Source organism: Bidens hawaiensis, unplaced genomic scaffold, assembly GCF_021521415.1.
Source record: "Bidens hawaiensis isolate Kalapana, Puna unplaced genomic scaffold, B.hawaiensis_p1.1 tig00000458_1, whole genome shotgun sequence".
NCBI classification, from domain to species: domain Eukaryota; kingdom Viridiplantae; phylum Streptophyta; class Magnoliopsida; order Asterales; family Asteraceae; genus Bidens; species Bidens hawaiensis.
Window position 1 is genome coordinate 1,316,797 of NW_027491030.1, and position 72,089 is coordinate 1,388,885.

The 72,089-nt window shown below is 39.2% G+C and overlaps 4 protein-coding genes and 1 pseudogene across 4 annotated transcripts; 3 read left to right on the plus strand and 2 right to left on the minus strand.

The window, feature by feature from the left end:
• Nucleotides 1-9,733: 9,733 nt before the first annotated feature.
• LOC143625327 (WRKY DNA-binding transcription factor 70-like) lies at nt 9,734-11,264 on the minus strand. Its single transcript, XM_077095693.1, has 3 exons — nt 10,942-11,264; nt 10,223-10,324; nt 9,734-10,133 (listed from the first exon to the last, which is right to left on the minus strand). Exons 1-3 carry the CDS (start codon nt 11,262-11,264, stop codon nt 9,734-9,736), a joined length of 825 nt encoding a protein of 274 aa, XP_076951808.1.
• A 9,949-nt stretch (nt 11,265-21,213) lies between these two features.
• LOC143625338 (F-box/FBD/LRR-repeat protein At4g26340-like) lies at nt 21,214-24,317 on the plus strand (annotated as a pseudogene).
• A 2,443-nt stretch (nt 24,318-26,760) lies between these two features.
• LOC143625351 (F-box/FBD/LRR-repeat protein At4g00160-like) lies at nt 26,761-29,356 on the plus strand. The gene is made up of 3 exons (XM_077095704.1): nt 26,761-26,940; nt 28,184-28,771; nt 29,048-29,356. Exons 1-3 carry the CDS (start codon nt 26,905-26,907, stop codon nt 29,354-29,356), a joined length of 933 nt encoding a protein of 310 aa, XP_076951819.1. The 5' UTR covers nt 26,761-26,904.
• A 2,288-nt stretch (nt 29,357-31,644) lies between these two features.
• Nucleotides 31,645-35,052, plus strand: LOC143625358 (F-box/FBD/LRR-repeat protein At4g26340-like; the record flags this gene model as incomplete). Its single annotated transcript, XM_077095706.1, has 3 exons — nt 31,645-32,526; nt 32,674-32,817; nt 34,387-35,052. Coding segments are annotated over 3 exons (1,335 nt in total), but the record flags the coding sequence as incomplete, so codon positions are not given.
• A 707-nt stretch (nt 35,053-35,759) lies between these two features.
• On the minus strand, nt 35,760-37,663 carry LOC143627786 (putative WRKY transcription factor 70). Its single transcript, XM_077097531.1, has 3 exons — nt 37,170-37,663; nt 36,585-36,686; nt 35,760-36,247 (listed from the first exon to the last, which is right to left on the minus strand). The coding sequence occupies exons 1-3, from the start codon at nt 37,484-37,486 to the stop codon at nt 35,857-35,859; spliced, it is 810 nt and encodes a 269-aa protein (XP_076953646.1). The 5' UTR covers nt 37,487-37,663; the 3' UTR covers nt 35,760-35,856.
• Between the last annotated feature and the right edge of the window lie 34,426 nt (nt 37,664-72,089).

Sequence of the window (72,089 nt, forward strand, 5' to 3'; positions counted from 1 at the left end):
TTGCTCCCGGCTTGGCTCATTCCTTCAGGTGACACTGAATGATCGAGAGCTAAGTGCCTTGTGCGTGTAGCCATGCTGCGCGGGTGGCCTTCCCTAATGGCTTGTATCCGAGGCTGCGGGGAGAGGCGGAGTCCTTCACCATTGAGAGGCATTTCCTGCGGGACTAGCTTGCGTACTGCGCGTAAGGACGTCACGTCTCTGAGCATGGTTGGTCCTGCGGATCCAGTTGGTCTCTGCGCAGACGTCCCTGTTTAAGGTGAGTCTTGCGGGTCCAACTGGGCTCTGCTGGGACCTACCTCTTCAAGTCCCCCCAGTCCAATGTTCTTCTCATGCGTGTTTAATAAAGTGAGGTGAACTTTTGGACTTAAGCAAAGGGTTTTGAAAAGGGGTTTTTTAAGGTTTTCCATAGGGATTCCTCCCGCGGAAGTCCTTGTCACTTGCAGAAATGCCCGAGTTTCCTGCTTGGTCTTTGGGTATGATGCGGGTAGGTCTGTAACCTCCTCGCAAGTCAGGAGCATTGAGTCCCAGTTGTATGTATTTTCCATGAGGTTTTGGTAGTTTTGAACATAGTGATCAATTATGTTAAAACCATCAATTCCATCTTGGAACTTCCAACAACGTAGTTCTCGACGTTCCCGCTATGCGGGGATGTTATTTCCGTTTCCGCAAGCATTGCCCAGAAGATCCTTCTTGGTTTCAATTCCCAGCGGAGCGCTAGGTATGTGAAGGGTTTTGCCTTGACACTGTACCTGCGCTCGTCTTACGGTTACTTTACTTCCAAGGTATTCCTGGCGTCAATTCCCTGCGGGTGCTAGGTATGTGGAGGGTTTTGCCTTTACACTGTACCCGCACCCGTCTTGTAGTTACTTGGTTGCCGAGGAATACTTGGCTTCAATTCCCTGCGGGTGCTAGGTATGTGAAGGGTTTTGCCTTAACACTGTACCCGCGGCCGTCTTACGGTTACTTGTTCGCCAAGATTTTCTTGGCTTCAGTTCCCTGCGGGTGCTAGGTATGTGAAGGGTTTTGCCTTTACACTGTACCCGCACCCGGCTTATGGTTACTTGTTTGCCAAGGTACTTGGCTTCAATTCCCTGCGGGTGCTAGGTATGTGAAGGGTTTTGCCTTAACACTGTACCCGCATCCGTCTTACGGTTACTTGTTCACCAAGGTTTACTTGGCTTCAGTTCCCTGCGGGTGCTAGGTATGTGAAGGGTTTTGCCTTTACACTGTACCCGCACCCGGCTTATGGTTACTTGTTTGCCAAGGTACTTGGCTTCAATTCCCTGCGGGTGCTAGGTATGTGAAGGGTTTTGCCTTTACACTGTACCCGCGCCCGGCTTATGGTTACTTGTTTGCCAAGGTAAGGGGTATTTTCCCGCTTTTTAATATTTTCGAATTTTGAATTTTGAAATTCGAAGTTGGTGAAAAGATAAGAACAGTCCAAACCTCTGAAACGTCGTGCGACGGTTTCTTCTGACTGTGTCAGGACGTGCAGGAAGTTATGGTGACGTGACAGAACATGGTCATTCCAGTCGCTTTTTCAGGCGCGTGGGCGCGATTATTCGGGCGCGTGGCCGCGAAATTACTGGCACACGTCCTTTCAACAGCTGTTGCCAGCTTGCTTTTTGCCACGTGTCATAGTTTCATTGCACATTCGATTTCTCTCTCCTCCGCATTAAATTCACCGCATTAATTGCGATTACTATATAAAGGGGGAGAGGGTTATTTGCAATTCACACTTTTCACTCTTCTTCTTCTTAGTGATTTCCGGCAAATACTCCCCTTTTTCAGGCAAGCATTTTCCCGAAATCACTTCTTTCTGCAAAAATGTCCTCTCGTGATGCTGAAGCTATAGCTGACGACAGGGGTACTGCTGGTGAGTGCCAGTGTGCTCTGCCCGGCGATCAGTACCGGTATGTTGTCAGGAAGTTCATGCTCGATCATCTCGAGCCTGAGTTTCCTGAATCCCACCAGACCGTGTACGATGCCCCCAGTGGCAAGATCGGGGTTTATGCTGCATTTTTTGTCAATGGGAATCTTAGATTCCCATTGACAAAATTTGTTTACCGTGTCCTTGAGAGGCACGGTGTCCATTTGACCGAGCTGCACCCCATGGCGATCGCCAAGATTCGCCATTTTGAGTGGGTGTGCCGGATTTTGGGCATCGAGCCCCATGTGGACCGCCTGATGACCTTCTATACCTGGAGGTGCATCCAAGGGTGGTACACCCTGACGACCCGTATTAAGGGTCTGAAGATTTGCGACACCGAGCGCAGTCTTCGCGCGTGGAAGCAGGAATTCTTCTACATTTCTGCCCGCGCCATCCCCCTAGCCATGAAGTTTAAAAATGGCCAAGCGATACCGAGCCTTCACGCCCCCAATTACCAGGAGGCGGAATGGTTTTCGAAGATATCCCGGATCCAATCTCCGGTTTACCGGTTTGCGGAGTCCGGGATGGTCATGTTAGGGATGAGCCGGGTGTGGAAGGATGCGTCTCAGGTTCCCATCCTTCTCGAATACGGTTTGAACTCTATTCCCTATGGTATGTCTTGTCTTTCTTTTTGATACGAGTTTGTCTTCTAACTGTTTCTTTTCTTTCAGAGGGAAATGATTTGGAGTCGCTTCTGTTTCCGCGGGAAGCCGACGGTCCCGCGCGGATGGGTACTCGTGCTTTGGACGAGGGCGAGTTGCCCATCCTGGAGCAAACAGCGGATCGGTTTGTGGAGGTCTATCCGCTGGGCCACGAGATCCTGAGCCACCGGCGGCCAGGTAAGGCGATATTCTTTCCTCAACCCCTTAACGCTGTACCCGCTGTTGGAATTCTTGACCTGTCTTCTTCTGAGGAATCCTCAGATGCTCCTCCATTGGTGCGGAAGAAGAAAGCTGCTGCCGGCGGGAAAGGGAAGGAGAAGGCCTCCACGGCTGGTCCGGTGGTTCTATCTGACTCGGAGTCAGATAGTGAAGAGGTGGCGGGGAAGCCCGGTGGTGAGAAGACCACTGTTCCGGAGGCTACGACCGTTACCTCCGGAGAACCAATGAAGACGACGGTGACCGGTACCAAGAGGCCGGCTCCATCGGGTTCCTCCCCGCCCGTCCGTACGTTCAGGGTCAAGAGAACCCGTAACTACAATCATAATGTCTTTGCAGATTTATTACTTCTTTAATTTCACTTTCTTCTTTGTGCAGGCGTGGATGTTGACGCATTCCGGGGTGAACCGCAGGGGAGTACCTCCCCGCCCATGACGGTAGGCTCGGTCAGCCTTCCTGAGGCGTCGACCCAGGCGCCTGCGCCTGCATCCGCTAGTCCAGTTGCTCGTTCCTTCGAGCCAACTGTTCCGGCCGAGATGACGTCACCGCCGGCCGTGAGTGCGATTTTTACAGCATCCTTCACGGAGCCGGCGGTTACTGCTGCTGCTGAGGAGGCGGCGACCGCGGCGGCGACCACAACGGCGACCACGGCGGCTGCCACCATGCCCGCGCCCCCGGCACCGACGGCCGGACCATCAGGTACGCGCAGGGCTTCCCGCCGATCTTTGCCACCTTCCCGTCTGCTTGACCTGTTGGATGGATTTCCTTTAGGTTCAGGTGATGGGTTTGGCGGCTATCGGCCTGTCATTGACCCTACAGGTGCGTAGGGTTCCTTTCTTTTTCCCTTATGTTTTTTATCATCTTTTCCTTACTGCCTTTGCTTCTTTTGCAGTGTCGGATTCCAATGAAGTGTATGTTCCACGATGGAACATCCGCCGAGGAACAACCCTTCGCACACCTGTGGAGTGCGTGGACTGGGCTCGCCACGCTGCTCCCCCGGGTGCGTTGGGGGAAGCCATGGTTAGCTACCAGGAGGGTAGGCTAACCAATGAGCTTCGGGTTCTCCAGGCCCGGATGCAGCCGCGCGTCGAGCTGCTTTGTCGTGAAAACGACAAGTTGAAAGCAGCTCGTGCCAAGGACGTATCTGAGGCGCGTGCTCTTCGGGAGGAGAACCGACAGCTGGCGGCAGCTGCCGCCGACAAGGAAAAGGCCTTCAAGGCCCTCGAGGTTGAAGTTCAGGCGCGACTCGAGGCCCGCTCCAAGGCTGCCCAAGCTGTGAATGAACAGCTTCGGCTGGCGAGGGAGACTGCGCGAAACGCAACCGAGAGGGCTGCCAAGGCTGAAGCCGTTGCTGAGCCTTTGCGTGTGGAGAATGAGGAGCTCAAGGCCAAATTAGAGGCTCTCCAACGCGCTCATGATGCCTTGGCAATGGAAGATGCCAAGAAACTCCAGGAAATCCTGGACCAGAGGGGGGTGCTTGACCACACCGAGCGGAAACTTAAGGGCGTCGAAGAGGCTGCCGCAAAGGAAGTTTTACTTGCCAACCTTAACAAGAGCGAAGCCGAACGCGCCCATAACGAAGCTCAAGCTGCCCTCCAATGGCTTCTTCGAGAAGCGTTGCCTCAGGTATGTTTAGTTTTATCTTCACGCTTTTCTTTTGTAAGAAAAGGTTCTAATACTTGTGTTTTCTTTGTAGGTTGTGCGTCGGGTCTTTTCAGAGACCTCTTACGATGATGCTATGACCGCAGCCCTCAACGCTTCTCATGAGGATGGGGAAAAGGCCGGCTTCTTGCTTGGTCTAGGGTTTGTTGAGAAAGGCGTCCCGCCTTCCAACTTCCCTTTGTTCAATGTGGATACCGAAGCCATTTATGACCAAGCATTGAACCAATACGCCGCCTTCCCGCATCCAGTGGTGGAGAAGGTGGACGAAGTAGCTGCTGCTGATGATGGGTTAGCTGTCCTCAAAGCGTTCCTCGAACCACCCCGTTCTTCTGACGGAGCGGGTCCAAGTGGAAGCGGCCCTGAAGCTTGATCCTGAAGATCCCTTCCCATTGCTAAGATAGACTTGTATAGTTTTTTTTTTTTTTTTTTTTTTTCTTTTAGGCGGGTAGTTACCCGGCCATTCTTGTAATATATTCTTGAAATATTAATCTTTTTGCGTATAAGATTGTTATTTCCTTCTTTGGGTTCCTTGCTTTATAAACTTATGACTTGCATACTTAGTTTAAATTAGCAATTTTCCAAGTGTTTAGAATAAGAACCTTTGAACGTGGTTGATAGTGGGTTAAAGTTTCGCTTCCTCCTTCGTGATTGTGCGGGTAGAACCGTCACTTGCACTTGGTAGGATGGCTAAACTTTAACTTTTATCTGACCTGCGTGTAGGTTTTCCTTTTCGAAATTTCTAAGGCATTAAGATAAGTTAACCTTTGAACGTGGTTGATAATGGACTAAAGTTTTCGCTTCCTCTTTCGTGATTGTGCGGGTAGAACCGTCACTTGCACTTAGTAGGATGGCTTTAACTTTAAACCTATATCTGACCTGCGTTTAGGTTTTTCTTACCTTTTGAGGATAAGTTAACCTTTGAACGTGGTTGATAACAGGAAGTTTTGCTTCCTCTTTCGTGATTGTGCGGGTAGAACCGTCACTTGCACTTAGCAGGATGGCAAAACTTTACCCTTATCTGACCTGCGTGTAGGTTTTCCTTATCCTTTTTAAGAATTTTGTTTCGAACCGTTCGACGCGCGGTTGTCGATAGGTTAGTGTTCATTTTCCTTTCATGATTCATGCGGATAGACCGGCACTTTCATTTAATGGGATAATTGAACTCTTCTCCTTCAACTGACCTGCGTGAAGGTTTGCCACGTTATTGGGTTCGTGCGGGTAAGACCGCCTTCCCACGCAACGACTTCACGTAATGTGAATACCGTCACCAGTGTTGGATAGTTTAACCGTTCGACGCGCGGTTGTTGACAGGTTATTATTCAGTTTCCTTAATGATTCATGCGGATAGACCGGCACTTTCATTTTTGGGTGCTGAACTTTTTCCCCTTCAACTGACCTGCGTGATGGTTTGTCACGTTGCTGGGTTCGTGCGGGTAGGACCGCCTTCCCATGCAATGACAACGTAATTATGCGGTGAAAACCGGCATATTAGTTCAGAAAAGTATAAATGTAAAATCATCAGCTTCGGTGTTCTTAAAGAGAATCATTTCCATTAGAAGTGGCTCTCGGCCTTTTCTTTACAAATTGGAATTGATTTACATGCAGACTGTGTAAATGAGCTCCCTTCCATGTTGGGATGGGAGTGCCATCGAGCCGATACGCACCTGGTTCGGGATCTCGTTCTTTACGCAGCATGTAGTCTCGATTTTGAAGCTGGAATTGATTCGTGTTTTCCCCAGCTGGGGTTCTATACGCACTCGCCTGCTCAGCCTTTATTACGCCACGAGGTGCGCGAGCGTCCCATCTCTGACAAATGCTTCGACCATATCTTTTACATCTATGCATTCTTCAGTGTTGTGGCCCTTTGTCTTGTGAAAGTCACAGTATTTGCTCCGATCAGCATCGTGACGATGTCGGATTATTGGAGGCTTTGGCCATGGGAGCTCTTCAGTGGCGAATATCTCAGTGACGCTTTTGGTGAGTGGCGTCCATCTGGAGTTCCGGTGCGACTGTACATTATCCCTTCCGCCCAACCGATGTTGCAAGCCGGATGAGGTGTCAAAGTTTACCCTTGACTGCCAAATGCCTAGCTTTCGTTTTTTATTTAGTCGGGCGGTGAGGACGTTGTCTTCTCTCGTCCTCTGGGTGTAGAGGTTTGTGCTCTGTGGGAGATCTCTACCCAGTTGCTTCTCTGTTTCCGCGTAGCGTTTTGCTGCTGTCATGATGCCATCCCATGTGGATGGCATGCCATCTTTACCCGTTAGGGTGCGGATGAGCTCTGGGTCATGTGCGCCCTGGATGAAGGCAGCGCGAACAAGATCTTCGCTGATATTGCCCAAACTTAGCTTCTTTGAGTTGAAGCGAGTGATGAAGTTTGGCAGAGATTCGTCTTCCTCTCGTATGCATTTGAGGATTGTCCATTGCTCCTCGGTATACTTCCGTTGCTGGCTGAAGTGTTGGCTAAACTTCTGTTGGAAGTCTGCCCAGTCGTAGATGTGGTTGACCGGTAGACGATCGAACCATGCTCTAGCAGCCCCAACCAGCGTCATTTGGAACATGTAACACCACGTGGGTTCCGTCCAATTGCTGACGGTTGCCCCTGCTATGAACCTGTTCAAATGATCGTCTGGATCAGATATACCGTCATATGTGCCTATGTTGGGCATTTGTTTGGCACTCTTTGGGGCGATTGCTTCAGCAATGTCCCTTGCAAATTTGGACGTTCCTGCATTTGCAACGTTTGGTCTGAACGTTTTAGAGAAGTCTCGTGGACTTCCACCTGTGCTTTTTGGTTTGAAGGCTTGTCCAAAATGCCTTTTCGGTTGGGATTCCGTTTCCTTACGCTTCCCTTTTGCCCTATGGCGAGGGTTCGCGTCGGAGTCGGATTCCTCCGAGTCATCCTCCCAGTATTCGAATTCGTCGGCCTGTTGCACGGAACGCAAGCGTTCGTCCAACTCAGCCTGGAATTCCTTTTGTCGTGCCTCCGCCCATGCCTTAACTTCATCGAGAGTCTGGCGGGGGAGTCTTCGTTTCTCAAACTGGGTATCGGTGGATCCCAGTAGGCGATCATTTACTGCACTTGCCCCAGCTTTGGTAAGTGGGGTAGTGTTCGTAAAATTTACTTCACTTGCCCCGGCTTCGGTAGCCGGGGTAGTGTTTGTAAAAACTGTGTTGCCGGTATTCCCCCTAGTAGCTGGGGTTGTGGTTACCGGAATTTCTCTAACCATCTTTGTAAAAGTTTGAAAAAACTGGAGAAAATTGTAGTTCTAGCTTTATGCACGGATGGCGCCAATGAAGAAACACTAACCGGACCCCGGGCAGATTACTGGTAACCTGGGGGTTGGATAGCTGTTTCCCACGAGGGGTTAGACCCTTAGAAGATGGTTCTTCTGATAACCTGCAAAACAGACACCGTGAGCTCGTCACTGAGAAGGGGGGGTTCCTCCTTGTGACCACCCTCCGGCGTGAGAATCAGACTAGATTGCTCTTTAAATATAAAAGTATATTAAGAGATTGCTAGAGCAGATATCAGGTATATTATGATGATAATGTGATAATGTAATGTGTTGAGATGATCATACCATTTGGGGTATTTATAGCCGAAGGTAGGTTTCCAAAGAGGTATGGCCGGCTGCAACAGTGTTCCTGTTCCACCAACAGTAGCCTACGCACGTGCCCTGCTGGTAGTTGGTGGGTAGGTAGCGGCTGATAGCGACCAGGCCTGCTGTATACTATTCCTGTTCCACCAACTGACGGCTACGCACGTGGTATGGCAGTAGTTGGTGAGTAGGCAGCGGCTAATAGTGATACAGTACAGGAGCATGCTGCTCGCCATACTGTATCAGTGAGCTGTCGTATCTCTGATCAGATCTTTCGCCCATACCTCGTCAGGTACAGTAAAAGATCCTTCAGTATACGGACTGGCTTATTTGGGCGGGAGTATTCCCCCTCCCGCCTCTGTGCGGGATTGCTCCCGGCTTGGCTCATTCCTTCAGGTGACACTGAATGATCGAGAGCTAAGTGCCTTGTGCGTGTAGCCATGCTGCGCGGGTGGCCTTCCCTAATGGCTTGTATCCGAGGCTGCGGGGACAGGCGGAGTCCTTCACCATTGAGAGGCATTTCCTGCGGGACCAGCTTGCGTACTGCGCGTAAGGACGTCACGTCTCTGAGCATGGTTGGTCCTGCGGATCCAGTTGGTCTCTGCGCAGACGTCCCTGTTTAAGGTGAGTCTTGCGGGTCCAACTGGGCTCTGCTGGGACCTAACACACTAACTAATTAACTACATAAAAGTGGACATAAATAAAAAAGATTGTACATGCAGACGTGGGTGAGTGCAATTAAAATCGTGGCACACAACAATTCCCTGCATCTTCGCCACCGCCACCATCACTGCTACTACCACTGCCAACACCATCGTCATCACACAACCACCACCATTACCATTTTTATTTTGTTAAGTTTTATTTATTTTGAAGCATAGGTGTTTTTTGTCACTTGATCTTTTATTTTCCCTAACAAACAAGCAACGATGTATTTCATTCGCAAATACTAACCAAACATGGCAATAGAATGTAATGATCAATGCATATCATTCTTCATTTATTCCATTCTCTCTTTCATTCTATCTTTCTTTTTCATTTTCATTACTCTATACTGAGACGCTAAGTTATATAAACAAACATACGCATCCAGAAAATAACTTGATAAAGTTGGATCAATTATATACTGATATTAAAATATATTCATTCATGTGTATGATACGCTACTTTTGAATCCAGAAAACAGCTTGATAAGTGGTATTGTCTTCATATATATTGCCGGTCCTTTCTTTAATTGTATTAATCAGCAATTTGTATGAGATTGTTCTTCGTGTGGTTATAACAATATTTATTCAATATCCGCATACCTTACAACTTACAAGTAGGGGCGTTTCTTGTTATAGGAAAAAACATCATTTCTTTTAAATGTAACACACGACAACATATAAAGAATACACAATATTCCATCATTTAATTATGGAAATCAAGCCACTGATATTAAATAATATTATACAAATATTAAACAGATGCTACAGGATTATGATCAATAAAAACTGTCATCTACCCGCCGACCGTGCTATATAAATTTAACTTATAGTGTTTAAATGTACTTATTCAAGCAAATTTAAATCGGTACCTATTTTACATCAAGCGTGTTCTAGTAAAATTTTAAATCATGCCTTAAACATCATTTTTAAAGACATCATCATAGGATAGCTCATCATTTATGATAGCTCATCATTTTCGAACATATCATCATAAGATAGATCCGAATTTAGCATGTCCTCCCACACATACATGGATGATGTGTCATGACTAGCAGAGGCAAGATAATCACCATTTTGAGCATTTGAATCATTTTCTTGTTTAATTGAAGGCGTGGTTTGGACATTTGCGATAGTCGGGAGGCTACTTGGTGAATTTTTGATTCTTAAGTCTTCAAAATTGATTAGAAATAAACTATGATCATCCGGGTCTGAGAACATTTGTATGTTCTTATTCACATCTTGGCACGTGTGTGTACCAAAATAAGTGATACTAAACATGCCTGACCCATCTTCCAATTCTTGGACATGTTTTAATGCATTGCATCCCTTATCTTTATGTGTACATTTATAATAACACCTGTATGTAATGAAATAAGTATATACTAACATGTTTATTATATATCTTTCATTTTACTTATAAAAGTAAAAAATAGAAATGAGTGTTACCTTGGAAATTTAGCATCGAGAATATTCTTTTGTCCATACTTCCTCCATGCATATTCATCTTCATACGTATATGCAATTGTAACCCTAGAATCTTCCGTCGTTCTGCAATTTCATATTCAAGTATATAATTATAGTAGAACTTAATTTACCAATGCAATGCTAATCAAGTACTTCATCCGTCCCATTATAAGTGTCCATGTTTGAAAAACACAAAGTTTAAGATGGATTAAATGATTACCTTTTTTTTCTTACCAAATGACAATAATGCCCTTGAAAAGCGGGTCCATCAATATTATTTATTAATGTTAGTTATGTGCGTTTAAGGGTAAACTTGGAAATTGACTAATAAATTTTAAAAGTGAACACTTGTAATGGGACAAATAAAAAAGGAAACGTGGACACTTATAATGGTACGGAGGGAGTATATAACAAGAAGTGATACCAATTCCATAATTATTTGTAACATTCGGCCCCTTGCACCACCATTATTGTCCACGAAAAGTTCACAGATTTGTTTTTTGTTGCCCCAGTGGAGATTTCTCAGGAGGTCACCCATCCTGCTACTACTTCCACATGAGCATGTTTAACCGTGGACCTTTTCTCTCGTCCATTACCATTAAGCCCAAAATGTATTGGTGATTTAAGAGGCTGGACCATTACTTATTAACCAAAGATCTCTCTTACATGCTTGTTCATCCAAACACCAAATTAGTTATTACCTTCTCTTGTAACATCCTCTGGGCTTTTTCACCGCGACCGCCGGTTTCTTCCCCCTCATGTCTGAACTCGAGTCATAATTCCCTGATCCCACATTGGTAGTTGTGGGAGAAGAGCATAATTCTCCGGTTTTCCAAGAACTAAACATGGAAAGGCTGTCGGAGAAAGATCCTATTATTTTCATCACGAGATCTTCAGCTAAAACCGGCTCATCATCAACAACCCTCAAGTGAAGTAGATTCTGAAGCTGTTTAGTACATTCTCTACCTTTAGCCAGCTCACATATCAAACTGTCCAAGTTGGATGTTGAAGTAGTTTTCTCCATTTTAGTTAAAGATAACTGAGCAGACAGATGTAATGTGTTTATAATTTGTTGGTTCATTGGTTCAAGATTATGAGTATTTATAGTTCCTAATTATAGCACACAGTGACATTTAACTACTACAACTTAACTCAAGTTGACGATCACATGTTGTTTTAAATATATAAATATACTGGTATACATGATATCCATATAAACACATTACACATGTGTGTGTTGCAGAAATAGTTTAATACTTTAATATTTTCCCAGAAATTTCTTAGTAATTAACGATCAGTGGAAGAATGGCGTTAACATGTTGACGTCATCTTTCAATTCTTATCCTGGGATTTTTAACTTTGAGAGGTAACTAAGTTTTGTTAGTTAAAAAGAAAATGTTAATTTACTTGATATACAATAGGTTATATGCTAATTCTTTAAACTTTTTTGAACGATAATTATTATTCAAGATGTTTACCTAATGAGGTTCGAACTTCTTTGAATATCATTCAATAGGGATGATAATGAAACCAGAATTTGATAACCTGAAACCTGATATAAATGAGACGGGTAATACATGACTTATTAAGATTTGGGATTATGTTTGAAAATTTTCATGGGTTTGTAACGGGTTTGAGATTTGTAATATTCCCAATTACTTGATCACATTGACTCATTTACCCTATTATACCCAATATACCCAACATAACTTAATATATTTTTATTTTATATATACGTTAATATAAAATATTACTTATATTTATGATTAAGATATAAGAGTCCCTAGTTTCCAAATCCCAATTCTCTTTATCTCATTTCGTAGCACATTCCATGAATTATTCTAATTTTTAATTTCCAATTTGCAGTTTTGTTCGTAACTGTTTTGGTTAAATATAGTGTGCGTCTTTCTTGTTTCTTCGAATGATTCTGTTATGGGCATTTTTTGTTTTATATATATATATATTTTTTTTTTTTGAATATTTGAAGAAATACTATTTATTGGAACTTCTTTATGGCAATTATTTAAGACATTTATCTTTATGGTAATAGATTAGTTATATTTTGTTAAAACTCGATAGAAACCCGGCATTTTTCTTTAGTCAAAACCCGATAGCTAGGAAACACGTAACATGATGGGTATTCCCGAAACACGATGGGTAATTACCCAATAAATACCTGACGGGTTTAGGACGAGCGTTAATAATCGGGTATGTGTTTAGAAATACTTAAACCCGACTCATTATCATCACTACCGTTCAGGTACCTTACTAGGCCGGGTATTCTAAATCTCAGTAACAACCCTTTCTTGATAGAAACCACTTATTTTTTTAGAAAATTACATTTAACATTATTGATTTTCTCTGGACAATGTGTTCATGGTCAGACAAGTTATCAATTCGGCTTTATAAAAATTCAATATATATATATATATATATATATATATATATATATATATATATATATATATATATATTATTTACTAACAAGGTACATCAATAGTTATTTATTACAGACAATGTTAACATAACGTAAGACCATCCGTAGTGGATGACATTATGTGACGTTTTGGAGCCATAATGTCTGGGAACACCGCCCCTAGGTATTATGGATGTCATTATGGTGGTAAGCGTTATATACATAATGCTAGTGTGACACAAGTTTTGAGGGTTTTGTGAGTGAGAGGTAGAGAGAGGGGGAGGAGAGAGAGGGAGGTGTTTTGGGTATTTTTCTCACTATTTTTGCAAAATGCCCAAAAGCTGACTAGGTGCCACATGGCGTAAAATGCCCGAGTGTGCTTAGTTATGACTACACATGGTATAAAACAAGTGCCGAATATTATGGAGATATTGACGTTAACTAAAAAAATCATATTTTTAAAACCCGATTTAACCGGCCATTCAATTCTACTGACCAGTGTGTTCCAATAAAGGTGATTCCAATAGATTCAATCGGACCGTTTATGTACTCGGTTTCTCCGTCCAATCTAGTTTTGATAATAGGGCTTAGAACTTAAAGTTATTGATGGTAGAGCAATGGTGTAAATGTAAGAAGGTCTCTTATAATCTTCTTATAATCTAGTTATTAAAAGTTGTAACTTTTACTGACGAATTAATCAGAAAAATAAAAATATAGGTTTATACTAATCAAAAGCTATATTTAAAACTTGTTATTGATATATTTTCCAAACTTGTAATATTAATTTGGAGTGTGCTAATAGGCGACTTGGTGTAGTTTGTTTGTTAATTTTTTTTTTCCAACATACATAGTTTTTGGTATTGTACTTTGTTGCTATCTTCTTCTAGCTTGATTCAGATTATCATTTATCAATTTCGACGCGTTAAAAAAGAGAGAAAAAAAGAGACTAATCCTGGATCATGTTTGAGCGCGGAAACTGACCCATTAAATTATACTTTATATATTTATATAGGATAAAACAGACTATAATGTCAACTTTTATGCTGGCAGGAACATGCAATGCAACATATATGTTATGGGGACCGCTTTAATTTTGTATCAGCCGCCATCAACACAAACAATATATTATAATTTAAACCACAATAATTAGACCACAATAATTAGATGTTACAAGATTATGATCATCAATAAAAACTTTGCCATCCATCCGACCGCACGTTATTTAAATTTATTTCATTTAACTTATAGTGTCAAAATATACTTATTTAAGCAAATTTAAATCATATCTATGCTACATCGAACGTGTTCTAGTACAAATCTAAATCATTGACATAAACATCATTTTTAAAGTTGTCATAGGATAGCTCATCATTATTAATTATATCATCATACGATTGTTCCAAATTAGCAAGCATGTTCTCCCACACGAACATGGATGATGTGTCATGACTACCACAGGCAAGATAATTACCACTTTGAGCATTTGAATCATTTTCTTGGTTTATTAATTAAGGGTGTGGTTTGGACATTTGTGATAGTCGAGAAGTTGCTTGGTGAATGCTTGATTCTTGAGTCTTCAAAATTGATTAGAAAAAAGCTATGAGCATCTGGGTTTTGTTTTAAGATGTATTTTGGTTTGTTACAATGAAAGTTTGGTCATTCAATACAGTAAGAGCTCTGACTAAGCAGATTTTTCATTCAACTCGAAATAGTTTAGAGGGATAAATTAGTTATTTTGCATAGTAATTCAAACAACCAAACAATATTACTGGTTGAGTACTTACTGACTCAGAGTCTCTTAATCATTCAGACATCTTACTGTTTCAGAATTTAGCGGTTCAGCACTTACCAAACAACCCCTTAGTTAACAACATAACAGGTGAAGTCGTGAAGGCAATCGAAAAGGTAGAACAACGGTTTACTTTTGATTACAGAAACAACCCAGCTCAAGTCTCAACCGATAAACAAACACAAACTAAACGAATAACTCTCGTTTAGTAATAAGAAAATATAACTCAAAAAACTTATTACAATCTCTCAAACCCTGACTTGGTTTCACTCCTGATAAACCCTAACTCGGTTGCATCTAGATGAACATTAACTCTGTTACGTCTCGTGTGTGTCGCTAGATGAACCTAACTTGGTTGCATCTCACGCGTGTTCTATAATGTCTAACAATAACTCGATTTATATAAACTAGCCTAACTTGCTAGTCAAGACATTACCAATTATAATTACATTACAATTAGGCAACATAACCAACTATGATCGAGTTACCAATATTGGTTCCTCAAATTCATCAACTTGTGATTTGAATTCTGAAATTACGTCTAACACTAGCAACTTCATTATTTTATGTATTTAGATTATTTTCTTTTGGTGTATTTAACGTATTTTGGACAACCTATTCATTTTATATTTTATGATTTTTTATAAATGCTTAATAAACCCGAACCATGGCCTCACACCATAACCATACCATTAGTGACGTTTCAGATTGGTTTGATTTAGTTTCCTACGATTTGGTTTCAGTTTTCGATGTCCAAATACCGTAAGTAACGGTTTGACCTAAAAGCCTTTAAAACCGGACCATCACGATGACCATGAACACCCCTCATACTTGTCAATCCTCTGAGTGGTTTCAAATACAATATGACGTATTAAAACTGAAACTACTTGTATAGCTGTTTATCACATAAAATATATATTTCTTAATTTTTCTTTGTTAATAAAATACGAAGCATGTAATATACAAAATAAAGAATGACGTTAAAATTTGCTATTATCAAGACCAATAATTCAATCCGACTTGTTCAATCGCAGGCGGTTAATATACCGTTTATAAATAATCTTTTTTTTAAACATTAAATTCCTACTCATACTCTGCACCAATATTACATGTTTTGCTTGTATTTGAACCTCAAACCTCCTCTTTGAATGACATATCTGATTTTGAAAACAGGTTAGTAGTTCTAACTTTTATGACAGCTAGGTGAATCTATACAAATACTTTGCAATTAAGTGGCTAAATAATGTTTTTTTATTGAACAAAATTTAACAAATGTAGCTGTCAAAAGAATGTGTGGTACGATTATTATAAGTCATAATTATAAAGCAGAATTTAAAAATGTAGTATTCATTATTAGTATGGCAATAACATATTAATAAAGTTACTAATTTATTGATTATTAGTAAGGCCATTTTGAGCGGTAGAGCTTGACCCTTTAGACCCTTTAGACTATACTTTAGTTATATAAGTTTGAGTTCAGTTTGTGAGTTGTATTTTCAAGCACAGGCTTGATTCGTTTATTTATTATTAATTTATATGTATTTTATTATTATTTTTATATGTATTGAGAAAACTTTAAATGAGTCTAAGTTCGGCTCGAGCCCGTTTAGTATTCTAAACAAGCCAAAGCTCAACTCGAGTTCGGCTATGAAGTCTAGAAGAGGTATATAGAAGACCCGTTAAGACTTTACGAGCCTAAAGGAGCAACTTTCTTGTAGTTTGTAATTGGCCGGATGTAACTATTCAGACTTTTTTCGAGAATAAAGCATTCTCTTACTAGATCTTGTCTTGTTCCTCAATCTTTGAAGAGTGCGGCGTTGTATTGTTGTAAGGCTCGATCTCCATGGCATAAATCTTGGGCATCGATTCACTTGTAATAGAATAGTATCCTAGGGAAAGAAGAAAATGACATATTAACATTTCGAAAGGCTTTCAGAAGAAGAGCAACATCGAAGATGCCGAGAATGGTCATGTCTATGGGGATTACCATTCTTAGTAAGAATTTGTTGCTAATTAATGCTTGTGACGGAGGAAATGTTTGGAACGGGGGGAACTTATAGTAATACAACGCTCAGTCCTCGAAGTTTGAGTAACAGGACGAGATCTATTAAAAGAATGACTTATTCTCCAAAAAAAATATATGAATAGTTACATCCAATTATAAACTACACAAAAGTAGTGGAAAAGCTTGGATGAAAACGTCGGTGGAGCCGGACTCAAATTGTATGGAAATTTTCATAAACGGGGAGGGAGAGGGCTCAAATTTTCAGTCAAAAACGGGTTAATTTACAATATTACGCAAAAAAAAAAAAAAAAAAAAAAAAAAAGTGGGACGGGAAACCCTGGCCCTCACTATGCTAGTATGCTTCGTCCATGCACAAAAGTTGCCTTTTCTACGAGCCTAAACGAGCTTGCCTTACCAGACTTAGGCTCAATAACTAAACGAGATTTATTTGAGAATCGGAACTGGCTCGAGCTTGAAAAATCTCGGCTCATGTTAAGATTTCGCCAATCCGAGCTCAAGTGGCTTGCGAATAGCTTGGCTCATTTGCACCCAACCCGCTCTTAGCTACTTGCGTCATTCTTGGTTATTTATTTATTTCTTTTTTTTGTATCCGATAATTTTTTCTAATCATTTCAATATTTTCAAACATTTATTAAAATGTAAATTACATATACTAAATTTAACATAACAATAGAAGTCTTTTAAAAGAAATTATAAATTAAATAGAATCTAATTAACCTAAAATAAAAATTATATTAAATAAAATAAAAACTACATAAATAAAATTACATAAATTATTAAATCACAACTGAATTAAAAGTAATAATCCGAATGAATCGTAATCTGACCAAGTGTCTACCAGAGGGTTTTCTGGTTAGTCTACGCAAGTGTTTTTTAGTTTGTCTACCGGAGATGTATTGTAAATATAAGTTTTTCTAATTATACGATTTTCATGTTTTAAATTATCATTAACAATATTTACTTACTAAAAAAAATATGTTTGAGTTGTGTTGCGTTGCGTTGCGTTGCGTTGGGTTGGGTTGGGTTGGGTTGGGTTGGGTTGGGTTGGAATATGAATGATCGTGAAAATTTAGGTTAGGTTGGGCTGAGGTGTGTAGGTGAAAAACAAAAGAGATCTTAAAAGATTAGGTTGAATTGGGTTATGTTTGATTGTGAACACAAACGTTCTCGCTGATATAAATTTTAGTTATGTTAATAAAACTAGGGGGTACAAACGAGTCCAACTGTACGAGATCGGCTCGTAAAAATACTCGATCAAACCGATCATAAACGAGCTCAAATTTCACTAATCCTAGATCATGTTTGAGCGACAGAGCCTGTCATTAGATTATACTTTAGATTATAGTATAGAAAAGACTATAATGTCTTTCTACCAACTTTCATGTTAACAAGAATATACAACTTGTTATGTGACCTCTTAACCTCTTTTACTTTATAGCAGCCACCATTTTTTATTTCAACACAATCAGTATGTTAGTTTTTTATTTTATGTTTAATTAATACATCAATAGTGTTGGTATTCCTGAATTGACCGATCTAGAACAAACTTTATTAACATGTGATGTTTTGCCATGTCGTACTGTAACAATTTTTTTTTTATATTCCTTTATTTACTTTCCTAACATTAACTTATTTTATTATTTTCATGAACAAGAATATAATAACGATTAATAGTATGTAAAGATAAAATGCAGCGTTCAGGGCCATCCCTAATTTTTTTTTTTAATTTCGTAGCTCGGGACGATAATAAAAGAGGTCTCAAAAATCCGTTTTAAATAATTTAACACTTTTACCAATTGGTTGTATTCCAAAGCCCAATATAAACCCAAATAAAAAAAGAATATTAATAAAAAGGTTGTTATTAAAATAACTGATATAAAAACACAAAGAATTTTCTTTTCTATAAAAATAAAAACACATTCTCTGAATTTCATAGCATATCTAATTTCATATATAAAGTTTAAATATTATGTAGAAAGACTATTTTTTTTAGAGAATCAAAACCAAATTCTCTAACCTTCATAACATATCTCGGGACATTTGGAGGTGGGCATATGAAATCGAAACACATCGAAATGGTACCAGCCGTACTTAATAATAGAAGGATTTGGCAGAAATATGTAAAATTGTCCCTCCTAAAAAGATTATCTATTAATCGAACCGACTTGAAAATCGAATCGAAATTGAACCGATTTAAAACCGGTTATGTAGAAACCAGTTTGGAACCAATTGCAACCATATATTTGAAGCTGGTTTGTTATTTTCTCCCCCAAAACCAGTTCCAAACTGGTTAACTGGGCAAAAACTAGTCAAAACCATTGAAACCGATCGTGACTTGGTCAAGAAACCGGTTTCAACCCGAACCAAAACCAATACCAATCGTAAACCGATTTTGACTCTTGCTGGCTCAACCAAACCAGTTTCAACCCAAACTGATTTTGAGATTTAAACCGGGTTGTGCACCTCTATGAATCTTGGTTGATGACTCTTTTTTGAAATGCTGTTGAGTGTTGACAACATGTTTGGGTTGGACTGAAAATTAAGGCCCAGATGAAATCTTAATTGACAGTTTTGGACCAAAAATTAGGTCCAATTGCAATCGGCAGCTTAACATAGAGGTGACAAAAAGCCCAAACCTGCAACTGGATCCGATAAAAGTACCAGGAACCAGTTTTTTTTATACCCGGGTTTTTAATACCCGAACCCGTACCCGACCCTATCCGTAGGGTACGGATAGGGTATGCATTTCAGTACCAAAACCCCTACCCGGAACCGGGCCCGATTTGTACCCGGTAATACCCGAAAACCTGAACGGTTCCATAAGCGAACCGGGTTTTACAAATACCCGGAGCCGGGTTTTTATACCCTATCAATACCCAATATTACCCAAAAATACCTCGAAAAATAATCCAAAAGGTGCAACCCCATAAAAAATCCAATATATATCCGAAAAATACTCGAAAAAAAGCTAAAAAAACCCAAAAATAGAGTTTTTTTCAATACCCAAAAATAGGGTATTCAGATACCCAGCTTAAGAATACCCGGTTCTATACCCGATCCGAACCCGATTCATAGGGTATGGTTTTTTGAGACAATACCCGAACCCGACCCGGGTATTGCTAATACCTAATTTTCGAATACCCAGTCATACCTGAACCTGGTTCCATACCCGAACCCGTGTATTTGAAAAACTCGATTTGTGCACCTCTAGCTTAATATAAAGCCGAAAACGGGTTGCTTTTGTTGGGGGATTTCAAATACTTACTTCTATACCTGATCCGAACCAAGTGCATTGGGTGTGGTTTTTGTTGGGGGATTTTGAAATAGCAACTTTGAATATTAGAGAGTCGTATAATAACTTTTAAATTAAGAGTTATTTTGGTGGTTTTTCAAAATACTTTAATCGAATAAAACTCTGACTTGAGACAATAAATTAGTATGAAATTCGTGAGAAAGAAGAACCAGAGAGAGAAAATGTCGACCAAAACAATATGAATGATGTTTTATCTATATGGTAGTTATCATTACAGATAACTGTTATAATGATAAAGCTCAAAATTACTTATGATTATTTATGACATAATCATAAAATTCATTTTTCTTTTTCTAAGGAGTTTTTAATGAAGCAGTACTAACAAAAATAAAATTTTTTTCAAGGTGACATTGCGTAGCTAGAGCTCTGCCCTTGTATCCAATTAGGGGTTGTCGCTCCTAAGACCCCGCTATTCAGATTCAGTTCCCCTTATAATATAATTTGAATTTTGTAACTTACTGATTTGTAACGTCCATATTAATTACTAGCCTTTATTTTGCTTGATCTTGGCCTATTGTTATGCCTTGATCTTAGTCTTTTTTTTCTAGTATATATATGTAACCACATATAATATATAATATTTAAGTTGGTTTGAAAACGTATGTTACCAGTTTTAATATAAAACCTTCAACGCTCATCTTTTGTCATTGTCGTCTTCAAGCAAAATGAAAAACAAAAAATGTCGATCTTCTCAAAAGAAGGTGCTTTTTCTTCATTTTGTCGCTTAAAACTTTGTTATTTCAAGTTTGCGTTTTAATTTGAAGTTAAATGTCGCTTATAATTAATTTAACCTAAAATCAAGTTATTTAAATTTAACCACTGCATGCATATCATTGTGTTGTCATTGTCTATTCTTAATGTATATTATTATTTTTATTCTAGGGTTTCACTTATTGTTTCATTTGATTTGTGTATGTATGTATTGTAATCACTAATCACCATTGTTTACCTATGGATCATTATTCACTGATCGAAATCTGTAAGGCACATGAATAGTTGAATACTAGCTGAATTATTAAGTATTTCACACTGAATTTTGCATATTATTGTTCTAGATAGGGGTGTGCACCGTTCGGTTCGGTTATTAGCCTCAACCAAGCTAACCAATCGGTTTTCGGTTAGACAGTTCAGTTTATTAAGTTAAATTTTTCGGTTTCGTTCAGTTAATAACCAAAATTAAATTTCGGCTAAATGTTTTACATAGAAATACATGAAATGGATGCAAGAATACATGAAATGGAGATATAAAACATGATATACAAGCAATGGAGGTATACAAGCTAGAAATATATGAAAATATGTTTTGGTTTCTGTTACTTTTGGTTAAAAGAGTCTACAAAAAATAACCGATTACCACTTTTCGATTATTTTGGTTTTCGGTTAATTTCCAGTTCGATTATCATGTACGCGAGTGTTCTACTGTGTATGACTTGCATCTGTGAAGGGGGATCATGGACCGTTAAATTCGAATGATCACATCAGCAGAATGCCAGATGATGTCCGTTTAATGATCCTATCTCGTTTGATTGTAAAAGACGCGGTGGTCACAGGCAGTCTCTCCACAAGATGGGAGCACTTGTGGCGTAATTTGAGCCAACTGAACTTTGATGGTACCGAAACTTTAGATAAGATGGGCGATGATGAGACGCTCTGTGATTTAGAGCGGCGTAAGTTCATCAAGCAGGTGAATCATGTCATCAACAGCCACAACAACCCAACGGTTAAAGAGTTTCTTATTACCTTTGACTTGGATGATACTTATACTGAAGATATTAATAAATGGATTCAGTTTGCTCTGATAAAGAAAGTCGAGAAGCTTGAGCTGCGTTTAAGAGACCGCGATGAAGTTAGAAACTACGATTTATTTCTTTCACCATATAGTGTGAAGATGTTGTATCTAAAAGAAGTTTTCTTGAACGGTGTCAACTGAACCGAACCAGTCCTAGACATAATGTTAGCATATTCTCCACATCTTGTAAAGCTTACCGTGTATGCCTCGCAATTGTACCCACATATTCGTATTGGTGGACGGGACATTAGCTTGAAACATTTTAAGCTAGTGGATAGCTCTGGGTTCGAATCCATCTCTTTATATGGTTTCGACCTTGTAACATTCACATATTGTGGTCCAGAAATAGAATTCCATCTCGCTGACCTTCCGAAGCTTAGAGAAGTTGATTTGGATGAAGTTAGTTTAGGATTAGAGAATAACGTGTTCGGTCAGCTCTCATCCTGTGCTGCCTACCTTGAGGTTCTTATCTTGGACATGTGGAGTCCAAAGGTTAGTAATTCTTCTTTAACATGTTTATAATCTTTATTAATCTGCTTCATGCAAAGTTACTAAACACGAGAAAACATTCATTGACAACCAACACACATTTATACCACCTGCACCTCAGTGGCGGACCCATAAATTTTTTCTATGGGGGGCGAAATTTTTTTTGAAGCCGATTGTTATGTTTAATGGTAAGCAAATCTCAGGGCGGGGCGGGTCAAGTAAAATAATAAAACTAAGTTAAATCTCAAATGTATAATTATATTATAACATTCGTGATTAGATATCAATGAAAGAAATTCACATTACTCTATACAAACTTTTATATTTTAAAAGCTGTTAGTTACACTATAACAAATACAACTAATATATATAAACTATTAGTTAACAAATACACACCAACACACATAGGTCAAATATTTATTCATTTAAATGGTTAACTGATGGAGACTTAAGTTCAATTCTCACTTAAAACATTTTGAGGGGACATGGGTGACTCAATTAAGTAAGACTGGGATCTTTGTGATCTTTAGTTCGATCATGCATGAGGACATCCGGGTTTTACCACCAGTGAGTTTTCGGGTGAGTGGCTATTCTTCGGGACTGGAGATAACTTGGAGGCACTTAAGGGCTTCGTACGGCTGGGTTGGGTCGGCGTTTAGCCATTGGCTCATCATGTACGGAGTACCTAGGCATTCTATGTTTGTTGGTCGTTAAAAAAAAGATTAACTAATTATTAAGCTTAGTTTATAAAATGATTAAAATGTTTATAATAATCAATTAAAATGGTCAGATGAACCATTAAAGATCGATTTGTTTTTTGAAAGATACTTCTTCATACGAAAATGTATAAAAAGTTTATATTATATTAACTATAAAATTATCGTTGAATTATATTATCATACGATAAATTAATAAAAATCAAAAGTGAGAATAATAAGTTTCAAATTTTATAATATGTAGATTTCTTTTTTGAAAGGCCCACAACAATTAAAGTTTTTTTTTTCTTTTATAATCTGTACTTATGTGAGAGAGGAAAGATGCATTATTAAATGGAAAGAACCTAAAAGTCAAGTAATATTTGTCAACTCCATCTTTCTCTCTCTTTAATTTCATCCTCTTTATTCATCTTCTTCTTCGTTTCTGTGTTATGCCTCATGCCATTGCCACTTTGTAGACATTAGCCAGTCAGAAAAACTCCAAAATTTATAATTTTTTCTTCTCTTTCACCGGGATCCTCCAGTAGTTCCGCTAATGGGGGGCGGTCTCAAAATTTTATGAGGGGCGGTTGAAATAAATCGCATATATACTTAAAGAAGATAAAATTTTGAGGTGGGCGGCCGCCCCCCTTCATTACACAGTAGGTCCGCCCCTGCTGCACCTACTTAGTTGAGTCCAACAAGTTATGCATAATAATGAATGTAGCTATTTAAAGACTTAGTTTTGCTATCCAAAACGGGCTAGTGGCGCGGCTTGTTGCTTGTTTGCCTTCTATTTTGATGTAAAACATTAATATAAACAATTTTGAATGTTGAAGTTCTACAATTATGTATTTGTATTTGTACGTATTTGTATTATTGTGGGTATAAACTAAAAGATCATGTGTTTTTATGTTTCTTTTCAGAAAGGTTTGGATGTTAATGCCATTATAAAATTTCCAAATGTGAAGAGATTAAAGCTGCTAATGGGAGCGGAAGAAGATGAAAGTCTACTAGAGTTCACTTCAGTAGCTCGGGCCTGTCCAAGATTGGAGACTTTTTCAATATCTGTAAGTGTTTGTTCTATAAATGTTTTAATAGTATATTTTTTTAATAACCAGGGTCGGAAATTTTTCGGGTTCAAGGGTTAAATTGCTAACCCGAACACGACTCATATTTTTTAATTATATAAAACAGTTCACCCTTCGAGACTTTTGAAAAAGTGATTGCCACTTTATTTTCGTTTTGCAGCTACATTGGTTTACGCCAATGAAAAAAAGATGGAAAGTAAGACGAGTTGTAGCTCCTGAAGGTCATAAACACCTGCAGCTGCTTGAAATAATTGGATATTATGGTCGAATCAGTGACTTTGAGCTTGCTGTGTATGTCATAGACAATGCTGTTGGACTCAAAAAAATCGTGATAGATCCTTGCTGCCATGCTGAAGGGGAAGATTTTCCTGAACAGGACTTTTCGGAGAGAGTGCAAGCTGCTCGATCTTCTGCCGAGAGTCAGCTCACACCAATATCGCCTCCAGGCGTGAATTTGGATATACTCTAATACACCATTATGGGAGCGCGGTACAACATCGTTTCTGCTTTGATTGCTTTGGCTTCATCTTAAAAACTTTCTACTTTTTGTTAACTGTTATGTCATCTCTTTGTTTTTAATTAGTTTTATTGAATGATCAGTTGTTTGTTTGCTATATTAGAATATCAATTAAGTAATTTACTGCATATATTTGTTTTGAAACTTAATTAGCATGCCTCTGACCCAAAATATGTAAAAGAAAAAACCTACAACAGTCAAATATGATTTTCACTCGTGTGATGTAGTCCTGCCAAAGAAGACGGCGCCTTTATGTTCTCTTCGGTTGTTGGGTACTGCAAACGCGAGTTGTTTTTCGCACTTCGACTGACCCATCATCGTTTTTCAGCTGAGTAATCCTCTCGAATCAACTAGCCACTTCTCCTTTTGTGATTTTAGATGTATGTAGATTTAATCAAATTTATTTAATCATAATATATTAACTTTATTAACTTATGTTATATATGAGTATTATACAACTCTAGGAGTTGTTCTCATATATTAGTCTAACGATTCATAGTATGTGAACATAAAATAGGTGGTATATAAAAAACTAGCATGACATGCGTTGTTCAGGACCGACTCTAAGAATCCCTTAAAATTTAGAGCTCGAGACGAACATAAAAAAGAGCCTGTGAAATCCGTTTTTAGTTATGTGATAAATAATTTTACAATTTTACCAATTCTGTTGTAGTTTTAAAGCCTGATACAAACCAAAAGAAATGATAATAATAATAATAATAATAATAATAATATATAAACGAAACCATAAAAATCTTACTGTGTCGCGATGTGGCCGCTCCCCCTTTTTTTGGAGTAACCAGATTTGCTTGATTTTTAAATGGTGACTTCTCATGCATATGACCCGAATTCACGGGTATGAGTCTTATCAAACTCAGATATTCCTTAAACGAGTTATAACATCTCTTTAAATTAAAACTTATTCTCACCAAATTATTGATATGAAAATCCTATATAATAAGATATAATATCATATGATTTTTTTTAAAAAAATATTATTAATGATTAAGAAGCAATTTTATAGTAAATAAAATAAGAGGGTCTTGGATCTCACTAAATCAGATAACTTTTAAACTGAGTTATAATATCTTAGTTTTTTGTGAAACTCTTTTATCATCAAACTAAGTATTGTATAAATTTCCTTACAATAAATAAAATTAAACTCCAATATAGTATATAAATATTAAAAAAACAAATAATGTAAAACAAACCCGTAATACGATGGATAAAAACTGGTAATATAAGGCAAGCGTAGTGGGCGACGGATTGGGGCGAGAGAGGGGCGACAACACCGTCCCCGTGGGCGATTTGGGCGGTGGCGAGAACTTCTTATCGCCTGAGATGTATATGTGATGTGTGTGTATTGTATGTATGTATATATATATTTATATTATTATTATTATATATGTTTGTGTGTGGTATATATATATCTATATATATACTAGCTGGGTGTCCGCACGATGCAGCGGGGTATGTACGCAAACATGACATCGAACGCATAACCGTGTTACCGTTTCAGCAAGTGCGTGACTTCACAACAGTATACACGTAACCCGGCGATAATATGCTCGTAATGCGGCAATGAAAGCTCAACTGGTGTAAGGTGTCAGTAAGCACGTCAAACGACTGTACGCGCGCAATCATGTATTTAACACTACATTGAATGAGTCTTGACCAACCACCCGTTCCGCATGATAATGTTATAACCCGAAATCCGTACTGATTTAACCCCTTTTGACCCAAACTCGTCCCGAGCCAAACCAAATTAACCTTTTGTGTATCGACCCATTCGAACCTTAACCTTTTAGACCCATGACCCGAATGGCGAACCCGCCCGACCCGTTTTGCCGGTTCTTAATGGTAATCACGTAACACATTAAGTTTTTAAAATGAAAAAAATATAGCAATACGATACTCAAAATAAAAACAATAAAATACTCGTTTTTATGGTATAATGTTTTTTAAATAATATTAACGTGTGAAAAAATTATAAACGTTTAAACGTCATGGGGGTAGTTGGTAATTATTCTAAAATTAACAAAATGTATTTAAAGTTAAATGACCAAATTTGTAATTATTATTGAATAATTTAAAAATAACCGTACGTTATTTTTGCTAAAAGACAAAATTGTCCCTAAAATGTCTTAATCATATGCATTGTGATTTGTACTTAAAGCAACAAATTTGGTACCTCTTAAAATTTAAGAGGTCCCTCACTCATGCTTTATATATATATAGTGTGTGTATATATATATATTAGCATATCATTACACCCCAAAAATAAATTCTTATCATTTGCTGAATGGGCACCATGTGTCGTAATTTGCAGCTCATTCACAAAATAACCTAATAGTAATATTTGATCTGTAGTTACGAGTGTGAATGTAACCATTGCCTTAAATGTAAATAATAAAGAGTTTAATTAAGGAAACAATAGGTTTTGAATATTAATTGACGGTTTTGGAACGAAATCAATCAAGGCCTAATTGCAATCGTCAGATTCCATTAGAAAACGTTCACCGTTTTACAAGCACTCACAATGAACGACAGAAGGCTTCAATCTTCTCGAAAGAAGGTGATATTATTATTATTATTACTATTCATTTTCTCCAGTTTTTTTTTTTAACTAACGATTAGTTGGTTTTTTTCTCCAGTTAATTTTCGGTCATTTTCTCAAGTGAATTTTGCAATGATTGTGTGTTGTGATCGTTTATTACTAAAAAAAATGTATATTATCGTTCTTAGGGTTTTAGTGATGTTAAAATTGCACAGTCCGTCCGTTAGGTTATCGCTTCATTTGTGTATGCAATCGTATATTATTATTCACTGATTGATTGAGATTAATCCGTAAGGCGCACACGATAGCTGAATAACTATCAAGTGATGTAAATTAACTCTAAAATATTGCATATTATATATTCTTCGTAGGGTTTCAGTTATGTGAATGTTGCTCGATTCGTACATTAGGTTTACTACTCATTTGTGTATGCGAGTGTATATTGTGATCATTAACCAGCAGTATCGTTTTCCTGCAGATTCACTGATTGAAATCTGTAAGGCACGTGTATACACTGTTCATATGACCAGAGCTTAATTAATAAACGAACATGAACGAGGCCTTGCTCATGTTCGTTTGTTAGGAAAATAATCTGTTCACCAACACTTACCGAACGAGATTTTATGTCCGCGTTCGTTCATTAAGGAAATGAATGTGTTCACGAACACAAATAAAATCGGCAGAGCCTAGAGATTGAGGCCGATTTATTCATCAATGTGAATAATAAAAGCCTGCAAACGAATCAAATAAACACGAACACTTAATTGAACAAATATTTGTTTTCATGTTCGTTTATTTAAAAAATGAACATTTGTGTTCGTTTGTTTAAAATTTAAACGAACATAATCGAACAAAGATAAACGGACATAAATGGATATATATGAACAAATGTTAATGAACACAAATTAACAAATATAAGATGTTTAAGTAGATGATTCATTCAGATAATAATTCATTATTTTCTGTTAACACATAAACGAACATAAATAAACAGACATAAGAGAACATTCATGAACGAACGGAACATGTGCTCATGTTCGTTCGATTAATTAAACGAACACAAAATTTTTGTTCATGTTCGTTTATTTAATATATAAACTAACATAACCGAACAGTTCACTAAACGTTTTGTTCGTTTACAGACCTATTAATTATCAAGTGATTTAAACACTGGAGTTGAACAATCCGTACATTAGGTTTACTGTGTGACTTTTGTATGCAAGTATCCTTAACTGTTAATTGATGACTTGCATTTGTGAAGGGGGATTGTGGACCACAAAATATGGTTGATCACATCAGCAAAATGCCAGATGATGTTCTTGTTATGATCCTATCTCGTTTGATTGTAGAAGATGCTGTGGTCACAGGCAGTCTCTCCACCAGATGGAAGCACTTGTGGCGTAAGATGAGCCAACTGAACTTTGATGGTACTGAAACTTTAGATAAGATGGCCGATGATGAGATTCTCTGTGATTTAGAGCGGCGTAAGTTCATCAAGCAGGTGAATCATGTCATCAACAGCCACAACAACCCAACGGTTAAAGAGTTTCTTATTACCTTTGACTTGGATGATACTTATTCTGAAGATATTGATAAATGGATTCAGTTTGCTATAGAAAAGAAAGTTGAGAAGCTTGAACTGCGTTTAATGGACCAAGACCGCGATGAAGATGAAAACTATGATTTCCGGTTTCCATCATCAAGTGCAATGGTTGTGAAGATGTTGTCTCTAAATGAAGTATTCTTGAACGGTGTCAACTTGAACGAACCAACCCTAAACATAATGTTAAAAAATTCTCCGCATCTTGTAAAGCTTAAAATAATATCTAGCTACCAAACACAAAAAATCGTATTTACATTTACATATCTGAACCTAAAATCAAACGCGGTTTACCAATATATGTATGATGATAATTCAAGGTAGATTCTTGTCAACTATGGGATATGTAATGTCTGCGACACAGATAATCAAATTAATATATATTTGACATCTAAAATACTAATTTTGTCATAAGCCTACTGAATGGGTCAGTTTACTTCGGTTTAATGGTTTGTTCAATAAAATTCACTCCTACAGCAGGTCTGTATAATATAAAGTGACTACAATGTTATTTTCGTTTTGCAGCTACATTGGTATACGCCAATGAAAGTGAAAAGGAAAGTAAAACGTGTTGTAGCTCCTGAAGGTCATAAACACCTGCAGCTGCTTGAAATAATTGGATATTGTGGTCGAATCAGTGACCTTGAGCTTGCTGTGTATGTCATAGACAATGCTGTTGGACTCAAAAAAATCGTGATAGATCCTTGCTGCCATGCTTCTGGCGAAGATTTTCCTATACAGGACTTTTCGAAGAGAGAGAAAGCTGCTCGATCTGCTGCCAGGCGTCAGCTCACACTAAAATTGCCTTCTGGTGTGAATTTGGCTACACTTTAATGCGCCATTTAAGTACCTAACAAGTTATGGGAGCGTGGTACATCGTTTCTGCTTTGGCTTCATCTTAAAAACGATCTACTTTTTGTTTGTTTGCTAAATTACAATGTGGTATGACTCTTTTTTGTAACATCTATTATTAGCTTTTTATATGCAACTTGCAAGCAATGATCACCAAGCAAGCAATTAGTGGAAAGCAAAGTGGTATGACGTCAAGGAATACACGTATGGTGGATTCGTTAACATCCACTTAAACCACTATACATTCGGCGGTAGATCTCTTATCCGTTCTCATATCTGCAACTTTTATATAACTTATATAGGTTTAGGACTTAAAAGTAACTAATGATAGGTGGTGTAAATGTAAAAAAGATCTCTTATAATCCAGTTACAATTATCTCGTACAATATGTTATGTATATATTTTATTAACACAATCAATAGTGTTGCTATTCCTGAATTGACCCGGCTAGAACAAACTTTATTAACATGTGATACATTGCCATGTTGTACACTTGTACTATAACAATTATTTTCCTTACATTAACCTATTTTATTTTTTTTATGAAAAAGATATAATAACGATTCATGGTATGTGAACATTAAATAGGTGGTATATAAAAAACTAGCATGACATGTATTGTTCAGGGCCGTCTCTGAGAATCTCTTAAAATTTTGGAGTTCGAGATGAACATAAAAAAGAGCTATGAAATCCGTTTTTAGTTATGTGATAAATAATTTTACAATTTTACCAATTCGGTTGTAGTTTCAAAGCCTAATACGAACCAAAACAAATAATAATAATAATAATAATAATAATAATAATAATAATAATAAACACAAAAGAAAGTTTTTTATAACATATCTAATTTCATGTTTAACGTTTAAATATTATGTAAAAAGACTACCTTTTTTTAAAGAGAATCAAAACCGAATTATCTATATGTCATAACATATCTTGGGTCAGAGATGGACAAATAAACCGGTTAATCAAACCGACCTGAAAATCGAACCGATTGAAACTGTAGGCTCAAAACCGATTTGTAATTTTCTCCACCAAAAGCGGTTCGAAACCAGTTCAACCAAACCTAAACCGGTCAAAACCCGAACTAAATAAATAAAAACCGGTCAAATCCGGATTTGACTTTTTTTACCAAACCAAACCGGTTTGTGCACCTATATCTTGGGTTGACTCTTTTTGGAAATGCTGTTGACAACATGTTTATAAATAAGCCGTAATATATGTTGTGTTGGACCAAAAATCAAGGCCCAATTGCAATCTTAATTGACCGTTTTGGACCGAAATTGAAGGCCCAATGGCAATCAGCAGCTTAATTAATATAAAGCCGAAAACACGTTGCTGTGTCCAAGTGTCCAACTCATTCGTTATTTTCGTCTTCACAAAATGAAAAACAAAAGGCTTCGATCTTCAGCTTCTCAAAACAAAAAGAAGGTGATTAATTTATTTATTATTTATTTGCAGTTGAATTTTGTAGTTTCATGTTATGCATTTTGATTTTGACGTTAAATATTTGTCGATTAAAATTCAACCTAAAATTAAGTGTTTAAGTTTAACCACTGAATTTTGCTAGGACTGTGTTGCGATCGTTTATTCCTAATGTTAATGTATATCATCGATCTAGGGTTTCGGTAATATCAAAATTGCACTGTCCGTAAATTATGTTTACTGCTTCAGTTGTGCATGTATTTAATATTGTTTACCTAAATCGACATGATAGCTGAATAATTATCAAGTGATGTAAATTTAACAATGAATTTTGCATATTATTTATTCTTCTTAGGGTTTTAGTTATGTGAACGTTGCTCGATTCGTACAATATGTTATTTACTGCTAGCTTCATTTGTGTACGTATTGTAATCGCAAATCACCGTTATTTACCTAATGATATATTATTCACTGATTGATTGAAATCTGTAAGGCACGCGAATACACTGTTCATATGACCATATCGATTAATTATCAAGACTGAATTTGCATATTATTGTTCTTAGGGTTTTAGTTATGTGAATGTTGCTGGATTCGTACATTAGGTTTTTACTGCTTCATTTGTGTATATTGTAATCGCAAATCACCCTTATTTACCTACGGATTATTATTCACTGATTGATTAAAATCTGTAAGGCGCACGAGTACACTGATCATGTGACAATACCGGAATTATCAAGTGATTTCAACATTGAATTTTGCATATTATCAACCCGTACATTAGGTTTATTAATTTACTGTTTCATTCGTGTATGCGAGTATTAATTAATTATTATTAACTGTGAATTGATGACTTGTATTTCTACGTGAAGGGGGGTCGTGGATGGCCAAATTTGAATGATGAAATCAGCAAAATGCCAGACGACGATCTTCTTACGATCCTATCTCGTTTGATTTTAAAAGATGCCGTGGTCACGGGCAGTCTCTCCACAAGATGGAGGCACTTGTGGCATAACTTGACTCGACTGGAGTTCAATGGTACTGAAGCTATAAACAAGATGGGCAAAGATGAGACGCTTTGTGGTTTAGAGCGTGGTAAGTTCATCAACCAGGTGAATAATGTCATCGGCAGTCACAGCTCCTCAACGGTTAAAGAGTTTCTTATTACGTTCGACGTGGATGGTAGTTATTCCGAACATATTGATAAGTGGATTCAGTTTATTCTAGAAAAAAAAGTTGAGAAGCTTAAACTGGATTTTATTGCCAAAACACGTGATCTAGCCAAAAACTATAATCTACGGTTACTACCATCCTTAAATGCTATGGCTGTGAATACGATGTCTTTTAAAGAAATCTTCTTGAACGGTATCAACGTGGACGAATCAACCCTGGACGTATTGTTAAAGAATTCTCCACATCTTGTAAAGCTTGGAGTGATTACCTCGCATTTGTTCACTCATATTCGTGTTGGTGGACAGGGCATTAACTTGAAGTACTTTATGCTAGTGGATTGCACTGGGTTCGAATCCATCTCTTTATATGGTTTCGACCTTGTGGCATTTATATATAGTGGTCCAGTCGACATAGAATTCCGTCTCACTGACCTTCCGAAGCTTAGAGAACTTAATATGAGTGACGTTAGTGTAGGATTAGAGTATAATGTGTTCAGTCAGCTCTCATCTTGTGCTGCCTACATTCAGATTCTTACCTTGGACATCACTATAGAGGTTAGCAATTCTTCTCTAATATGTTTATAATCTTTAATAAACTGTTTAACAAACGTGTTTATACCAGTTGCATTTGATACTTTTGGTTTACTAGCGCATGAGGCTATGAACCTACTAAAAGATTGTGTGTTTTCATTTATTTCCCAGGAAGGTTTAGATGTTAATGCCATTATTAAATTTCCAAATGTGAGGAAATTAACGCTGCTAATGCCCGCGAAAGGAGATGATAGTTTACTAGAGTTCACTTCAATAGCTCGGGCCTGTCCAAGATTGGAGATTTTTTCTATATCTGTAAGTATTGTGATATATATATAGGGTAAGGATCCTAAGAGAACCCTTTGCAAATTGAGAAACTTTGAGAACCATTTTGGACCACTAAAAACACATTTAAAAAAAATATTTAAAAAAATCATAAAACAAAAAATAATAAAAATTTTAAAAAGGTAAAAAAACCAAAATTCTTATATTTCATTCCGGTTTCAATAAAAAAAATACAAAAAAAACAAAAAAAAAACGTCGTATTATACACATATGTATAATTTTATATAATCTTTAGTTACGTAATATACACATATGTACAGTATCATTTTATCTTAAATTATACACATGTGTACAAAAAAAACATGTAAATATACATATGTGTATATAATTTAGCTAAACCGAGTTTTTTTTTTATGAAACCGGGATGATAAAATAAGAATTTTGGTTTTTATACTTTTTTGATTTTTGTGTTTTTTTTATTTTATGATTTTTTTTACTTTTGGGTTTTTTGTGGTCCAAAATAGTTCTCAATTTCAAAAAGGTTCTCTCATGATCCTGATCATATATATATATGTCTTAATACGTTTAAATTAAAGGCAAATAACCAAAGTTGGAAACTTTTTCGGGTTCAAAGGTTAAATTTCTTAACCCGAACACAATTAATATATTTAATCACATAAAAAGTTCAACCCTTTGAGATTTTTGATATCGTATAACACGAACAAGTCCCGTATAACCTTTGTATTTAAATGAGTTAAACCGGATGGTGGGTTGTAAACTAATTAGTCAAATTGTAAACTGGAATAATGACTTTAAGAACTCCCTGCGCAAGCGAATTCAAGCTATATCTTTTTTTAGTTCCCTTCGAATGCAAGGGAACTTAATGAACTCGCTTTCCACCTAAGCAATTCCTTGAAATGTGTGTCAGACACGTCTCGAGTAGTTGAATTCACTTGTGAATGGAGTGAATTGACTAGATGTCCGATTGTTTTAAATAACCGCCTAGATGTGCATAGGCTTGACCCAAACCATTACACATAATTTCTCAAAAAGTGATTGTAAAACTTAAAATATCATATATATATATACTCTTAGAAACTGGTTAAAACATCATATTTGTCCATATTATTAAAACCAATTTAAGAAATGGTTGTTATACCTTTATTAAGAATTCCATATATACCCTTTAAACATTGGTAATATTATATATACTCGACCAAAAAGATTCTATTCCGGTATTCCTTCGTAGAAATGTACCAATGTTTTCTAGCATATAAAAACACCTACAAAACCAATTTATTGACTGCATCTTCTGCAATCTGCAACAATGTTTCCAGAAAATAAATACAAATCTAAAACCACATTCAAAATTATGTTTTTCAAGCAAAGAAATTAGCTTACTATATGAAACTAATAACTCAATCCCCTTAATCAAAGTTCCTCCTTGCGAACGAACATAATATAGATAATGTCCGAACCATATTAAAACCTACTGAACGAGTCAATTTACTTCGCTTTAATGATTCGTTCAATAAAACTCACTCTTACAGTGTGCCAGTAATAATATAAAGTGATTACCACGTTATCTTCGTTTTGCAGCTACATTGGTTTACGCCAATGAAAAAAAGAAGAAAAGCAAGACTAGTCGTCGCTCCGGAAGGTCATAAACACCTGAAGCTTCTTAAAATAATTGGATATTATGGTCGAGTCAGTGACCTTGAACTTGCTGTGCATGTCATAGAGAGTGCTGCTGCGCTAAAGGAAATCGTGATAGATCCTTACTGTCTAGCTTTTGGGAAAGATTTTCCTAAACAGGACTTTCCAAAGAGAGAGCAAGCTGCTCGATCTGCTGCCAGGCGCCAACTCACACCAATATTGCCTCCAGGTGTGAATTTGGCTATACTCTAATGCGCGATTCAAGTATCTAATAAGAGCAAGTGCATCTTCTACTACATGTTGTATAAGTCGTTACTGCTTGATTGCTCGTCCTATTAAACATTTCTGCTCTTTTTTAAGATTGTTGTAATTGTCTTCAGTTTTCTTAAATGATCAGCTGTTTGCTTGCTGAATTACAATATCGATTCAGTAATTTATCGCATACTTGTTTTGAAATTTAATTAGAACGTCTTGGCCAAGAATATTACAAAAATCCTGCAGATGTATCTAATTAGCCATCAAATCTGATTTCCACTGTCTGCCAAAGAAAATGCCTTTGTGCTCTCTTTGGTTGTCGGGTGATGCAAATGCGGGTTGCTCATTCCACTTCGGCTGATCATTCACAACGTTCCGCATATCTTCATATAATAAAGATCCATCATTTTTTCAGATAGGTACTCACGAATCAGCTAAGTTGAGTCTGTAAGTTGTGAGGTTCAATAAGACAAGTTGGCATGACTCTTCATTGTAACATCTAGCCTATGTGTAGTGGAGGGCTACAAAATAGGGGAGATTTTCGACACGTGGCGCCACATCAGTAGAGAGGCGATTTTCATTTAGGAGTGTACTGGTGTTGTAGCGCTTTGAAGTCATGTCGAAAGGGGGGTGGGGGCAACTAGCAATTCTTTACAAAAATTACTTCAGCATAGGACACATAACGGTCCAATAACGGTCGGTTTGACTTAAATTAGTTTGACTAGACAATTAAACTATAACACGGTCGGTTCAATGGCGGGTCAATCGTAAAAATATTGATATAACTCGCGCAAATGCCTATTTATACCATAATTCAATAGTTAGGCAGATAACTATATAAACTCATAGGCAAATGGCATATATATATTTGTATTATTATTTTCTTTGTAGGCATAAACTAATTTTACTTTTATGATTTTCTCTATAGTTTCCTTTCCTCATGGTTCATGCACAATCAAAATTAGGACCCACCTTTTATCTCATAAGTACATAAACATGATAAGATATATAAAGTGTAATTATTTGTACCACACCATACATGCATTATGATGATCATGTCACAACGTTCCAATACACTTTGTCATCTACCCAACCCATGTTTAAACTATACTAAATGAATTTGTTATTTAAACAAACTCAAATTATGTATTCTCACTTTTAACAAAGATTAAAATCATCCATAGAAATACCATCTTTGAAGATATCATCATAGGATGGCTCCAAATTACCAATCATGTCCTTCCATGAATAATTGGATGATGTGTCATGATTATTTGAATAATCTTCTTGCTCTAGTGAGGGGGTGATACAGACGTTTGTGATAGTCGAGAGGCTACTTGGTGAACAACTAGTTTTCGAGCCTTCAAAATTAAGTAGAAAAAAACTAAGATCTTCTGAGTGCGAGAACATCTGTGTTTTCTTTTTCATATTTTGGCATGTGTGTGACCCAAGATATGTGATATGAAACATTTCTGGCTCGTCTTCTAGTTTTTGGACTTGTTTTAATGCCTTGCATCCCTCATCTTTATATGTACATCTATAATAACATCTGCAAACAAAAATTTTTTGTTAATATATAAAATAACTAAAACTTTGTTATGAACTTTAACGAAAACAAGTCCGCATAATTTAGATGAAGTTTTTGTTTTAAGTAGTCTTGTATTTTCTAACTCAACTGTCACAAGCCGAAACTTCAATGTAAGAGTTCGTCCAAAAATTATATAATTTTTGGTTTTATGGCACACTCGTCTCGTCACAACATAGCCACTTATATTATAAGTTCGAGAAAAGATGAAACCAGTGGCCTAAACTTTAAATAGAAGAGTTTGGTTTTAAAGGTGAATATAATTAAATAAAATATTACAATAAATATGAACAAGTGGCACCTTGGGAATTTAGCATCAAGAATCTCTTTCTGTCCATATTTCCTCCAAGCACACCCATCTTCAATAGTATCCACAATTTTAATCCTTGAATCTTCTGTCTTCCTGCAAAATAATAACCAAGCCTTAAGAAGTTGTACATAGTGCAACTTTACATGTACGTTAGTGTAAACACAAGTACATAACAAATTAACAAGGATGGTGCATGCCAGGCTTTGTGAACTTTTTATAAAAAGAAATGAAATATTCACATGCTTGAGTGGTTGCAAGGAAAGAGATGAATATGTTTCGGTTTCTAGACTATATGTCATTTCAAATGGCAGGTCCTAAAAACATTACAAACCTATGTCACTGTTTGTCTATGAGTAAAAAAAACTCATTTGTGTTTCATTTCTTATGACGGATCATAAAGAGTGTAAAGTCAGGAAAGATGCTCGTTGGGTATGTATAATTATTATTCCTATATTAGAAATGATGGAACATGTGTGAATTGTCCAATTAAGCACACAATCTCTAAAACAATTGACAATAATGCTAGGATCTGCCTATAAACTTAGAATAACTAACGAATTAATTCCTAGTTCTTACCGTCTCTTGTAACATCCTCTCCGGTCCTTCACCGCCGGTTTCTTCTCACTTTCACCTAAATCCAAAGTCCGCTCACCCGAACAAGCCGATCCCAAATACGCCGTCTTCGGAGCCACGCATAATTCACCGGAACTCAAGGTGGAAAGACTATTGGAGAAAGATCCAATTATTGTCATCAAGAGATCTTCAGCTGACACTGGCCCACCATCAACAACTCTCTGATGAACTAGTAGATTCTGAAGCTGTTTAGTACAATCTCTTCCTTTAATCAGCTCACTTATCAATCTTTTCTTGTTGGGTGTTAAAGTTTCCTCCATATTATTATTATTATTAGTTTGTGATCTCACACATTCACATGTAAACAAATGCAAGTGAACTCAAGTTATTGGTCACATATTTTTTAATATATGTGTACATATATAAACACATGTGTGTGAGAGGTGTGGGTGATTGAGGAAGGTAACTAGAAATAGCCTAAGACTTTCTTAGAAATTTCAATAATTTGAATGTACATAACTGGAAGAATGACATAAGCATGGGTGACGTCACCTTCTATCTTTTATCATTGAATCTTGGCCTTTAACTTGATACATCATACATTTATGTAAGGCGATAAGGGTGGTGTTATAGGGCCGTCTTGAGTTTTTACCGGAAGTAAAATCAAGCTAGGACGACCTTTATTTGAATAAGGCTTTCAATTTAGACGAAAGTTAGACCAAAATAAAAGATAAAAATTAGCTAAAAGTTAAAAAAAACATAATAAATGATGAAAATGACGCCTAAGTTATTTGAAAAGAGAAACGTATACGTGATTAGTGGTTTTGCTTTGTAACAATAAATTTCAGAAATGCCTTGAATCCTCGTTTCGTTTTAGGCCTCCAAAAGGTTGAGCCGACCATGCTCATTAGGCGCTAGTTGAGTAGTGGGTTTGGGACTAAAGATTGAACAGATTGGAATTTATATATAATTTTTCAATATACATATATACCAAAATTATTAATTTTGACCGCATAGCGATTAATTGACAACTAGTCTGTAGGGTACCAACCAACTAATGTTTTAAAGAGAACACTTTTGTTTAAATTTATATAAAACTTAAAATTTTATTTTACAAATAGTATTGATACATATAATTAGTTTGTAATCTTGTATAGTGTGAATAGATTTTGTAACACTGGACTTGGGGGGCTTGTAGGGGTATGGTACTAAACCCGGCTTACGACCTTAATTTATTATGTTTGGCTTATTTTATTATATGGACTAATACAATATTATTGGGCTGAGGGGGTTTTGTGGAGGTAACCCTAACTGGGCTAGGCCCATTAGGGTACCATGATGGTGGCCATGAGGCTCCCTATATAAGGAGGTCTCCACCTCCTTATGAAGGGTTGTTGTTGTTCTCAATAAGGGCCACCACCATAACCATTTTTGTGTCTGTAAACAAAAGATCCTCGAGATTTCTTAGCAGTCACCTCCACACCCCCAAAAGCCATTGCAGATCTGAGCAGAGAAGACGATCCGAGATTTGGTTAGATCTCAAGCTACCGGAGAAGAATATCGAGTCGTGGTTCGTTCATCTCCAAGACCGGGGAACATCGTCATGGATCAGGTCATATTCATTTCATGTTTCTTCATTGGCGCCATCCGTGGGACGGCAACGAACCACGTCTTGATTTTCGTTTCGGTTCTCAGATCTATCCGTGGGGCCACATCGAAAACGAGCCGCATCTTCGACTCTCCTTTTTTGACTTCTAGATCTGCTTTTTGGAAGAACGAGAGGGTGAAATAAATCTGAAAACCTTTTCAGATCTGATAATTTTTCAGAAAAAGTTCCAGATTCGGACAATAACGCTCCGGATCTGTGACGGTTTTAATTAGATCTGACCGTGACGACCAGATCTACTTTATTTCGGTGGCCAAAAATTCTCACGGTGCAAGATTTGCATTTTTTCCGGCAATACAGCCAAGATCCGGCGCAGAAATCTTCATATACGAGTTCATAATGCAAAAAATAAGCTTTTAGATCTGTTACCTTACAAAAAAAAAAAAAAGAGGATGGTGCTGGCCAGCTTCAATTGTCTTGTCATCCAGGGATGTCCTGTACAAATCTCATCAAAACAGTGCTGGCCAGATAGACTCCGCCTCCTTCTATTCAGCTCCGTCGGGGCTGTCTCCGCCATCAAGGCGCCATACATGTGCGCCGCCGCGGATCTGCACCGCGCGGCCATCCATGAGCCCTGGCGTGAATCAACACCGCGCGTCATTGCGGACCATATAAGCGCTCTGGCTTTCCAACACCACCACTGTGACGTCCATTCCGCGCCCATAAGCAACAGTGCGCCATCATGCATGCGCACAGTCGAACAGCCGGATACAATATATGAGCGCCACCGCAGATCGTCGCCGCGTCACCATGCATGCGCGTCACCACGGAAGAACAACGCAACACGCATGTCTGCTACCGCGGCACAACACTCCGCCACCATGCATGCGCCACCGCGGCACAATACATCGCCACCACGCGTGCGCCACCGCGGTTCGGTACATCACTACTACGCATGCGCCACCGCGGTTCAATACATCGCCGCTATGCATGCGCACATCCGCGGATCAACATTCCACCACCTATGGAAGATCCGCGCACATGGAACGCAGCACAACTTAGAAAATGTCTCATGTAAAAGTTCTCAAGTTCGTAATCAAGGCTTTTTAAGCCATTATGAATAATGATACGCTCTATTTTTTCTTAACATGCGTTCTATTACCTTTTGCATACATGTTTCACACTTCCCTTTATTAATTTTGAGCAATATGACAACATTGTATTGACATCAAACTAAAAATAAAACGAAGTAAAACATACATGCGCGAGCTTCAAGCTCAGACGCGTTAACGAGTTTTTAACTCTAAAACGTTAGGGCCTTAGCCCAATAATATGAGCCTCAGCTCAAATTACTCATAGCATCCATCCTACGTATTGAATGCGCGCTCAACTCCCGCCATGCATGCGCGCTCAACTCCCCGCCATAGCGGGTTGCATGCGCGCTCCCGGCGATTACTCTCCGCCACAGCGGGTTGCATGCGCGCTCCCGGCGATTACTCTCCGCCACAGCGGGTTGCATGCGCGCTCCCGGCGATTACTCTCCGCCACAGCGGGTTGCATGCGCGCTCCCGGCGATTACTCTCCGCCATAGTTCCCGCATGTCAACTTCAATCAACCGCGGATCAAAATCGCTCCCCGCGGATCAACTATAATCTCATGCGGGTCATTTTTTGCTTCCGCGTTGCGAATGAAGCTTTATGAACCTTAAGGGTCAACCTTAGCTTCCGCAATCAACTTCTGCTTCCGCAAGGCACAATCAAAGCCTCAAGGGTCAACTTCTGCTTCCGCAAGCAAAGTTCCCGCGTGGCGTTATCAAAAACTTAAGGGTCAACTTTAGCTTCCGCAATCAACTTCTGCTTCCGCAAGCAAAGTTCCCGCAAGGCACAATCAAAGCCTCAAGAGTCAACTTCTGCTTCCGCAAGCAAAGTTCCCGCGTGGCGTTATCAAAGCCTTAAGGGTCAACTTTAGCTTCCGCAATCAACTTCTGCTTCCGCAAGCAAAGTTCCCGCAAGGCACAATCAAAGCCTCAAGGGTCAACTTCTGCTTCCGCAAGCAAAGTTCCCGCGTGGCGTTATCAAAGCCTTAAGGGTCAACTTTAGCTTCCGCAATCAACTTCTGCTTCCGCAAGCAAAGTTCCCGCAAGGCACAATCAAAGCCTCAAGGGTCAACTTCTGCTTCCGCAAGCAAAGTTCCCGCGTGGCGTTATCAAAGCCTTAAGGGTCAACTTTAGCTTCCGCAATCAACTTCTGCTTCCGCAAGCAAAGTTCCCGCAAGGCACAATTAAAGCCTCAAGGGTCAACTTCTGCTTCCGCAAGCAAAGTTCCCGCGTGGCGTTATCAAAGCCTTAAGGGTCAACTTTAGCTTCCGCAATCAACTTCTGCTTCCGCAAGCAAAGTTCCCGCAAGGCACAATCAAAGCCTCAAGGGTCAACTTCTGCTTCCGCAAGCAAAGTTCCCGCGTGGCGTTATCAAAGCCTTAAGGGTCAACTTTAGCTTCCGCAATCAACTTCTGCTTCCGCAAGCAAAGTTCCCGCAAGGCACAATCAAAGCCTCAAGGGTCAACTTCTGCTTCCGCAAGCAAAGTTCCCGCGTGGCGTTATCAAAGCCTTAAGGGTCAACTTTAGCTTCCGCAATCAACTTCTGCTTCCGCAAGCAATGTTTCCGCGAAACAAAGGCACAATCAAAGCCTCAAGGGTCAACTTTAGCTTCCGCAATCAACATCAAGCTCCACACCGTTCGCGAAACAAACAAGCCGCATGCGTGCTCCGGAGATTCAACTCCGCCATAGCATGCCGCACGCGCTAAATAATGATTGGCGGATCACATTTTGAACTCCCGCGGATCAATGAATAACTAGCGGGCAACTTAAATGTTGGAAGGGACCAACCTCACATACCGCGGGTCACTAACGTGCAACCGCGGATCAAATCTGACCTCCGCGGGTCATGGCGAGAAACTCCAGCAGCTTAAGTACAACCTCTGCGGGTCACAAGAGCTTCCGCCGGTCAAGCCCGACTTTTGCGGATCACATGTACGCTCTGAGCAAAGAAATGGCCGGTCAGGTACGGCTCCCGCAGGCCAAGTTAAAGCTCCGACACGATCACCGCGGGTAACATACGCGACAAACTTAAAGGTTGGGAATCCTCATAAACCCATAAGGCCACGCGCCAAATTTAAAGGTTGGGAATCCTCATAAACCCATACGGCCATCGGCCGCGCGCCAAATTCAAAGGTAGGGAATCCTCATAAACCCATACGGCCAACGGCCGCGCGCCAAACTTAAAGGTTGCGAATCTTCATAAACCCATGCGGCTTCGCGCCGAATACAAGACCGAACGCGGCTCCGCTCCGCTCAACACGCCATCATGATTAAACCTCTTATAACCCGAAGCAAAGTATACATATGCAAAAAGGTACATTTGGGAAGCACCGGGTCCAAAAAACCGTACAAGCACTCCTAATAAGTCCAAAACTCCAACTAACCGCTTGCACGCCCAGGAGCAGCACTGGACTAGGGGGACTAGTGGAGGTAGGATCCTAAATACCCGGTGGGTCCAGTTTCCAATTTTCTTATCATCATCCAAGAATTTCATTGAAAAACCTATCACCGGAAAAAACAAAAACATGGCGGGCAATTAGAGTCCACGCCGCTTCCTGCTCCGGCAAGCAAGCCGCAAGTTGTGATGATCACCGTGGCACAACTCTCCGCCACCGCGCATGCGCTCGTCGTGGTTCAATACAATGCTAACATTCATGCGCACCACGACAAGTGAACCTCGCCACCGGGTAATGTCATTGCGCCACCACGCGTACACGCCACCGCGGATAACCATCTGGCCGCCATGGTGCATGCCACTATGCATGAGTTCCACCGCTATGAAGCAGCAGCGCGCCATCACGCATGCGCACTGGCGCCGAGCATCGCACCACCGCGATCCAACACCCCGCCACCGTGCATGCGCATCGCTAAACAACACACCGCCATCATACTTGCGGATCAACACTACGCAATCACGTCATAAAAGAACACCGCCACATGCGTGGGCGCCGTCGGGGAACAACAACGCGTCATTATGGATGGGCGCCTCCAAAAATTTGGTTTCTTGCATCCGCATCACTGTTCAAGCGGGAAGACATGAAGGCCGCCATCACGAAGACCACCATGATTGTTATTTGTATTCCGTTCACGGCGTGTCAACCGCTTTCTCATGCGCGTAGGCGGACAAAAACAGGCACAGCGGATTAACACCCGCCACCGCGGATCAACATTCTGCCACCGCAGTCGTAGATCAACCCTTCCGCTACTCTACATGCGCACCGCCACGATGCTTGCGCGCAGTCGCGTATCACATTCCACCACCTATGAAAGATTCCAACGCCATGCATGCGCACGCAACCCTTCGCCGTGCATGCGCGCTCAACTCTCCGCCATGCATGCGCGCTCAACTCGCCGCCATGCATGCGCGCTCAAATCTTCGCCATGCATGCGCGCTCAACTCGCCGCCATGCATGCGCGCTCAAATCTTCGCCATGCATGCGCGCTCAACTCTCCGCCATGCATGCGCGCTCAACTCTCCGCCATGCATGCGCGCTCAACTTTCAGCCGCTATGCATGCGCGCCCGCGGATCACCACTCCGCCGCTATGCATACGCGACCTTGGGTCACTACTCCGCGTCCATGCATGCGCGCACCTCATATCACTGTTAGACGAACACCGATCACCGCGGATCATTAAGAACGCCGCGGGTCACCTATGAACATTCGCAGGTCACTAATGCAAGTCAGTGGATCAAAACAACGTAAGTCGCCTCTGCAACCTCATGAAAGCTCCAACATCTGTGGCCACGCGCCAAACATAAAGGTCGGGAGCCTAATAATACCCCAAACGGCTACGCGCCACACTTAAAGGTTGGGAATCCTTATAAACACATATGGCCACGTGCCAAACATAAAGGTCGGGAGCCTAATAATATCCCACATGGCCACACGCCAAACATAAAGGTCGGGAGCCTAATAATATCCCAAACGGCCACGCGCCAACGTAGGTTGGGCACACCTCATAATTTGCCTGAGGATGGAAACCTTGTAATACATCCACTTTTAGTTGATATGTTTTTTGCAGATTCGGCTACGAGTCGCACAAGCTCCTATGACATTATTATTATTATCTGGCCGTTTGTGCCTCCATTGTTATTTTGAAGACAAGCCGGGATAGTCATCCTGCGTAGAAGAGGCCCTTGTGGGCCAGTCATTATCATCATATTATAGCTCATAAGCCACAACTCGCGCATGCTTTATTTTTTTTTTTATAGCTCGTAAGTCGCCTCGCGCGCAAGTTTCATTATTTTTATAGCTCGTAAACTGACCCATTAAATTATACTTTATATATTTATATAGGATAAAACAGACTATAATGTCAACTTTTATGCTGGCAGGAACATGCAATGCAACATATATGTAATGGGGACCGCTTTAATTTTGTATCAGCCGCCATCAACACAAACAATATATTATAATTTAAACCACAATAATTAGACCACAATAATTAGATGTTACAAGATTATGATCATCAATAAAAACTTTGCCATCCATCCGACCGCACGTTATTTAAATTTATTTCATTTAACTTATAGTGTCAAAATATACTTATTTAAGCAAATTTAAATCATATCTATGCTACATCGAACGTGTTCTAGTACAAATCTAAATCATTGACATAAACATCATTTTTAAAGTTGTCATAGGATAGCTCATCATTATTAATTATATCATCATACGATTGTTCCAAATTAGCAAGCATGTTCTCCCACACGAACATGGATGATGTGTCATGACTACCACAGGCAAGATAATTACCACTTTGAGCATTTGAATCATTTTCTTGGTTTATTAATTAAGGGTGTGGTTTGGACATTTGTGATAGTCGAGAAGTTGCTTGGTGAATGCTTGATTCTTGAGTCTTCAAAATTGATTAGAAAAAAGCTATGAGCATCTGGGTTTTGTTTTAAGATGTATTTTGGTTGGTTACAATGAAAGTTTGGTCATTCAATACAGTAAGAGCTCTGACTAAGCAGATTTTTCATTCAACTCGAAATAGTTTAGAGGGATAAATTAGTTATTTTGCATAGTAATTCAAACAACCAAACAACATTACTGGTTGAGTACTTACTGACTCAGAGTCTCTTAATCATTCAGACATCTTACTGTTTCAGAATTTAGCGGTTCAGCACTTACCAAACAACCCCTTAGTTAACAACATAACAGGTGAAGTCGTGAAGGCAATCGAAAAGGTAGAACAACGATTTACTTTTGATTACATAAACAACCCAGCTCAAGTCTCAACCGATAAACAAACACAAACTAAACGAATAACTCTCGTTTAGTAATAAGAAAATATAACTCAAAAAACTTATTACAATCTCTCAAACCCTGACTTGGTTTCACTCCTGATAAACCCTAACTCGGTTGCATCTAGATGAACATTAACTCTGTTACGTCTCGTGTGTGTCGCTAGATGAACCTAACTTGGTTGCATCTCACGCGTGTTCTATAATGTCTAACAATAACTCGATTTATATAAACTAGCCTAACTTGCTAGTCAAGACATTACCAATTATAATTACATAACAATTAGACAACATAACCAACTATGATCGAGTTACCAATATTGGTTCCTCAAATTCATCAACTTGTGATTTGAATTCTGAAATTACGTCTAACACTAGCAACTTCATTATTTTATGTATTTAGATTATTTTCCTTTGGTGTATTTAACGTATTTTGGACAACCTATTCATTTTATATTTTATGATTTTTTATAAATGCTTAATAAACCCGAACCATGGCCTCACACCATAACCATACCATTAGTGACGTTTCAGATTGGTTTGATTTAGTTTCCAACGATTTGGTTTCAGTTTTCGATGTCCAAATACCGTAAGTAACGGTTTGACCTAAAAGCCTTTAAAACCGGACCATCACGATGACCATGAACACCCCTCATACTTGTCAATCCTCTGAGTGGTTTCAACTACAATATGACGTATTAAAACTGAAACTACTTGTATAGCTGTTTATCACATAAAATATATATTTCTTAATTTTTCTTTGTTAATAAAATACGAAGCATGTAATATACAAAATAAATAATGACGTTAAAATTTGCTATTATCAAGACCAATAATTCAATCCGACTTGTTCAATCGCAGGCGGTTAATATACCGTTTATAAATAATATTTTTTTTAAACATTAAATTCCTACTCATACTCTACACCAATATTACATGTTTTGCTTGTATTTGAACCTCAAACCTCCTCTTTGAATGACATATCTGATTTTGAAAACAGGTTAGTAGTTCTAACTTTTATGACAGCTAGGTGAATCTATACAAATACTTTGCAATTAAGTGGCTAAATAATGTTTTTTTATTGAACAAAATTTAACAAATGTAGCTGTCAAAAGAATGTGTGGTACGATTATTATAAGTCATAATTATAAAGCAGAATTTAAAAATGTAGTATTCATTATTAGTATGGCAATAACATATTAATAAAAGTTACTAATTTATTGATTATTAGTAAGGCCATTTTGAGCGGTAGAGCTTGACCCTTTAGACCCTTTAGACTACACTTTAGTTATATAAGTTTGAGTTCAGTTTGTGAGTTGTATTTTCAAGCACAGGCTTGATTCGTTTATTTATTATTAATTTATATGTATTTTATTATTATTTTTATATGTATTAAGAAAACTTTAAATGAGTCTAAGTTCGGCTCGAGCCCGTTTAGTATTCTAAACAAGCCAAAGCTCAACTCGAGTTCGGCTATGAAGTCTAGAAGAGGTATATAGAAGACCCGTTAAGACTTTACGAGCCTAAAGGAGCAACTTTCTTGTAGTTTGTAATTGGCCGGATGTAACTATTCAGACTTTTTTCGAGAATAAAGCATTCTGTTACTAGATCTTGTCTTGTTCCTCAATCTTTGAAGAGTGCGGCGTTGTATTGTTGTAAGGCTCGATCTCCATGGCATAAATCTTGGGCATCGATTCACTTGTAATAGAATAGTATCCTAGGGAAAGAAGAAAATGACATATTAACATTTCGAAAGGCTTTCAGAAGAAGAGCAACATCGAAGATGCCGAGAATGGTCATGTCTATGGGGATTACCGTTCTTAGTAAGAATTTGTTGCTAATTAATGCTTGTGACGGAGGAAATGTTTGGAACGGGGGGAACTTATAGTAATACAACGCTCAGTCCTCGAAGTTTGAGTAACAGGACGAGATCTATTAAAAGAATGACTTATTCTCCAAAAAAAAATATATGAATAGTTACATCCAATTATAAACTACACAAAAGTAGTGGAAAAGCTTGGATGAAAACGTCGGTGGAGCCGGACTCAAATTGTATGGAAATTTTCATAAACGGGGAGGGAGAGGGCTCAAATTTTCAGTCAAAAACGGGTTAATTTACAATATTACGCAAAAAAAAAAAAAAAAAAAAAAAAAAAAAGTGGGACGGGAAACCCTGGCCCTCACTATGCTAGTATGCTTCGTCCATGCACAAAAGTTGCCTCTTCTACGAGCCTAAACGAGCTTGCCATACCAGACTTAGGCTCAATAACTAAACGAGATTTATTTGAGAATCGGAACTGGCTCGAGCTTGAAAAATCTCGGCTCGTGTTAAGATTTCGTCAATCCGAGCTCAAGTGGCTTGCGAATAGCTTGGCTCATTTGCACCCAACCCGCACTTAGCTACTTGCGTCATTCTTGGTTATTTATTTCTTTCTTTTGTATCCGATAATTTTTTCTAATCATTTCAATATTTTCAAACATTTATTAAAATGTAAATTACATATACTAAATTTAACATAACAATAGAAGTCTTTTAAAAGAAATTATAAATTAAATAGAATCTAATTAACCTAAAATAAAAATTATATTAAATAAAATAAAAACTACATAAATAAAATTACATAAATTATTAAATCACAACTGAATTAAAAGTAATAATCCGATTGAATCGTAATCTGACCAAGTGTCTACCAGAGGGTTTTCTGGTTAGTCTACGCAAGTGTTTTTTAGTTTGTCTACCGGAGATGTATTGTAAATATAAGTTTTTCTAATTATACGATTTTCATGTTTTAAATTATCATTAACCATATTTACTTACTAAAAAAAATATGTTTGAGTTGTGTTGAGTTGAGTTGGGTTGGGTTGGGTTGGGTTGGGTTGGGTTGGAATATGAATGATCGTCAAAATTTAGGTTAGGTTGGGCTGAGGTGTGTAGGTGAAAAACAAAAGAGATCTTAAAAGATTAGGTTGAATTGGGTTATGTTAGATTGTGAACACAAACGTTCTCGCTGATATAAATTTTAGTTATGTTAATAAAACTAGGGGGTACAAACGAGTCCAACTGTACGAGATCGGCTCGTAAAAATACTCGATCGAACCGATCATAAACGAGCTCAAATTTCACTAATCCTAGATCATGTTTGAGCGACAGAGCCTGTCATTAGATTATACTTTAGATTATAGTATAGAAAAGACTATAATGTCTTTCTACCAACTTTCATGTTAACAAGAATATACAACTTGTTATGTGACCTCTTAACCTCTTTTACTTTATAGCAGCCACCATTTTTTATTTCAACACAATCAGTATATTAAGTTTTTACATTTATCTCGTACAGTATGTTAGTTTTTTATTTTATGTTTAATTAATACATCAATAGTGTTGGTATTCCTGAATTGACCGATCTAGAACAAACTTTATTAACATGTGATGTTTTGCCATGTCGTACTGTAACAATTTTTTTTTTATATTCCTTTATTTACTTTCCTAACATTAACTTATTTTATTATTTTCATGAACAAGAATATAATAACGATTAATAGTATGTAAAGGTAAAATGCAGCGTTCAGGGCCATCCCTAATTTTTTTTTTTAATTTCGTAGCTCGGGACGATAATAAAAGAGGTCTCAAAAATCCGTTTTAAATAAACACTTTTACCAATTGGTTGTATTCCAAAGCCCAATATAAACCCAAATAAAAAAAGAATATTAATAAAAAGGTTGTTATTAAAATAACTGATATAAAAACACAAAGAATTTTCTTTTCTATAAAAATAAAAACACATTCTCTGAATTTCATAGCATATCTAATTTCATATATAAAGTTTAAATATTATGTAGAAAGACTATTTTTTTTAGAGAATCAAAACCAAATTCTCTAACCTTCATAACATATCTCGGGACATTTGGAGGTGGGCATATGAATCTATTAATCGAACCGACTTGAAAATCGAATCGAAATTGAACCGATTTAAAACAGGTTATGTAGAAACCAGTTTGGAACCAATTGCAACCATATATTTGAAGCTGGTTTGTTATTTTCTCCCCCAAAACCAGTTCCAAACTGGTTAACTGGGCAAAAACTAGTCAAAACCATTGAAACCGATCGTGACTTGGTCAAGAAACCGGTTTCAACCCGAACCAAAACCAATACCAATCGTAAACCGATTTTGACTCTTGCTGGCTCAACCAAACCAGTTTCAACCCAAACTGATTTTGAGATTTAAACCGGGTTGTGCACCTCTAAGAATCTTGGTTGATGACTCTTTTTTGAAATGCTGTTGAGTGTTGACAACATGTTTGGGTTGGACTGAAAATTAAGGCCCAGATGAAATCTTAATTGACAGTTTTGGACCAAAAATTAGGTCCAATTGCAATCGGCAGCTTAACATAGAGGTGACAAAAAGCCCAAACCTGCAACTGGATCCGATAAAAGTACCAGGAACCAGTTTTTTTTATACCCGGGTTTTTAATACCCGACCCTATCCGTAGGGTACGGATAGGGTATGCATTTCAGTACCAAAACCCCTACCCGGAACCGGGCCCGATTTGTACCCGGTAATACCCGAAAACCTGAACGGTTCCATAAGCGAACCGGGTTTTACAAATACCCGGAGCCGGGTTTTTATACCCTATCAATACCCGATATTACCCAAAAATACCTCGAAAAATAATCCAAAAAGGTGCAACCCCATAAAAAATCCAATATATATCCGAAAAATACCCGAAAAAAGCTAAAAAAACCCAAAAATAGAGTTTTTTTCAATACCCAAAAATAGGGTATTCAGATACCCCGCTTAAGAATACCCGGTTCTATACCCGATCCGAACCCGATACATAGGGTATGGTTTTTTGAGACAATACCCGAACCCGACCCAGGTATTGCTAATACCTAATTTTCGAATACCCAGTCATACCTGAACCCGGTTCCATACCCGAACCCGTGTATTTGAAAAACTCGATTTGTGCACCTCTAGCTTAATATAAAGCCGAAAACGGGTTGCTTTTGTTGGGGGATTTCAAATACTTACTTCTATACCTGATCCGAACCAAGTGCATTGGGTGTGGTTTTTGTTGGGGGATTTTGAAATAGCAACTTTGAATATTAGAGAGTCGTATAATAACTTTTAAATTAAGAGTTATTTTGGTGGTTTTTCAAAATACTTTAATCGAATAAAACTCTGACTTGAGACAATAAATTAGTATGAAATTCGTGAGAAAGAAGAACCAGAGAGAGAAAATGTCGACCAAAACAATATGAACGATGTTTTATCTATATGGTAGTTATCATTACAGATAACTGTTGTAATGATAAAGCTCAAAATTACTTATGATAATTTATGATAAAGCTCAAAAAAGAGGATGGTGCTGGCCAGCTTCAATTGTCTTGTCATCCAGGGATGTCTTGTACAAATCTCATCAGAACAGTGCTGGCCAGATAGACTCCGCCTCCTTCTATTCAGCTCCGTCGGGGCTGTCTCCGCCATCAAGGCGTCATACATGTGCGCCGCCGCAGATCTGCACCGCGCGGCCATCCATGAGCCCTGGCGTGAATCAACACCGCGCGTCATTGCGGACCATATAAGCGCTCTGGATTTCCAACACCACCACTGTGACGTCCATTCCGCGCCCATAAGCAACAGTGCGCCATCATGCATGCGCACAGTCGAACACCCGGATACAATATATGAGCGCCACCGCAGATCGTCGCCGCGTCACCATGCATGCGCGTCACCACGGAAGAACAACGCAACACGCATGTCTGCTACCGCGGCACAACACTCCGCCACCATGCATGCGCCACCGCGGCACAATACATCGCCACCACGCGTGCGCCACCGCGGTTCGATACATCACTACTACGCATGCGCCACCGCGGTTCTATACATCGCCGCTATGCATGCGCACAGCCGCGGATCAACATTCCACCACCTATGGAAGATCCCGCGCACATGGAACGTAGCACAACTTAGAAAATGTCTCATGTAAAAGTTGTCAAGTTCGTAATCAAGGCTTTTTAAGCCATTATGAATAATGATACGCGCTATTTTTTCTTAATATGCGTTCTATTACCTTTTGCATACATGTTTCACACTTCTCTTTATTAATTTTGAGCAATATGACAACATTGTATTGACATCAAACTAAAAATAAAACGAAGTAAAACATACATGCGCGAGCTTCAAGCTCAGACGCGTTAACGAGTTTTAACTCTAAAACGTTAGGGCCTTAGCCCAATAATATGAGCCTCAGCTCAAATTACTCATAGCATCCATCCTACGTATTGAATGCACGCTCAACTCCCGCCATGCATGCGCGCTCAACTCCCTCCATGCATGCGCGCTCAACTCCCGCCATGCATGCGCGCTCCCGGAGATTACTCTCCGCAACAGCGGGTTGCATGCGCGCTCCCGGCGATTACTCTCCGCCACAGCGGGTTGCATGCGCGCTCCCGGCGATTACTCTCCGCCACAGCGGGTTGCATGCGCGCTCCCGGCGATTACTCTCCGCCATAGCGGGTTGCATGCGCGCTCCCGGCGATTACTCTCCGCCATAGTTCCCGCATGTCAACTTCAGTCAACCGCGGATCAAAATCGCTCCCCGCGGATCAACTATAATCTCATGCGGGTCATTTTTTGCTTCCGCGTTGCGAATGAAGCTTTATGAACCTTAAGGGTCAACCTTAGCTTCCGCAATCAACTTCTGCTTCCGCAAGGCACAATCAAAGCCTCAAGGGTCAACTTCTGCTTCCGCAAGCAAAGTTCCCGCGTGGCGTTATCAAAGCCTTAAGGGTCAACTTTAGCTTCCGCAATCAACTTCTGCTTCCGCAAGCAAAGTTCCCGCAAGGCACAATCAAAGCCTCAAGGGTCAACTTCTGCTTCCGCAAGCAAAGTTCCCGCGTGGCGTTATCAAAGCCTTAAGGGTCAACTTTAGCTTCCGCAATCAACTTCTGCTTCCGCAAGCAAAGTTCCCGCAAGGCACAATCAAAGCCTCAAGGGTCAACTTCTGCTTCCGCAAGCAAAGTTCCCGCGTGGCGTTATCAAAGCCTTAAGGGTCAACTTTAGCTTCCGCAATCAACTTCTGCTTCCGCAAGCAAAGTTCCCGCAATGCACAATCAAAGCCTCAAGGGTCAACTTCTGATTCCGCAAGCAAAGTTCCCGCGTGGCATTATCAAAGCCTTAAGGGTCAACTTTAGCTTCCGCAATCAACTTCTGCTTCCGCAAGCAAAGTTCCCGCAAGGCACAATCAAAGCCTCAAGGGTCAACTTCTGCTTCCGCAAGCAAAGTTCCCGCGTGGCGTTATCAAAGCCTTAAGGGTCAACTTTAGCTTCCGCAATCAACTTCTGCTTCCGCAAGCAAAGTTCCCGCAATGCACAATCAAAGCCTCAAGGGTCAACTTCTGCTTCCGCAAGCAAAGTTCCCGCGTGGCATTATCAAAGCCTTAAGGGTCAACTTTAGCTTCCGCAATCAACTTCTGCTTCCGCAAGCAAAGTTCCCGCAAGGCACAATCAAAGCCTCAAGGGTCAACTTCTGCTTCCGCAAGCAAAGTTCCCGCGTGGCGTTATCAAAGCCTTAAGGGTCAACTTTAGCTTCCGCAATCAACTTCTGCTTCCGCAAGCAAAGTTCCCGCAAGGCACAATCAAAGCCTCAAGGGTCAACTTCTGCTTCCGCAAGCAAAGTTCCCGCGTGGCGTTATCAAAGCCTTAAGGGTCAACTTTAGCTTCCGCAATCAACTTCTGCTTCCGCAAGCAATGTTCCCGCGAAACAAAGGCACAATCAAAGCCTCAAGGGTCAACTTTAGCTTCCGCAATCAACATCAACCTCCACGCCGTTCGCGAAACAAACAAGCCGCATGCGTGCTCCGGCGATTCAACTCCGCCATAGCATGCCACACGCGCTAAATAATGATTGGCGGATCACATTTTGAACTCCCGCGGATCAATGAATAACTAGCGGGCAACTTAAATGTTGGAAGGGACCAACCTCACATACCGCGGGTCACTAACGTGCAACCGCGGATCAAATCTGACCTCCGCGGGTCATGGCGAGAAACTCCAGCAGCTTAAGTACAACCTCTGCGGGTCACAAGAACTTCCGCGGGTCAAGCCCGGCTTTTGCGGATCACATGTACGCTCTGAGCAAAGAAATGGCCGGTCAGGTACGGCTCCCGCAGGCCAAGTTAAAGCTCCGACACGATCACCGCGGGTAACATACGCGCCAAACTTAAAGGTTGGGAATCCTCATAAACCCATAAGGCCACGCGCCAAATTTAAAGGTTGGGAATCCTCATAAACCCACACGGCCATCGGCCGCGCGCCTAATTTAAAGGTTGGGAATCCTCATAAACCCACACGGCCATCGGCCGCGCGCCAAACTTAAAGGTTGCGAATCCTCATAAACCCATGCGGCTTCGCGCCGAATACAAGACCGAACGCGGCTCCGCTCCGCTCAACACGCCATCATGATTAAACCTCTTATAACCCGAAGCAAAGTATACATATGCAAAAAGGTACATTTGGGAAGCACCGGGTCCAAAAAACCGTACAAGCACTCCTAATAAGTCCAAAACTCCAACTAACCGCTTGCACGCCCAGGAGCAGCACTGGACTAGGGGGACTAGTGGAGGTAGTATCCTAAATACCCGGTGGGTCCAGTTTCCAATTTTCTTATCATCATCCAAGAATTTCATTGAAAAACCTATCACCGGAAAAAACAAAAACATGGCGGGCAATTAGAGTCCACGCCGCCTCCTGCTCCGGCAAGCAAGCCGCAAGTTGTGATGATCACCGTGGCACAACTCTCCGCCACCGCGCATGCGCTCGCCGTGGTTCAATACAATGCTAACATTCATGCGCACCACGACAAGTGAACCTCGCCACCGGGTAATGTCATTGCGCCACCACGCGTACACGCCACCGCGGATAACCATCTGGCCGCCATGGTGCATGCCACCATGCATGAGTTCCACCGCTATGAAGCAGCAGCGCGCCATCACGCATGCGCGCTGGCGCCGAGCATCGCACCACTGCGATCCAACAGCTCGCCACCGTGCATGCGCATCGCTAATCAACACACCGCCATCATACTTGCGGATCAACACTACGCAATCACGTCACAAAAGAACACCGCCACATGCGTGGGCGCCGTCGGGGAACAACAACGCGTCATTATGGATGGGCGCCTCCAAAAATTTGGTTTCTTGCATCCGCATCACTGCTCAAGCGGGAAGACATGAAGGCCGCCATCACGAAGACCACCATGATTGTTATTTGTATTCCGTTCACGGCGTGTCAACCGCTTTCTCATGCGCGTAGGCGGACAAAAACAGGCACAGCGGATTAACACCCGCCACCGCGGATCAACATTTTGCCACCGCAGTCGCAGATCAACCCTTCCGCCACTCTACATGCGCACCGCCATGATGCTTGCGCGCAGTCGCGTATCACATTCCACCACCTATGAAAGATTCCAACGCCATGCATGCGCACGCAACCCTTCGCCGTGCATGCGCGCTCAACTCTCCGCCAGCGCTCAACTCGCCGCCATGCATGCGCGCTCAAATCTCCGCCATGCATGCGCGCTCAACTCGCCGCCATGCATGCGCGCTCAAATCTCCGCCATGCATGCGCGCTCAACTCGCCGCCATGCATGCGCGCTCAAATCTCCTCCATGCATGCGCGCTCAACTCGCCGCCATGCATGCGCGCTCAAATCTCCGCCATGCATGCGCGCTCAACTCGCCGCCATGCATGCGCGCTCAAATCTCCGCCATGCATGCGCGCTCAACTCGCCGCCATGCATGCGCGTTCAAATCTTCGCCATGCATGCGCGCTCAACTCTCCGCCATGCATGCGCGCTCAACTTTCAGCCGCTATGCATGCGCGCCCGCGGATCACCACTCCGCCGCCATGCATACGCGACCTTGGGTCACCACTCCGCCTCCATGCATGTGCGCACCTCAGATCACCGTTAGACGAACACCGATCACCGCGGATCATTATGAACGCCGCGGGTCACCTATGAACATTCGCAGGTCACTAATGCAAGTCAGTGGATCAAAACAACGAAAGTCGCCTCTGCAACCTCATGAAAGCTCCAACATCTGCGGCCACGCGCCAAACATAAAGGTCGGGAGCCTAATAATACCCCAAACGGCTACGCGCCACACTTAAAGGTTGGGAATCCTTTTAAACCCATATGGCCACGCGCCAAACATAAAGGTCGGGAGCCTAATAATATCCCACATGGCCACGCGCCAAACATAAAGGTCGGGAGCCTAATAATATCCCAAACGGCCACGCGCCAACGTAGGTTGGGCACACCTCATAATTTGCCCGATGATGGGAACCTTGTAATACATCCACTTTTAGTTGATATGTTTTTTGCAGATTCGGCTACGAGTCGCACAAGCACCTATGACATTATTATTATTATCTGGCCGTTTGTGCCTCCATTATTATTTTGAAGACAAGCCGGGATAGTCATCCTGCGTAGAAGAGGCCCTTGTGGGCCAGTCATTATCATCATATTATAGCTCATAAGCCGCAACTCGCGCATGCTTCATTTTTTTTTATAGCTCGTAAGTCGCCTCGCGCGCAAGCTTCATTATTTTTATAGCTCGTAAGTCGCCTCGCGCGCAAGCTTCATTATTTTTATAGCTCGTAAGCTGCCTCGCGCGCAAGTTGCATTACATTATTATCGAGATGCGCACTCTATCTTTTATCAGGCCCCGCGCCACTATTGTTATGATGCGTGCTATATCTTATTCATGCCAGTGCACCATTATTATCATAAGGATCACAACATGTCACCATCATGGAGAAAACCTCTCAAAACTCAAAGACAATAAAGACAAGGCCGAAGAAAAGGGTAAAAACCGCCTCATATCCTAACACACCTTATGAAGTCCAGCGCTCCACCTAAGCGCTTGCACGCCTAGGAGCAACACTGGACTTGGGGGGCTTGTAGGGGTATGGTACTAAACCCGGCTTACGACCTTAATTTATTATGTTTGGCTTATTTTATTATATGGACTAATACAATATTATTGGGCTGAGGGGGTTTTGTGGAGGTAACCCTAACTGGGCTAGGCCCATTAGGGTACCATGATGGTGGCCATGAGGCTCCCTATATAAGGAGGTCTCCACCTCCTTATGAAGGGTTGTTGTTGTTCTCAATAAGGGCCACCACCATAACCATTTTTGTGTCTGTAAACAAGAGATCCTCGAGATTTCTTAGCAGTCACCTCCACACCCCCAAAAGCCATTGCAGATCTGAGCGGAGAAGACGATCCGAGATTTGGTTAGATCTCAAGCTACCGGAGAAGAAGATCGAGTCGTGGTTCGTTCATCTCGAAGACCGGGGAACATCGTCATTAATCAGTTCAGATTCATTTCATGTTTCTTCATTTACTGTTCCCAGTCATGCTTGAGCCTGACTCAGACCAAACTTGATAAACATAAAACATGTGACCTTTTTCAAAATGTTCTTTTATGTGGACAGGAATATAAGACATATATCCGCCTTTTAAGTTTTACGTTGTTTTATTTTCCTAAATCTGTATGATGAGATTTGACAATTACATTTTAAATTTTTATTTATTTATGGTAGCACAAAAAATCTTCAAATTAAGGAAACTTGGTGACACTTTTTCTTATTCAAAAGAGACGTTCAAAGGTAAGCAATCTGAAACTGCTACACAAGTTCAAAACTAAGTTCAAAGAAGGCCGAAATTTAGCCGGCATAAAAATTTTGTAAACTAATACTTGTTTACGTAAACGACCCATATACCATTTTCTTTTATTTAATGTAGAATTATAAGATAAACGGGTTTGGTGAAAATGGATATTTTATAGTAATCCTACTATACTATTAAAACAAATTAGTTTGCATCCACATGCCCCTTTCCATTTGGATGATTTCCTTTCTTTCCAAATATATCTTGCACTTCTCTATTTTTCTTATCAATTAAATAAATCAAAAATAAAATCAATTACTAATAATTAAAATACTAATAATTCACATTAAAATATTTAATGTAAACACTTAACTAAAACCCAGTTTTCAACTTTCTATTCTTTCAAGTTTCAACTACAATACACGTCCCTTTTCTACATACCTAACCTATTAACCTAATCAACAAATTATCCTTCAATCGGCCATTATTTGATATCAATCTGATAATGATTTCATTAAATTTTTCATATACAATCGACATCGGAGTTCGGATTATGAATTTGGCCAACGACGATAAAAGTATAGTCCGTTATTTTATAACAACGATTGATTTGATATGATCCGGGAAACGATTTCAGTAGATCCATGACGATTGTTAATCAAATATTCACATCGATGATCAGTATTTTACATTCTTATGTTAGTATTTATGTGTCATTATTGTGATGTTTTAAAGTAGATGCTAATTTAGTTTTATTTAATATTGTAAAGGCACAAAAGAACCGGTTATGTCTGTTGAAGCTTTGGAAAAGATGATGGAAGATCCCACTGTACAAAAGATGGTCTGTCCGTAAGTTAATAATATCTTCACATCGATGGTTAGTAATTGATTCCAAATTTCAATTACCTTCTATGTTAATTTTTTTTAACCTATCATTTAGATTATTAACCTAGGTTAGTATTTTACATTCTTAGGTTATTATGTTGAATTGTTAATTGTTTATGTTAATTGATATGTTTCCTATGTTTAATGTGTAATGTGTATTGTTTAATGTTTAATGTGTAATTGCTTTCAAATTTCAATTATAGTGTTTGTTAAATATTTAATGTATAATTGATTCCAAATTTCTTTTACAAGAATTGATTTTTATTGATTCATATCGTTACTATAAGTTAACAACTTTTTAATGATTTCAGTTTGAATTCAAAGCCAACTTAATGTGTCTAATTTTGTTAACATGAATCGGCCATTTAATTTAATTAATTGATATTCATCATATTGATATGTTTCCTATGTTTATTGTGTAATTGATTCCAAATTTAATTATGGTATTTATTAAATGTTAAATATAAAATTTTTAATGTGTAATATATTCCAAAATACAATCAATAACAGTATTTTGATATGTTATGAGTCATCAGTTATTATTATTATTATTGTGTTATAAATAAATCTTTATTTACATTCTCTAAATAGAAATATTTAATATTCGGTTATTACTACCAAATTAAGTAAATATCAATTATCAATTACATTTTTGAAATCCCTAATTGTATTCCCTAAATTTAATATATTTGCACATTTCCTTTTAATCTAACAATTCAATTTTTCTAACAAACTTTGTTTATCTATATATACTATAACCCGAATAAAGCAAATCTCACATTTCTCACTTCGTTACTGAACATTATTATTTGTGTCATTCTCAAGGTTTTTAATTTTCTTTAAAGTATAAATATGAATTATTGAATCTTTAATCTTTGCTTTAATCTTATTTTTTCTCACACACCATCATGGAAGCATCAAACATTACCATGTTCAAGGATTTGGATGTTTCCAACAACGACGGTGTACTGAATGTTCGTATTCTCAGACTATGACGTTTGAAGGACAACAATAAAACCGGAGATTCTTTTGCATCCCTGATCACCCGACTTATGATTTAAAGAATTTCGATGCTTGTGTCAAATTTCCAACTCTAAGTTATCTGGTATATTTTTTTCATTTCCATTTCAATTTTTATTACATAAAAATATAATTAGAACTTATATTAAACGTTTGTTGATATAAAATTCTTCTGGAGACTAATTTACAATGATTACTAGCCGTTAAGGACTGACCAGGTTATTTGTTACTTTGGAGATGGTGTCGATGAAGTAGTCGCGCATATTATTACAATTGATGGCGAGGCAAGGGATTTACCGATTCTTAATGTGAACAACGGTGCAAAAACTTTTGGTCTTGGCGGCGATTGGGTTGAACTTGCTGAACATGTCAATCTTATGGTCAATGATCATATTGTTATAAGACATACTCATGATCGCACATTCAGACTTTATGTTTTTGACATAATCGACATTAAACGCGTCGACTTTCATCCGTTTTTGATCTATTATGGTCCACTCCTAAGTACGGATATCGATTTTATGCAATTACTTTTTGGAGATGACGAACATGACGGTTTGCTTTTACATGATTTTTTTATTTTATTTATTTTTTTGACACATTGAATGTATTAAACATAATATTATAATCCTATATACATAACTTTTTCAGAAAATGATGAACAAGTGCAAGATGTAGATGAAATTGTTGAAGAATGGATGAAGATGAATTAGATGATGACCAAAACATAGATTTTCTCGAAATTGTGGTTGCTGATAGATTGGTAAGTTATATCACCTTGTAAAACCTGATACTTTAGTAATATTTATGATTGATCCGGATGTTTATTACTATCATTTATTTTAACACTTTCAACACGTTTATTTTTAGCGTTTGCCCGCTTAGTTTGCTCGTGACAATGGGTTAGATGTTGAAACTCAGTTGGTGCTAATACATCCCGATGGTATACACGTTGCTACAGAGATACAATTGGAGTTAAATCAAGGGGTGTACAGGTCGCGTGTCCATGATTGGCAGGTTTTTACTCACCTCAATGGTATTGAGATTGGTTGTATGTGTGTTTTCGAGTACCATCGAAACACACATTCTCTTATACTTGTAGAAATCAACTGATTGACATATGGCCAATCCGTATCATTTTGCACCCATGGTTATTATGCAGGTTCTTTAACGTCTTTTGCGTTTATCACGACTTTTGTTTATGGATTTCTATGTTTTTTTATGGCATAACCTTAGACTGTTTAACAACATATGTATTAAATATGGTATGCTAACGTTTGTATGCTTTATCTTGATGGTGAATGCAAACTTTATTTTTTGGTAGTATTATTCGTTTACTCTAATATTGTCTTTCACAATTCTATACATATACATGTAATTAAATACATGCGTAACTAACTGTAGCGGTACTAATGTAAAATAACACGTTTTATTATGTAACATGACACTATGTAATTAACTTATTCATTGTTTTTTTGTCAAATATTAACATACATAAATTAACTAAACTAAATACTCCTATCATTTGCTGCTTTCTTTATAATTTAGTTATTAAAGGAATCGGTATAAGTTAGTTTAGATTGTTAAACATTATAATCAATACTTTAAAAAGTAAATGTATATTTAAGCATATTTAATGTTTCAAATTTAAATTGAGTAGTTAGTTATTGTTTACTAATTTACAAATTAGTTTGTATATGTATATGTTAGTCAATTAGGTTTTATATTTACAGGTTAATATATGGAAGTTTGTTGTATTAAATTATTAGATAATTTTAAAATGAAACTATTTCTTTATTTTTATATTTACATATAATGTAAGGCACAATCAGTTAAAATTGGAAGAAATTTATCAATAAATGTAAATTGTCATATTTTTTTGGCATTTTGACGTCTAATTAGTTAAAATTGAAACAAATTCATCAATAAATGTAATTTCATCCAAGTTTTTCGTTATCATTAGAATAAATAGAAAGTGTACTTAATTATCACTTTTATGGTAATTATTTTTTTGTTATTTTGACATTTTTGGTCATATATTATTATGACCTTAAATGTCGATCAATCTTTTTAAATTCATAGTTAATATATTTAGAAATTAATATTCAAACATACTCAATATTATATAAAATACACTATAAACTATATTGATTTGGTCAAACAAATTACACAATCATAATTATTCTTTGTAACGACAAACTTAATTTTTGCAAAATCAAATCCAAAAATATATTTCTTAACAAATGGAATGATTATTTCTATAAAAGCAACATAATTTTTTCCAACCAACTACCTTGATCTTCCCTTAAAATACCTTTACTATTAACTTACACACCTAAACTTCAAGCCTATATATTGATTACATGAACCGATACAATATCAATATGTAACTCTTAAATTGTCACTACAAATACTTGGTCGGTTATTAACTCTCAGATTCAATATTTTGGAAGTCTTGATAACATTATAAGGTGAATGATATTATAAGTTTTCAGGTATATACGATTTGTTTACAAATTAAGAAACTTTGTATAATCGATATAACTTTATGTTCTCTTCATTATAAAAGATTTCTATATGTTTCACATGTTAATCGTATTATTTTATATTTTATATTTTAGATGTCTTTAACATCCAAGAGACGCACTAATTCTCAATCATCATCTTCCAATAAGAGAAATAATACAAATGGTTAGTGACTTGGTGCACTTGATTTAAGGTTATTCTGTAAATACTATGTTATAATAATTTGCTTTGCAAAACGTGCAGTGTCAACGTCTAGACAACCATTGCGTATCATATCCAACGATAATTATTTTTTTATAAATCATTCAATCGTTTTAAAACTTGAATATTTTAGGTCCGTGTTTTTTTATTAAATCTAAAATTTTTAAAATATACGACAACTAACATTTGTACTATTCATCGTGTATTTTACAACGCAACATACTTAATTACTAAAAGTACTTTAAAGTAACATAGTTTACTTAAAATGTTCATTTAATAATATCATGTTATTGTCTTCTCGAGTGTTATTTTGGTTGTACGTATGTTGAAGTAACTTTTTGTTTAGAATATGTTATATTAATAACTATATATCATGTTATTGTCTCCTCGAGTGTTGTTGTATATTCCCACCCGTGTCGTACACGGGTCAATAACCTAGTATCTTGTATATATAATTAGTGTGTTAAAAGTTTTATTATAGGCATATATATTGTTTTAATAACTTAGGATTTGGATAACTATTTGTCACTCACCTAATTCTAAATCGATTTGTTAATACGTTAATGAGTTCAACAAGTAGTCTTGATCTTGCCTATTTTGGTAAGGAACTAAGGATCAAATGTGGTTGCAAATGTATAGAGGTTTAGTCCAATCAATCAACATTTACGTATCAACTTTTCACTTGTGCATCAACAAACATGCATTCAACTAACAAAATTCATACATGTTAAAAATGGACTCGCACAATGTCATTTTAAGCACCTAGATAACCATTATGTTCAGTGTTTTTAATGACACTGTCCCGAACATTTTACAGGTCTTTAAGAGTCACAACCCAATCCGACCCAGAGTGCCAATGTGTGTATCAGTTCCCCTTCTCACCACCTAAACCCGTTTCCGATACGAAACGATTTGAAAAAAGAACATTTTTTTGCCATTGAGCTCGATATAGCCGTCACGTTAACCGTGTCCGGGTATATCTGGGTATCGGAAAATCGGGTATTGACAATAATCGGTTCAGGTTTGGGTACATGTTTTGGTACTGAAATGATACCCTATCCGTATCCTACGGTTTTTTTTTCGAGTCCGGTTCCGGGTGGGTTTTTTTGCACCTCTCTCTAACTAGAGGTGCACAAAAAAACCCGTACCCGGAACCGGACCCGAAAAAAATACCCGGAACCGGTTTTTTTATACCCAGGTATTCTATACCCGAAACCGAAACCGACCCCACCCGTAGGGTATTGGTAGGGTATGCATTTTGAGATCAATGCCCGTAACCGGAACCGTACCCGATTTATACCCGTAAATACCCGACCCGGTCATACCCGATACCCGGTTATACCTGATACCCGATACCAATTTTCTAATACCCGAAATAATACATGAGTTTTTATAGTATATTTTTGTTTACTATACAGCTCTTATGTTTAAGTTTTTGTAAAATGCATACTAAGTAAATAATTTGTAATTAAGTGACTTTATGGTTTTTGTAATATAGTTTAACTAGTTTGAGACCCGTGTAATACACGGGCAATTAATGAAAATTTTAATATTTAAACATTAAGCAAAATACAATCAATAACACAATTGTCATATATTGTTAATACAATTACAAATTACACTAAAATTACAAGGATTACAAAAAATAAAAAATTACACAATTATTTATAAATAAGAAAAAATTTCCTTGTACACAACATTTATTGTTGTATTGGTCAGATTACCTTGTTTATCAAGAATCAGAATCCTTAGCACACACCTGCTTGTAACTCTTGACAAGGCGACGTATAGTTGTCCATGTGAGAACACAGGTTCTTTTAAGTACAAACCTACCCTTGAATTCCAAGTGATCTTGTTGTTGCTATAACAATAGAGAGGGGGTAGAACTATAATTTTAATTCTATTTTGACTGAAATTCCTAAAATGCCCCTTAGCAAAAACTTGACCCATGTCAAAATTTTTGGATCTATCGGGTAAAACGTGTCGTATTCAAGTTCACGTGTCTGCCCGATTTTCGGGTTCGGATGGGCTAACACAGCCTATTTATGGAATCTACCCATTGTAAAAAAATCATAAAAAAAAACAACATTAATTTGTTACCTCCCACAGCCAACAAAGCCACAAAGATGGCATATCCAAACATTTAAGTTGGATAATTTAACCTTTGTTATTGATACCAAAAGCTGGATAGGTATGCAAATGTTATTGATAGTTTAACTTTTAAGTTTAATGTATACCAATAAAGAGAGCAATAGGATATCAAATGAAGTCAATCATTCATATATGAGTATAATAATAACAATAGATGATTCAAAGTGAATGAATCAAATATTGAAAGAAAAAGGATAAAATATAGGGTTAGAAAAAGAGACAGAGATACAAACAACGCCAGTGGCACTGACGGTGGAGACAGAATACTTATGATCGGTTATGTAATCCCTCGTTAACAGATCTAACACAAAACATAACAGATGCAACAAATTAATTAATCAGGTCAAACAAACAAACAAACAAATTAGGGCGAATTGAATATGAATATAATAGTGAATCGAAATGAATTGAAATAACCTTTGGCTTTCTTACCGATATCGGAGAAGAGTCCCGGTCCGGTATTCATATTTGGGTTGAAGGAGAGTTTTCGATGGATGGATGGATGGATGTGTGGAAACCGGAAAGAGGTCGTGGAGTGGCGGTGCGGGCAGTGGTGGTAATGGCGGCCGTGGAGGGGCAATAATAGTATTCAATAGTCGATATCTATAGAGGATCTTCCTTTCCATCATTCAAGGCTTAACTGATGGTTATTTGCTTAGGGCGGTTCATGAGATTTCTGTAACACCCCGACCAAAGGCGGATTATACATCGGGGCGCCACATATTGCTTCATTACTCGCGACACTATTGGTGTCAATATTTATTAATACACATTTTATCGCGCACGCGCAGCGGGGAAAATAAAGAACATAAATCAAACATAAATCAATATATTATAAATTATAACATTCAAACAACATTAACTTGTCTTGATACATTTTAATTCTAGGTCCAAAAGTGAAAACGTCCTACGTGTCCACAAGCTCCAAAACAGCTACTGCAAACCTGAACATGTGTTAAAATAAACGTCAAACACTTGCGTGTTGGTGAGAAATCAAGTTTAATACAATACATAGATAATCATAAATCTGCGCGCAACATGTGTATGTCTGGTTTTCAACAAGGGTGTAATCTGATTGGGACCAACTCTAAGATTCATAAGACTGCCAGTGCTCACAATTGAGCTCACAAACAAGACTAACTGTGCATGTGTAAACAAAAGAGAAAATCATAAACGAATGTTCTCCCGTGTTCATCTAATGGTACCATGAAAACTGCGGAATAGACCGACAAGACGGTTAATGATCCACACATACAAATAACAGCCAAGTCTACGTCCTCAACACATGGGATACTGCGCGACTAAAGTTCATAAACAAGTTTAAGACTCTAAGTTTGTATGAACACATGAACATCCCAAAACATTAAAAGCAAAAAGGGATTAGGTACGAGATTACTCACTTGATAAACGATGCGGTGTAAGATAAAGCAAGAACCAACTTTAAACAAGCACAAGTTAACCTATAAATAAGATTATTGTTTTAATGATTTGTTTCAAGTCTTGATTATAAGTTAGCATAATTAATAAGTATATATTACCGGAAAAGCAGGGCAGAACAGGGAGGAAGACGGAGGCAAGAGAGGGAGGCGGCAGAGAGCAAGGAAAACAGGAGAGAGTAAGTGTAGTGTGTGAAGTGTTAAGAAAATAGTACTATATATAGGCAAACCCTAGGGGACACAAACCCTAGAAAAAGGGGAAAAGATCTCAAAAGTAAAAAGTTCTGAAAAGCAAAGATATCAAAAGATATGGTAGCAGGGAAAAAGAGAAAAAGGCTGACAGGATTCAGAAAAAGGCATGGGAGAGGACAGATAAAGTACTGGTCAAGCATGGCAAAAGCAGATTCTCAAAAGATTATGTCAGTCACTTTTTCTGTCAACCAATGGGGTTGGTGCGCATGCTGCGCCGAAAGTAACTTTTCAGACATAAAGCAGATTAGGTCAACAGCTCAAAAGATAAGACAACACAAAAGCAAACGGCTAGATTTAAACAGAAAACTCGAAGGATTCAGCGCGAGAAGGCTAAGGCGCGAAGGCAGACACAGAAGGTCAAGAGAGCGCGAGCGCGAAGGCAGACAGAACCAACCTTAACGCGTCGCGGAAAGAACTACATTTCTAAGCGTGCCGCGGGAATAATCACATTTCTTAGCGCGCCGCGGGAGGAACTAAAATTCCTAGCGCGCCGCGGGAAGAACTATAATTCTTCGCGCGTCGAGGGATGAACTACGATTCTTAGCGCGCTGCGAGAAGAACTACAAATCCTTAGCGCGTCGCGGGAAGAACTTCCGTTCTTAGCGCGCTGCGAGAAGAATTTCAATTCTTAACGCGCTGCGAGAAGAGTTCGTCTCGCGTATCGCTGAAACAGGTGGTCTTCACGCAGGATTCCTTGTAAGGGAGTCTGGCGCGTGGAGCTGCGCAGACAACCTTAGGCGGGAAGGAAAGGGAAACAAGGCGTAAGGGCGGGACGGCGACAAGAGGGAAAAGAAGGCGGAAAGAGAGGAGAGGGACGGGACGGCGGAAAGAAAGAGAGAGAAAGAGGCGGGAAGGAAAAAGTATATTATTATTATTAAAAGTAAAATATAAGTATAAATAAATATTAAATCATAAAAGAAAGAGATCGGGTCAGAGAAACGGGTACCTGGGTCGGGTCAGATCGGGTCAGATGTCACAGTCTCCCCTACTTTAAGAAATTTCGTCCCGAAATTTATCTCGAAGTAGGTTGCGCAAAGAACAGGTGCGGGTACTTGATCTTCATTTGATCTTCCCTTTCCCATGTAAACTCGGCTCCGCGCTTGGACTCCCAGCGAACTTTCACGATAGGGATACGACTGCGCTTGGTTTGCTTAACCTCGCGACCCATAATCTCAACAGGCTTCTCAACGAAATGCATAGATTCATCAACTTGAACTTCATCAAGTGGGATGTGAAGGTTCTCGTCAGCTAAACACTTCTTGAGATTGGATACATGGAACGTTGGATGCACATTACTGAGCGCGGGCGGCAGGTCAAGTCTGTAGGCAACTTTTCCCACACGCGCGAGAATCTTGAATGGTCCAACATAACGAGGAGCAAGCTTACCTTTCTTCCCAAAGCGGACAACACCCTTCCAGGGCGACACTTTGAGGAGAACAAGATCACTAACTTGAAATTCGAGAGGCTTTCGTCTACGATCTGCGTAACTCTTCTGTCGGCTTCTGGCAGTCAGCAGATGATCACGGATCTTGGCGATTTTATCGGTTGTCTCTTGAACAAGTTCGGGTCCTGTGATTTGAGTTTCACCCACTTCGCTCCAACAAATCGGGGAGCGGCACTTACGACCGTAAAGTGCTTCAAATGGGGCCATACCGATACTGGAATGATAGCTGTTATTATAAGAGAACTCGATCAAAGGCAGGTGCGAATCCCAATTACCTCCAAAGTCAAGAACACAAGATCGGAGCATATCCTCAAGAGTTTGAATAGTTCGCTCAGACTGACCGTCAGTCTGAGGATGATATGCCGTACTCATGTCCAAGCGAGTTCCTAGCGCAGATTGGAGAGATTTCCAAAAGCGAGATATAAAACGGCCATCGCGATCGGATATGATGCTCAAAGGAGTACCATGGCGGCAGACAATTTCCTTGACATAAAGCTGCGCGAGTTGCTCAACACGGTAGTTTTCACGAATGGGCAGGAAGTGAGCAGACTTAGTCAATCGATCCACTATTACCCAAATGCTATCATGTTTGCTTGCTGTCAAAGGTAACTTGGTAATAAAGTCCATCGCTACACATTCCCATTTCCACGTAGGAATTTCTGGTTGTTCGAGCAAACCAGATGGGCGTTGGTGTTCAGCTTTTACTTTAGAACAAGTCAGACATCTAGCTACGAACACAGCAATATCCTTTTTCATACCGGGCCACCAATAAGTTATGCGCAAATCCTTGTACATCTTATCAGCGCCAGGATGAACGGAATATCGAGATTTGTGCGCTTCACTCAGGATATCAGCGCGAAGATTCTCATCAAAGGGAATCCAGATGCGATTGAGATAGCAGAGAATTCCACTCAGATTAGGGACAAAGAGTGCTTCCGCGCCACACGCTAACTCGGCGCGAAGGTTACCGTTACTGATGGATGCGCGCTGCGCGTCACGAATACGCGATTCAAGGTTGCTTTGAATCGGCGCGAAGTGAAGCTGGGTGCGCGGCAAGATACAGTTAAGCTGGCAGGGTTTTCGGCTGAGCGCATCGGCTACCACATTAGCCTTACCAGGATGATACCGGATCTCACAATCGTAATCGCTGATGAGTTCGTTCCATCGGCGTTGCCTCATGTTAAGTTCCTTCTGATCAAAGATATGCTGAAGGCTTTTATGGTCAGTGTAAAGGATACACTTAGTACCATAAAGGTAGTGTCTCCAGATCTTCAAGGCAAAAACAACTGCACCAAGCTCGAGGTCGTGAGTTGTATAATTCTTTTCATGAACCTTAAGTTGCCTTGATGCGTAAGCGATAACCTTGCCTCGTTGCATAAGAACACAACCGAGACCTTGGTTGGATGCATCGCAATACACGACAAAATCATCATTACCCTCAGGTAGCGCAAGAACAGGAGCTTCACACAACAAACGCTTGAGTGTTAGAAAGGCTTCTTCTTGCTTCGAGCCCCAAATATACGGTTTACCTTTGTGCGTCAGAGCTGTTAAAGGCAAAGCGATCTTCGAGAAGTTCGAAATGAAGCGCCGGTAATAACCAGCTAAGCCCAGAAAGGAACGGATCTCGGTAGGAGTAGATGGCGTGATCCAGTTCTTGATTGCTTCAATCTTGGATGGGTCGACATGAATACCCATCTTGTTTACAACATGACCAAGAAACTGTACTTCATCAGACCAAAATTCACACTTGGAAAGCTTAGCATAGAGTTGCTCGGTTCGAAGCTTTTGCAACACCAATCGGAGATGTTGCTCATGCTCGGCCTTGGTCTTAGAATACACCAGAACATCATCGATAAACACAATCACGAATTTATCCAAGAAAGGCCTACACACCCGATTCATTAGATCCATGAAAACGGCGGGTGCGTTGGTTAGACCGAAGGACATGACCAAGAATTCAAAATGGCCATAACGAGTTCGAAAAGCAGTCTTCGGAACATCTTCATCGCGGATGCGCAACTGGTGATAACCAGAGCGGAGATCGATCTTCGAGAAACAGGAGGCACCTTGGAGTTGATCAAAGAGGTCGTCAATACGCGGTAAGGGATACCGGATTTTAATGGTGAGTTTGTTCAACTCGCGGTAATCTATACACATGCGAAACGATCCATCTTTCTTTTTAACGAACAACACCGGAGCACCCCAGGGCGAAGAGCTAGGGCGAATGAATCCTTTAGCAGTCAACTCTTGAAGTTGGCTGGCCAATTCTTGCATCTCAGCGGGCGCAAGACGATAAGGAGATTTAGCAACGGGGGAAGCACCAGGGACAAGATCAATACGAAACTCGACTTCACGAGCGGGAGGGATACCAGGAAGATCATCAGGAAAAACTTCAGGGAAATCACGCACAACAGGGATATCGCGAAGCTTCTCTTCTTCAGCAGGTTTAACCACATGAGCTAAGAATGCAATACACCTTTTCCGCATGAGTCTTTGGGCTTCGGCGCAAGACATAAGTTTAAGACCGCGGGAGGGTTTTTCGCCGTAGATACGAAGATCACCATTTTCTCGAGGTATGCGAATCATCTTCTTGGCGCAAATAACTTCGGCGCGATTATGCGAGAGCCAGTCCATACCAATGATAACATCAAAGCTTCCAAGAGGCATAGGGATGAGGTCGTTCAGAAAATCGTTTTCGTTAAGGTTAAGCGTACAATCCTTGATCACAGAGTTAATTAAAATAATTTCACCATTAGCCAATTCAACTGAAAAATCTTCTTTTAAGTTATCGCGCGGTCGCGCAAGCTTCTGCTCAAACGCGCGAGAGATAAAACTTCGATCGGCGCCAGTATCAAAAAGTATAGAAGCATAAAATCCGTTAAGCAAAAATGTACCATTAACTACGTCATTATTCGCGTGCGCTTGGTGCGCGGTTATGTTAAAAGCTCGTCCACGCGTCACTTGGTTTGAAATCTGGTTCACCGGATTCGCTTGCGTAATCTGAACTTGTAGTCTCGGGCACGCGTTCCGGAAATGACTGGGATCACCGCAGTTATAGCACGACCTGGGTCGTGGGTTTTGGTAGGTTAGTTGTAGATTCTGTGGGTAGACTGGTGGTGTTTGCGCAATTGGGTTGGCGGGAAGGACTCTACAGTTCTCAGCAGTGTGACCAGCACGGCCACATCGGTTACAAAGTCGACACGGGGTTTGGGTTAGGTGGTGAAATCTACAGGTTGGGCAAAAGGGATGGTTTCCTGTGTAAGGTTTCTTAGTTGGTGGGGCAGGGAGTGCTGGGTTGGTTAAGGCATAGTTGTGGACTACAGGAGGAGTTGGGTAGGCTGACAGAGGGTTAGGCGCGTAAACTGGGGGTTGGTAAATGGGTTGCTGGACAATGGGCGTGTTGGTAAGCGCATAGGCCTTGCGCCTGCGCTTGAGGTTGTTACGGTTTGAGGGTTCTGGTTTGGTTTCTGTTGGTTCAGGGGCAGTTTTGGTAGGTTTGGTCTTCTCAGTTCCCCGCAGGAACAGGGTTCCTGCTCTGACATGGTTGTCGCTGAGCACAGCGGCCAACTCAATGGCGTCAGAGAGGGTAACTGGGTTTCTGGCCCATACAGAATCTTGAATTTCCATGGGGAGACCCCCAAGGAATTTCTCGATTGCTCGGCGTGAAGGGGTAACAAGGTGAGGGACCAGTAAGCTTAGCTCGTGGAAGCGCGTCGCGTACTCGCGCGCTTCGCCACTGTATTGCTTCAAGTTCCAGAATTCTTCCTCCAGGCGCTTAACTTCATTGGGAGGGCAGAATTCTCGCGTAAGAATTTCCTTGAATTCCTCCCATGTCATGCTAGAAGCAGCCTCTGCGCCACGCGCATGAGCTACTCCATTCCACCATGTAAGCGCTCTGGATTCCAGGACACTGGAAGCATATAGGGTTCGTCTGTCTGAGGGGCATTGGGTGTGGAGGAAAGTGTTTTCTATCTTCTCGAGCCATTGGAGCATCACGGTGGCTCCTCCAAGACCTGTGAACTTTGGAGGGTTACCCGCGTTAAAGGACTTAATGTTATAACTCGAGGTGTTGGTATTGTTTTGGCTCAAAGCTTGGGCTATTGCGGCGGCCATTTCCTGGGAACGTTGCTGTCTACGCATGCGCGAGGCTTCTCTTCTCTGAAATCGGCGAGATAGCGGAGGCATTCTATAAAAATTTTAATTTTTAGTTAATATCTTGGTTTTAGCGCAAAGGTTTAATCTTATAAAGCTTGGTTTCACGGAGTTAGATGCTATCAAAAGTTAAAGTAAAATAAATGACCCTAATTGCAGACTTAATAAAGGTAACAAATTCGAATCAGAAATCGACAATTCATGTATCACCATGACTTTCCGAATTCCCAATTTAAAATATACGAGTAAACGAGTATTGGAGATTGACAATTCATGTATCACCATGACTTTCCAATCTTCAATATAAAATATACAAGAAAATGAGTATTGGAGGTTGACAATTCATGTATCACCATGACTTTTCAAGTCTCCAACCTCAGAACATAATCGTAAATGGAAATTGAAAATCAACTATTCATGTATCACCATGACTTTTCGGATTTTCAAATCCCACAAACGAATATGTAAGTAAAATCAATAAAAATCGAAATTCAACAAAAATCGAAATATCGCGAAATAAAACATAAAATCATATATTGCGCAAGCGCGAGCATATTCACAAATAATGAGTAATTAACAATAAGCGCGCAAACATGAGATTTCTCTCATGCGCGAGAAGGGACTCTTAGGTATTCTAGGCCGTTACGTCTAACCACCTATCCTAAAGTCAACGAGCTCTGATACCAATCTGTAACACCCCGACCAAAGGCGGATTATACATCGGGGCGCCACATATTGCTTCATTACTCGCGACACTATTGGTATCAATATTTATTAATACACATTTTATCGCGCACGCGCAGCGGGGAAAATAAAGAACATAAATCAAACATAAATCAATATATTATAAATTATAACATTCAAACAACATTAACTTGTCTTGATACATTTTAATTCTAGGTCCAAAAGTGAAAACGTCCTACGTGTCCACAAGCTCCAAAACAGCTACTGCAAACCTGAACATGTGTTAAAATAAACGTCAAACACTTGCGTGTTGGTGAGAAATCAAGTTTAATACAATACATAGATAATCATAAATCTGCGCGCAACATGTGTATGTCTGGTTTTCAACAAGGGTGTAATCTGATTGGGACCAACTCTAAGATTCATAAGACTGCCAGTGCTCACAATTGAGCTCACAAACAAGACTAACTGTGCATGTGTAAACAAAAGAGAAAATCATAAACGAATGTTCTCCCGTGTTCATCTAATGGTACCATGAAAACTG

Coding starts and splice junctions, on each gene's coding strand:
- LOC143625327 (XM_077095693.1), bottom strand. CDS start 11,264: ATGGAGAAAACTACTTCAACATCCAACTTGGACAGTTTGATATGTGAG. Junction 10,325..10,941: donor AGAGGATGTTACAAGAGAAG/GTAATAACTAAT, acceptor ATGAAATTGCAG/AACGACGGAAGATTCTAGGG. Junction 10,134..10,222: donor CTCGATGCTAAATTTCCAAG/GTAACACTCATT, acceptor CATTACATACAG/GTGTTATTATAAATGTACAC.
- LOC143625351 (XM_077095704.1), top strand. CDS start 26,905: ATGAACGACAGAAGGCTTCAATCTTCTCGAAAGAAG. Junction 26,941..28,183: donor TTCAATCTTCTCGAAAGAAG/GTGATATTATTA, acceptor GCATTTGTGAAG/GGGGATTGTGGACCACAAAA. Junction 28,772..29,047: donor GCTACCAAACACAAAAAATC/GTATTTACATTT, acceptor TTCGTTTTGCAG/CTACATTGGTATACGCCAAT.
- LOC143627786 (XM_077097531.1), bottom strand. CDS start 37,486: ATGGAGGAAACTTTAACACCCAACAAGAAAAGATTGATAAGTGAGCTG. Junction 36,687..37,169: donor AGAGGATGTTACAAGAGACG/GTAAGAACTAGG, acceptor ATTATTTTGCAG/GAAGACAGAAGATTCAAGGA. Junction 36,248..36,584: donor CTTGATGCTAAATTCCCAAG/GTGCCACTTGTT, acceptor TTTTGTTTGCAG/ATGTTATTATAGATGTACAT.